This window comes from Delphinus delphis, chromosome 3 (genome assembly GCF_949987515.2).
Source record: "Delphinus delphis chromosome 3, mDelDel1.2, whole genome shotgun sequence".
NCBI classification, from domain to species: Eukaryota; Metazoa; Chordata; class Mammalia; order Artiodactyla; family Delphinidae; genus Delphinus; species Delphinus delphis.
This window is the reverse complement of record NC_082685.1, coordinates 109,522,889-109,594,977: the sequence shown is the minus strand read 5'-3', so window position 1 is coordinate 109,594,977 and position 72,089 is coordinate 109,522,889. Positions and strand designations below refer to the sequence as shown.

The 72,089-nt window shown below is 36.1% G+C and overlaps 1 protein-coding gene across 6 annotated transcripts; it reads left to right on the top strand.

Annotated features, from left to right (window-relative positions):
* Positions 1–15,371: 15,371 nt before the first annotated feature.
* Positions 15,372–70,044, top strand: ZFYVE16 (zinc finger FYVE-type containing 16). 6 transcript variants are annotated; one of them, XM_060009227.1, is made up of 19 exons: positions 15,372–15,750; positions 31,081–31,189; positions 31,877–34,149; positions 35,501–35,597; positions 38,334–38,495; positions 40,625–40,767; positions 42,311–42,686; positions 43,907–44,029; positions 45,117–45,272; positions 46,299–46,523; positions 48,027–48,050; positions 48,751–48,833; positions 49,958–50,062; positions 50,648–50,795; positions 52,444–52,524; positions 63,400–63,562; positions 64,492–64,597; positions 65,612–65,779; positions 68,964–70,044. In XM_060009227.1, the coding sequence occupies exons 2-19, from the start codon at positions 31,120–31,122 to the stop codon at positions 69,123–69,125; spliced, it is 4,665 nt and encodes a 1,554-aa protein (XP_059865210.1). In that variant the 5' UTR covers positions 15,372–15,750; positions 31,081–31,119; the 3' UTR covers positions 69,126–70,044. The 6 variants fall into 6 exon arrangements, 5 of the variants coding, with proteins under 5 accessions (XP_059865210.1, XP_059865211.1, XP_069396709.1 ...); XM_060009228.1 differs by having other exon boundaries at positions 15,381–15,476; XM_069540608.1 differs by lacking the exon at positions 38,334–38,495 and having other exon boundaries at positions 15,381–15,476.
* Positions 70,045–72,089: the final 2,045 nt, after the last annotated feature.

Genomic DNA, 72,089 nt, shown 5'->3' with positions numbered 1-72,089 from the left:
GTCATGTACCACAATGTTCATTGCAGCTCTATTTACAATAGCCAGGACATGGAAGCAACCTAAGCATCCATCAACAGATGAATGGATAAAGATGATGTGGCACATATATACAGTGGAATATTACTCAGCCATAAAAAGAAACAAAATTGAGTTATTTGTAATGAGGTGGATGGACCTAGAGTCTGTCATACAGAGTGAAGTAAGTCAAAAAGAGAGAAACAAATACTGTATGCTAACACATATATATGGAATCTTAAAAAAAAAAAAAGGTCATGAAGAACCTAGGGGCAAGATGGGAATAAAGACACAGACCTACTAGAGAATGGACTTGAGGATACGGGGAGGGGGAAGGGTAAGCTGGGACAAAGTGAGAGAGTGGCATGGACATATACACACTATCAAACGTAAAATAGATAGCTAGTGGGAAGCAGCCGCATAACACAGGGAGATCAGCTCGGTGCTTTGTGACCACCTAGAGGGGTGGGATAGGGAGGGTGGGAGGGAGGGAGACGCAAGAGGGAAGAGATATGGGGATATATGTATATGTATAACTGATTCACTTTGTTATAAAGCAGAAACTAACACACCATTGTAAAGTAATTATACTCCAATAAAGATGTTTAAAATATATATATATGTACTTGATTGCATGTACTCCCCCTTCACCAAAATTACACATATACTGACCTTCCCCCCTACCTCTTTGAAGCAGTTTCTCAAAGCTATCTGAAATGCTGTCTCCCAGGCTATAGTCCTTATTTTGCCCCAAATAAAACTTAACTCACAGCTCTCACATTGTGCAGTTTTTTTAAGTCGGCAGTAATGAACATAGTTTATAGTCAGTGGACATCTAGAAAATAATTTTATAATAAGTTCCATATGAAAGCATTTGAAAGGCCTGGCCTAAAACAGTAAACAGAATGCCCCCATTAAATGGTAGAAATCAGATTATTTTGAAAAATAAAAATTTATTTTTTGTTTTCAAAATCAGTATCAAATGTAGAATTTTTTATTTTTATCGCTCTTTGGTGAGTTAATCAGAACTAAACTCTATGTACCTTTACCTTGCATTGGGATAAAGAATGATATAGAATTAACTTCTGATCATCTGTGCTAATATAAGGGATCAGGGGCACAGGCATTCCATTTGTCTTAAAAATGTATAATGAGATTGTGCATTGTGAGGTGGTTTTGTTTGTTTGTTTGTTTTTCAGGTGAATGGGATCACAGGACGCTTGTGTTTTACTCAGCTATATAGTATAAGCCATTTGTCTTTTTTTTTTTAAATATCTTTATTGGAGTATAATTGCTTTACAATGGTGTGTTAGTTTCTGCTTTATAACAAAGTGAATCAGTTATACATATACATATGTTCCCATATCTCTTCCGTCTTGCATCTCCCTCCCTCCCACCCTCCCTATCCCACCCCTCTAGGTGGTCCCAAAGCACCGAGCTGATCTCCCTGTGTTATGCGGCTGCTTCCCACTAGCTATCGATTTTACATTTGGTAATGTATATATGTCCATACCACTCTCACTTCGTCCCAGCTTACCCTTCCCCCTCCCCATATCCTCAAGTCCATTCTATTTGTCATTTTTTAACATATAGCAGCCAATATTGGAAGGAATTGGCAACAGTGAATGCCAGGCATCAGTGAGAAACCAATATGGAATGCCAATTTGTCACAGGAAAATCCACAAATCTACTTGTGGATATACCCGAGTGTCATCTGTGAAATTAGACCATATTCCGTCTGAGGATTTGTAACTATTGAAGGCAAATGCTGGGGTTCAGGGATTTGACAGCCAAAAGGGGAAAGTTAGGATCATGTTTCACTTTCTATTTCGAGTGAAATCTGTTCTTTCCTCATTTTTTGTTAATTCCCACTTGAGATCCTGGCCTCAACACTTCTTTCGTTCATACTTTCCTTTCTAGTTTCTGTGGACACGGTGCTTGATAAATAACATACAAACTTGTGTGTGCACACTCTCATCTTTGTGAGAAAATAAGGTACTTTTTGGATTGAAATCTTGCAGTGCTTGAGAACTGCTTCTATTATAGGCCCTGTTTCTTTGCTCAAAATGGCAGCTTCTCTTAGGAAGTAGCTTCCTGCATTCAGAACAGAGGTTCAGTAATTAGGTAAAACAGCTACTTTTGTTTTGCTTCTCCAGTTTTTGTAGAATGAAGGGAAGTATCTGTTTTGGGTTAACTTCATTGTGGAGCTCAACGGATATTGAAACGTATGACTGGTTTTACATGATAGGATCAACTCATTAATTAGATTTTGTTTCCATAGCTCAAGTGTACAAATAGTAGTTGGAATGACAGTTGAAGCCATGTACAAATGTTGATCTAATCAAGACACAATTGGTTCCCTATGTTGGTACTTCATATTTCCTAAATTCATGTATCTTTCATGTGGCCCTAAAATTACTATGAAAGTATATAATAAAACCTATTAGTGCTTATTTAAATCACAAGGATGAGCAAACAATGATTAACGTGAAGGTAGGCATGTTAGAAAGGTGGAGTGGGGCAGTGGAAAATGGTCATATCAGACAGATACGTGTGAAGCTGAACCTCACCACCTATGAGCTATGTAATCTTGGTCAAGTTACTTCATTTCTCTGTTCCTCAGTTCTCTCCTCTGATAAGTAGGGAGTAGTAACTACCTTGCACATTACTGTAAGGATTCGAGAAAATATTTTCAAAGTGTCTGGCTAGCTCAGTATCCAACACTTGATAGGAATTCACTAAACTGGAAGCTGCTATCTCTGGTCTTGAGAAATAAATCATTTAGACTACGATTCTAAAAACGTTTCACTTTTATAGAAGGTGGACAATTTTCCTTTAAACTTTCAGAGTAGATATGAAAGCAAACAAATATTAGCAATGCAGGGGAAAGTCTGGTTATGAGCATAAAACTAGAGCAGGTATTAGAAGCATCTGGCAGGACTTTGAAAGGTGGCAGCATCAGTCAGGTTCTAGGCAGAAAAACAGAACTGAGATACTTTAATAGAGAAAATTTAATGTGGAAAACTAGTCACAAAAGTGATGGGAGAGCTGAGAAGGCCATCAGAGTTCAGTGAGGTAACACAAAGTTACCAATGGCAGGAAACCGCTATTGCTCCCACAGCCAGAGGGACAAAGGGAGGAGGTGGTGGAACCAGAGCTGAGGAAGCCTGGAGAGAGATGGAACCTGCCTGACGTGTTACACAAAGCAGAGAGAGAAAAGAGAAGTACCTTGGTTTTCCTACTTCTCACCTTTCAACCTCCAGTCATTGTCTCCTCAGTGGTCCATCCTAATAGAAATCAGTTGTCAAAGAGCTTGCAAAATGCAGTTTGCAGCGGTGAGGGTCCTGCAATACAGAGCAAAACAAGGGAAGGGCAGGGAATAGATCTGAGGACAAATAAACAGATAGCCAGCACAGGGACATTCACAGTTATTTTCTGAAGAATTGTTTGCATGGCCTGGGACAGAATTGCAAGGCAGATAGTCTACTGCTTTTGCATTTTTCCTTTCCTTGCCATCAGTATACCCTCCCTGCCTGGATTTGGTGTAGGGAAGGTCTAAGGTAGTGAAATCAAAAACTGTGATTAGACCAGAAGGAGGCTCACAGGTACCACAAGTCAGAGTAGCTGGGGTCATACCCAGAGCAGAAGGCTATGGCAAGAAGAAACAAAGGCAAGTAGGGTTTATTAGTCCAAGCAGATAAACTAGATTCAAAAGTCAATGTTAGTAGAACAATCTGCAATAGACTAAAGATCACGGTAGCTCACCCCAGATGGTGAGAAATGGATATATTTTGGGGGCGGAGCCAAGAGGATTATTGATTGATAAGTATAAGTGTGAAGGGAGGAAAAAAAAAAGAGTGAAGAACGATGGCCAAGTTTATTCTGAGCCAGGAGGATAAAACTGCCGTTTATCAAGGTGAGTAAACTGTGAGAAGAGAAGGTTTGGGGAGGATAGCAAGAGTTTGACTTTTGATATGCTGAATTTTAGAACCTTTTGTTTTCAAAAGTTTCTTTTAAAAACTGCCCTTTTTGTGATTTTTTTTTTAAACATAATGCAGGAGGCTCAGTCCTGAAACCAGGGAAATTATTAAGTGGAAGTCTATACATCTAATGGTGAAACCTCATCTTTCTATCTTCTTTGATTCTGAGAAAGCTGGCAGACAAGGTTTACCCACACTCTGTCCCCCAACTCTTCCCCCAACCCCATGAGATTGGTATATTAGTCTTCGGGGTAATTGGCTCGCTCAAGAAAAAATCCCTGTAGATACCAGTAATCAAGGATTTCCCATAGGAATATCTGAATCCACAGTGACTCCAAAGTAATTCCTTATAAATCCCCAGGCTCTGACCATGCACACTTCCATCATGTTGTTAATTCAACACATACACCAATGGACAGTCAAAGGTCAGCAGACTTACCCTAGGCACAATGTTAGGCCCTGTGAGAGACTCAAGGCCAGGAGACCACACCTGCTCATCAGTCTCAGAATTCAGGCAAGAATTTATCTGGGTTTGCCTATGACATCTGGTAAACATTCTTTCAAAAACATTGAATACATGCATGTTCATAGCAGTGTTATTCACGATAGCTAAAACATGGAAGCAACCCAGCGTCCATCAGTGGGTGAATGGATAAGCAAAATGTGGTACATACATGCAACGGAATGTTATTCAGGCTTAAAAAGGAAGGAAATGTTGACATATGCTACAATATGGATGAACCTTGAGGACATTATGTTAAGTGAAATAAACCAGTAACAAAAGACAAATATTGTATAATTCCATTTAAACAAGGTACTTAGACTAGTCAGAATCATAAAGACAGAAAGTATAATGGTGGTTGCCAGGGGTTGGGGGAAAGGGAGAATGGGAATTAGAATTTAGTGGGTATAGAGTTTCAGTTTCACAAGATGAAAAGTGTTATGGGGATGGGTGGTAGTGATGGTTGCACAACAATGTGAATGTATTTAATACCACTGAACAGTTCACTTTAAAATGGCTAAGATGTTTAAAAAAAAAGGTTGGGAAAAAGAAAGTACTTGGAACTTCTGAGGAAAAGAGGAGTTACTATTGTATAATGGCAGATGTTCTCCAAATTGCCTTTGACCAACAATTGATCAAGAAAAAGAACCAGGCACTAAAATTGGCACAAATGGATGAAAGGTACTGAAAGAAAATCAGAAAAGATAAATTAGAGGCACCTTAAAAGGAATGTTAAAATATTATTCTAATAACAATGACCAAGTATAATTTTTATATTTTTATTGTTAAACATAAATACATTTATTTCAGTCATGCTCAGTGTAAGCAATGCTATAATTATGTTTCACTTACACTTGTGATCCCATTTAACCATGCAGTATCTATGAACAGAATAACAAAGGAGGTCATTGGAGGTTAGAGCTGCCAATGACCCATTGTAATAATGAAATCATCTTTTCAAATTAACAGAAGAATTACTACTTTATACTCTATTGTCTCATGTAAACAATACCAGATTTAGTGGAAAAAAATTAACGAAAGATGTAGATGATTTAAAGAGAATCCCCAGAAAGAAATAATTTTGATAATATTGATAAAACCCGCAATTGAATCTATCTATCTATTTAGCCAATACTGAATGTGTATCAGTATACATACAATGCATATATTTGTTCTCAACTATATTTAAAAATTCTCTATAAAAGAGACATTGTCTTTAGTTTCTATTCTTAAATCCTCAATAATATGTAGGGAATGTGTCTGAGAGCAGATATGTAATTATTTATATTGGTTGACAGTTTAAGGAATGAAAGACTAAATACTATGATGATAAGCTATAATAATTTTTTCTCTTAATATGGCATACAGTCTATGGTTTGCTGACAAGCTCACATGTTTTTTAAAATTTATGTGCATTCAGATGGATAATAAAGAACCAGCTTTGGCTAATCAAAGACAAGTTAGTTGTTTGCTCAGACACTGAAAGAAAAGGAAGATACTGCAAAGCAGAATAAAGATCAAATTACAGATGTAGTTTCGGGGATTCTCAGCACATGTGATAATTGAAGCCTGCAGTAGATGAGTTCAACTATGTGTAGTGGTGGAAAGAAGGACTTAGAACTGAGCTCTTAGGAGATCCACAATTTTGTGTTCTGATAGAGGAGAAGCTCACAAAGGGAATTTACACGGAGCTTCTGGAACAGTGTTGTGTCATAGAATCCAACAGAAGAGAGGGTTTCAAGAAAGAGGAAGTGTCAGCTTTGCCAGATGCTGAGAAGCCAAGGAAGACAACAGAAAAACACCCAATTAATTTAGTTTCATGGGGTCACTGTTAGTATTTGCAAGAACAGTGGAGTATTCAGGGACAGTCCATTCTAGAGAAGGTTGAAGATAAATAAAGGAGGTGGGGAAGTGAGTCAGTGAGAGCAAACACTCCTTCTAAAAATGTGACGAGGGGAAGAAAGACAGTGAGGGGTGGAGGGACAGTTTTGTTTTTGATTGCATTGACAACGCGATCATTAATAGTGTGTCCCAGTGTGATTGAGAGGTCAGCCTTTATTCTGGAGTTGCAAGTATCATGCAGAGCCCGTTCAGATCCATGCTATTTGATGAATCTGTGTTCTTGCAACAAGGGAGCTCCCAATGGTACCATGGTTCAGTTAGAGTATGGCAGAAATTGCTATTTCTTCCCAATATCCATTCTCCCATTAGAATTTTCAGCGAGGCACAGGGCCCTCCAAAATAAAGACATACAGGGCCTCCCAAAATAAAATAATTCCCCAGTCTTCCTTGTAATTATATATGGCCAGGGGAATAAGTCCTAAACAATGCAGATATGCAAGAGTATCCTGCAGCAGCTTCAGAGAACCCTCCTTAAGGAACAGCTTACATGAACCCTTTGACCCATTATGTCACTTTCCTCTTCCTAGCTAGTTGAAATATGGACATGATAGATGGAGCTGAAGAGCCATCTTGGACCATGAGGTGAGAATAGAGGCCACAGTTGATAGAGTAAAAACCTAGAAGAATCCTAAGTATGTGTTGACTTCATAGAACAGAGTTCTATGGAAGCCCTAGACCATCTGTATCTGAATGTTAAGGCAAATAAGCATCTAGTTTAAGCCTCAGATATTTTGGAGGCTACTAATACCCTTAGTCAAATCTAAATCTAACTAATATATAGAAGAACAGCAAGAAAAGTGCAGACTGTAATAAAATTGACAAGTCATCATTGAAATGAAAACAGATTAAAAGTCATTGAAGAGGGACTTCCTTGGTGGTACAGTGGTTAAGAATCTGCCTGCCAGTGCAGGGGACACAGGTTTGAGCCCTGGTCCGGGAAGATCCCACATGCCGCAGAGCAACTAAGCCCGCGTGCCACAACTAGTGAAGCCCGCGTACCAAAACTACTGAAGCCCATGCACCTAGAGCCCATGCTCCACAACAAAAGAAGCCACCGCAATGAGAAGCCGGTGCACCACAATGAGGAGTAGCCCCACTTGCCACAACTAAAGAAAGATTGCGAACAGCACAAAGACCCAACATAGCCAAAAATAAATAAGTAAATAAATAAATTTATTTTAAAAAAAAGTCATTGGGGCTTCCCTGGTGGCGCAGTGGCTGAGAGTCCGCCTGCCGATGCAGGGGACACGGGCTCCTGCCCCGGTCCGGGAGGATCCCACATGCCGCGGAGCGGCTGGGCCCGTGAGCCGTGGCTGCTGAGCCTGCGCGTCCGGAGCCTGTGCTCCACAACGGGAGAGGCCACAACATGAGGGGCCTGCGTACTGCAAAAAAAAAAAAAAAAAAAGAAATGATAGATTAGAATGTCACCATTTTGCAAACTCCAAATCAAAGGATAAATCCAAGTAGTGATTATCAATGGTTGCTAACATTACTGAAAGAGAGTCAACAAGGTGTTATGTGTCTCCTGATGGAAGTACACACCATCTATGAAGTAGCCTTGCCAAAGAAACTGAACTGTATCAAACAAAGCCTCTAGATCTAGCTACAAGTTTACAGGAAACACAGAGGCAAGAGACACGTGTTAAAAGATACTATGCAGAGGGAGGTGCAGAAAAGTCCAGATACTGAAAATTTTATAGGATAAAAGACATGGCTTTTTAAAAAAACAAATTGCCAGGAACAAAAAAGAAAGAGGGAACTTTATTAGACATCAACCAATCTCAATTTGTTGACCTTATTTGGATTTTGATTCACACAAGCTATTTAAAAATGATGACATTTATGAAACAACTGGAAATATAGACAGCAATGCTTAAATATTTGACATTATTGAAGAATTACTGTTAAATTTTTCAGGTGTAATAATGGTATTATTAATATATTTTTGTGAAGAGCTATTTTATTTTAGAAATACATACTGAAATATTTATGAACAAAATTATATGATGTGAGGTTTTCTTCAAATAAAGGTTGGGTAAGGCTATAGATAAAACAAAGTTAGTCATATTGAAATAAGATACTAATATTGGATAGAAAAGGATTTCATTGCATTATTATTTCTACTTTGTAAAGTGCTTATCTTTTAAATATACGTGTTGAAAAAATTTAGAGATGTAAAGATATGATAAATATAGCAGACGGAGGAACACTCCCAAACACATTCTATGAGGCCACCATCACCCTGAAACCAAAACCAGACAAAGATGTCACAAAAAAAGAAAACTACAGGCCAATATAACTGATGAACATAAATGCAAAAATCCTCAACAAAATACTAGCAAACAGAGTCCAACAGCACATTAAAAGGATCATACACCATGATCAAGTGGGGTTTATCCCAGGAATGCAAAGATGCTTCAGTATACACAAATCAATCGATGTGATAAACCTGATTAACAAATTGAAGGAGAAAAACCATATGATCATCTGAGAGATGCAGAAAAAGCTTTCAACAAAGTTCAACACCCATTTATGATAAAAACTCTCCAGAAAGTCAGCATGGAGGCAAGCTACCTCAACCTACCTCATAATAAAGGCCATACATGACAAACCCACAGCCAACATCGTTATCAATGGTGAAAAACTGAAACCATTTCCTCTAAGCTCAGGAACAAGGCAAGGCTGCCCACTCTCACCGCTATTATTCAATATAGTTTTGGAATTTTTAGCCATGGCAATCACAGAAGAAAAAGAAATAAAAGGAATCCAAATCAGAAAAGAAGAAGTAAAACTGTCACTTCAGTTTTACTTTATTTGCAGATGACATGATACTATATGTGGAGAATCCTAAAGATGCTACCAGAAAACTATTAGAGCTAATCAATGAATTTGGTAAAGTAGCAGGATACAAAATTAATGCACAGCAATCTCTGGCATTCCTATACACTAATGATGAAAAATCTGAAAGAAATTAAGGAAGCACTCGCATTTACCATTGCAACAAAAAGAATAAAACACCTAAGAATAAACCCACCTAAGGAGACAAAAGACTTGTATTCAGAAAACTATAAGACACTGATGAAAGAAATTAAAGACAATACAAACAGATGGAGAGATATACCATGTTCTTGCATTGGAAGAATCAACATTGTGAAAATGACTCTACTACGCAAAGCAATCTACAGATTCAGTGCAATCCCTGTCAAATTACCCATGGCATTTTTCACAGAACTAGAACAAAAAATTTCACAATTTGTATGGCAACACAAAAGACCCCCAATAGCCAAAGCAATCTTGAGAAAGAAAAACGGAGCTGGAGGAATCAGGCTCTGGGACTTCAGACTATACTACAAAGCTACAGTAATCAAGACAGTATGGTACTGGCACAAAGACAGAAATATAGATCAATGGAACAGGATAAAAAGCCCAGAGATAAACCCACGCACATATGGTCACCTTATTTTTGATAAAGGAGGCAAGAACATACAATGGAGAAAAGACAGCCTCTTCAATAAGTGGTGCTGGGAAAGCTGGATAGCCACATGTAAAAGAATGAAATTAGAGCACTTCCTAAATGGATTAAAGACCTAAATGTAAGGCCAGACACTATAAAACTCTTAGAGGAAAACACAGGCAGAACACTCTATGACATAAATCACAGCAAGATCCTTTTTGACCCACCTCCTAGAAAAGGGAAATAAAACCAAAAATAAACAAATGGGATCTAATGAAACTTAAAATATTTTACACAGCAAAGGAAACCTAAACAAGACGAAAAGACAACCCTCAGAATGGGAGAAAATATTTGCAATTGAAGCAACTGACAAAGGATTAATCTCCAAAATTTACAAGCAGCTCATGCAGCTCAATATCAAAAAAACAAATGACCCAATCCAAAAATGGGCAGAAGACCTAAATAGACATTTCTCCAAAGAAGATATACAGATTGTCAACAAACACATGAAAGAATGCTCAACATCACGAATCATTAGAGATATGCAAATCAAAACTACAATGAGATATCATATCACACTGGTCAGAATGGCCATCATCAAAAAATCTAGAAACAATAAATGCTGGAGAGGGTGTGGAAAAAAGGCAACCCGCTTGCACTGTTGGTGGGAATATAAATTGATACAGCCACTATGGAGAACAGTATGGAGGTTCCTTAAAAAACTAAAAATAGAACTACCATACGACCTAGCAATCTCACTACTGGGCATATACCCTGAGAAAACCATAATTGAAAAGGAGTCATGTACCACAATGTTCATTGCAGCTCTATTTACAATAGCCAGGACATGGAAGCAACCTAAGTGTCCATCAACAGATGAATGGATAAAGAAGATGTGGCACATATATACAATGGAATATTACTCAGCCATAAAAAGAAAGGAAATTGAGTTATTTGTAGTGAGGTGGATGGAACTAGAGACTGTCATACAGAGTGAAGTAAGTCAGAAAGAGAAAAACAAATACCGTATGCTAACACATATATATGGAATCTAAAAAAAAAAAAAAAAAAAGGTGCTGAAGAACCTACGGGCAGGACAGGAATAAAGACACAGACGTAGAGAATGGACTTGAGGACACAGGGAGGGGGAAGTGTAAGCTGGGACGAAGTGAGAGAGTGGCCTGGACTTATATACACTACCAAATGTAAAATAGATAGCTAGTGGGAAGCAGACGCATAGCACGTGAGATCAGCTCGGTGCTTTGTGACCACCTAGAAGGGTGGGATAGGGAAGATGGGAGGGAGACACAAGAGGGAGGAGGTATGGGGATATATGTATATGTATAGCTGATTCACTTTGTTATACAGCAGAAACTAACACACCATTGTAAAGCAATTATACTCCAATAAAGATGTTAAAAAAAAAAAGAGGGCTTCCCTGGTGGCACAGTGGTTGAGAGTCCGCCTGCCGATGCAGGGGACACGGGTTCGTGCCCCAGTCTGGGAGGATCCCACATGCCGCGGAGCGGCTGGGCCCGTGAGCCATGGCCGCTGAGCCTGCGCGTCCAGAGCCTGTGCTCCGCAACAGGAGAGGCCACAACAGTGAGAGGTCCACGTACCACAAAAAGAAAAGATAAATGAGATTCTCCTCAAAATAATTCAGTTGTGAGGTGAGGGATAGAGTGGGTGAGTTTATAGGTAAAATAAGATCTGTGACCATGAGTTGATTTTGAATCTGAGAGTTCTATTGCACTAGTCTCTGTACTTTTATGTGATTGATGTTTTTCATTTTAAAAAAAGTAAAAAATATTCACTATCATTCTTAGTAGTAGTAGAGGTTAAGCATGTGTTTACAACAAAATGTATTTACCTGGTAAATCATAATAATTGTAAGTATAGAATAATTTATTTGTGAAGGCAAAACACATTGGGAAACGATGCTGCCGTAAATAGCGTCATTGAGACACCACCCTGGTATATGGTTCAGAATAGCCACGCCCAAATCTCAGAGACATAAAACAAAGTTTATCTGCCGTGACAGGCTAAGTAAGCTATGTTGCAGTAACAAATTACCCCAAATCTCAACAAGGTTTATTTCTTGTTCTAGAAGTGCTCTGGAATCCCTCAAGTACTCACACTAATGGAGTGGCCACAGTATCAAGTCTGGTCTATTGCTGTCCCAGAGGGAAAGGAGGCTCTGGAGAGCCTCACATTGGTAAGTAAAATATCCAGTCTAGAAAGACACATGTCACTTCTCACAGTTCATTTGCCTCAATCAGTCACTTGACCCTATTCAACCACAAGGGGGCCAGAAGATACCCCGCCATCACGTGTCCAGAAGAGAGAACTAGAAATATTTGGCAAAGAAATCTGACCCCCCTCAACAAGAGAACCCATGTCATGATGTTGAACCTGTATCAAACCTGAGCCCCGGGGACTTCCCTGGTGGCGTAGTGGTTAAGAATCCACCTGCCAATGCAGGGGACAAGGGTTCGAGCCCTGGTCCGGGAAGATCCCACATGCTGCGGAGCAACTAAGCCCGTGCGCTACAACTACTGAGCCAGTGCACCACAACTACTGAAGCCCGTGCACCTAGAGCCCGTGTTCCGCTGCAAGAGAAGCCACCGCAATGAGAAGCCCGCACACCGCAACGAAGAGTAGCCCCCGTTCGCCACAACTAGAGAAAGCCCGAGCAGCAATGAAGATCCAACGCAGCCAAAAATACATAAATAAATGTGTTAAAAACAAAACAAAACAAAACATCTGTCCTGGGAATCACTGTACCTTGCACCACCTCTAAGACAGTATCCAGACACAAGTGCTCATCAATCCTTTCGGGTATATTTCCCTCTGATGACTCACAGTCATGCAATATATTGTATGCAGAGATTGCATAATGAATATAAGGTAATTGGTTGGCTCAATTATGAATTCAGCAATACTTTTAAAAAGGAATCATTCCAGTTTTCCTCTTGGATTATTAAAGTAATATGTTCTCATTACAAAAAAACCTGGAAAATATGGAACACTCGAAAGAAGAGGGAGAAATCACTCATAATTTCACCTTCCAAAAATAGAGTTAATATTTTAGTGGAATTCCTTCCAAACTTTTTCTATGCATTTTTAAACACTAGTTCGCACGGTCACCAAAACTATAACCATTTCTTCATTGGTGACTTTGTTCCAAATAGCTGATCCTATTGGCCCTAGACCAGCAGACAATTTTTAAAAAAGCTGTTTCAGCTCTTTTCCTTGTAACATGGGTGTTTTAGTGTGGTTATATATCACTTAAATGCAGATGGGTAACTAACAGTTGCATGTCACATTCTGTATTTTGGAGCAATGAATCCTTTGTTCTAAAACTGCTTGTTAGTCTCAGACCAGCCATGAAACAAATGAATAATTGTAATAGTTATTTTCATTTGCTTCTGGTATTTTCTCCACCCAGTTTACTTATGAAAAGGGAACAGCTTTGGAAGTTCATATTACAATGGAATTTAAGCCTCTTAAAATCATCAGGATCCTGGTAACCTTTCAAAATAATAAAAACTGCTGATGATCCAAGTGATGACTAGTTAGTCTAAGGAATAAATTGACCAAGTATGTTATAACTAGGATGATGACTTTCCCCAAGTCCAGAAAACATTTAGTTATAAATAGAATCTTTAGGTAGAAGATGATACATTGAATATGTCAGTAATATTACTCAACTTTTGCCAAGGACTCTTTTTCCTTAATATTTTATCTGACATTGCATTTGATGTGTAGCTTTCTTCTTTATTTCAACCAACAAGGGAAATCACAGAAAATTTGACCAAGAATCTATACAAAGCTCTTGTAATTTTACTATACTGCAGCAATCTCTCAGCTATTTACGTTAATAAATAAATGACACAGTGGATTGTGAACTTCCTCAGGGCAAAAATCATAAATTATCCATCGTTACAGTCCTTACAACTCCTAGCATAATGCACTGTATAGAGGAAACACCCATAAAAAATAAATGTGATACAAAGTACAATTTATATGTGAAAGGTAATTGGGTTTTGGTACCTTGTTTACTTTCCTTACTGTTACTCATCTAAATCTTTGTATTCTGAAATATCTCCTTATAATTTCCAAAACAGAAGGTACTGAATTAGGTCATGTGAACATTTCTTGATATGATTTGACAAGTAACTTTCCAAAATCTTTGTCTTAATTTATATCCCCAACTTAATTCATACCCAACAGGGTATGAGTGCTCATTTCATTCTACCCTCACCAATGGAGTCTATTCACAATGTAAACAAACTAATTAGACCCATGGGAAATAATACCTCTTTTGTCTTCTTTTCATTATTAATGAGTTTGAACATTAGTAAAATATGCAGTAGGCATTTAAATTCCTTATTTTGTGAATTGACTGTTCATGTATATATTTTTCCCATTTACCTGTTTAAGGTCTTAGTGTTTCCTATTTCTAGTCTTTGTCCTCACACTGTGCAATATAAATACTTCTATCTCAAATATGTACTTGTATACATGCATCTTTGCTGTAAGACTGTGTTTCTATAAGGGTAGTGACCCCATTTTATTTATCTGTGAGCAACACCGGACACATAGTAGAGAAAATGCATGCTGTTCTTCGCAGGATTATTCTTAGGATTAAATGAGATGACCTAAGCAAAGCATTTAACACAGTGTCTGTCACATAGCAGATGCTCAATAAATTATTTTAAGCAATCAATACAAGTTTCATCATTGAACTAAAGCCACACCATTTCATTTCAGAATTTGGGAAAATCAAGACGAAGTATGTTTGAAAGATCAGTAACCATGCTTGTCCAATTTGCATATTTGGGATTTGAACGCTGATTCTCAAATCTTTCACCGCAAATTACATCAGACTTACATATTCCTGAGATACTAAAACTCTTGAAATTTTTGAAAGAGCAGTATGAATTCTGAACCGGTAAAACCTTTTGGCAACCGACGGATTCTTTTCCCCAGTCTGTAATACCCTGACCTCACACAGATGTCTTTTCTTCCCTTATTTAAGTTTATAGGAAACTTGTGGTGAACACAGTAAAGCTCAAACAAGCACAAATATACATCACATGATTGCCATTTACTTTCCGGATGAGTTAGCTTTTGTTTTCAGACCGGGGAGGCAGCTGTTCTCGCGGCCACTGTCAGAAAAGCAGAACTAAAGCAAGGAGAGGCAAAGGCAGAGCCCTTGGGAATGGCCAGTCGTCTGGAGGGCTTAAGGCTTGGCAGCGGGGTAGGAGCATTTTGGTTGCTGCCAGGGTGTGAGGGGGAAGGGGGCTGCGCGTGGTTGCAAAACCAGCCCGAAGCAAAAAAAGTGAGGTTTTTTTCCAGGAAGACAGCAGCGCTGGGGGGAGCAGGCCGCGTTGGCTGCCCAGCAGGCGGGTGTGTCCAGTACAGGCCGCAGGACGCAGGAGGCTGGGGGCGGGGGAAGCTGCGTCTAGGTCAGCGAAGGGCAGAGGAAGCCGGACACGGACGCAGTCGTCTCCCGATCCCGGCTCCAAGGCTTCTAGTGGGAAACCGAGTCCCGACCTACGGCCGATCTTCAGGAGCCCCAGTCACCCCAGTCACCCCATAACCTCCTCAGGCCTTTCCGGTAAGAAGCGCGGCGCCCTGGGCTTAGAACCGGCATGGCAGCGCGCAGGCGCCTCGTGAGCAGGGAGGCCGCGGACGCAGAAGGAGGGGGCGTGTGAGGCACAGAAAGCCTTCTCTGCGCCTGCGCTGTCTGCTCTCCCTAGGTCGGGGGGGTAGGGGGGCAACAAACCTGGAGCCGACATCGCGCACACCCTGGATTCCCGGCCGGGGTCGCTCTTCACTCCTTAACGCGGCGTCTCGTCAAGCCTCACAGAGCTCCGCAGGGGTGTGGGGAGGTAAGAGCCCCCTGGAACAGGCGTCTTGGCCTCTCCTCACCCCTGCTGCCCTCGGGGAGGGGGCGGGGTGACCGCTGGTCGCGCTGCCCTAGGCGCTGGGTCTGGCCCTCCTGTTCTACCAGGGGCCGAGCCTTGAGCCCCCGACCCATTCCTTTTCCGAGCCCCCCTGAGCTGGCTGGGAAATAAGGACTCTCAAACCTCGCGGCTCCTCGGTAAAGCCTGTTGGGCCGGACCAGGCCAGGATGGCAATCACGGCCGCTGTTTGCCGGGTCCCACCCACCCGGGCCTCCAGGAGTGCTGGGCGCTGCCGGGGGAACAACCCCCAGGCTGCAGCGGATGAAGGGAGAAGAGCCCCCAGGGCCGCCTGTCCCTCCAGGGAAGGGGCTGAGCCTGCAGGAGGGGCTGTCGCTCCCGAGGAGTGAGTGGTAGCCTCTGCGCTGAAATGACTCTGCCCCCGCAGAGGAATCTGTCACCGCCGCCCGTGCTCTAGCAAAGCCCATTCTCGCACCGACGCATTTTCTCATCGTTTTAGACCAGAAGGACGCGCTAGTGTCCCTTCGTCTACCTTTTCTTTAGTACCTTTGAAAAATGATAAAAGATGATCTAACTTTTAAACTATAAACTTATTTGTACTACCGTGACTGCATGATACTATATTCCAGACTAAGGGAGTTCTTGTTAGTTTGACTCGTGTGGAAACCAGCCCATACATTTGATAACTTAATATTTTTCCTTTAATAAAATAGGCAGTTTGTTGATCGAATTAGGTTCCTTAATTTATTATTTTGAGCTTGTCTTTTGAATTGGCACAAGTTCAGTGGTTTGATCTAGTAGAACTATATATAATTTTTCACCTAATTTCTTCCCTTTTTTCTCCTCTGGATATTAAACCGCATGTTTAGTGTAAAAAAATTAAATATAATAAAGAATAAGGAAAAATAATCAACTTTAATTCCACATTTGAAGGTAATCAACAATAGTTAATTTTGAGTTTTCACCTGAGTCTTTTTTTCCTGTGGCATTTTCTTAATTGAAATAATGAGATTTTATATACAGTTGGATTGCCTGCTTTTCTTGCTTAAAATTATATTTTAAGCATTTCCCCATGTTTTTAAAAAGCTTCACAGACATGACTTTATGATTTTTGATTACACAACTGATACATGAGCAAAGTGTCTTTTAAACAGTTACATTACAGATAAATATAAATTCCCTTTTAATTATCATCCCCAGTTATAATATTACATAATATGATGGTATCACAGTTTATTTAATCCAGTGGGTTTCAGGAGCCCTTTATACACTTAAAAATTATCGAGGACTAGAAGAGTTTTTGTTTTCTAATGCAGTATATATATACCATTTTAGAAATTAAAACTCAGAAAATTTAAAAATTTTTACTTATTCATTTAAAAATAACAGTAACCCATTATATATTGAATTAAATTATATTGTTTAAAGTAACTATATTTTTTAAAAAAATTTAGTGAGAAAGATAACATTGTTTTACATTTTTAGTAGGTCACTTTAATGTCTGGCTTTATAGGAGATGGCTAGATTCTCATATTTGCTTTGCCCTTCAGTCTGGTGCGCTACCTTGTTTAAACTGAAGCATACTAAGAAAATCCATCCTTGCACAGATCGGTATTTGGAACAGAAAGGGCCTCACCCGCCGAAAGCTCTTGGGGTCTTTAGGGTTCCTCAGACCACAGTTTTAAAAAGCTGATTTAATCATTCTTGTATTGATGAGCTGTTAGGTTCTTTGCAATTTTCACTATTACAAACATTGCAACATTGAAAGTTCTTTATAATGTGTTCTTGAGCCTAAGTACTAGTGTTTCTCTAGAAGTGGAATTGCTAGGCCATAGAGTATATACTTAAAAAAAAAAGTTTTGATAGACATAAACATCACTTATGATGCCTACATAATTTTCTGTGTCCTAATATCGGTGTTTAGATTGTTTCAATTAATGATTTTGCAAAATATCTTTGCATATTTTCAGTTGTTTTGGATTATTTTCTTGAATTTATAAAATAAGAATCGTTAGATCAAATGTTAAGAATCTTTTTGAATCGATTGATGCATATTATGACATTGTTCCTCTGAGTGAGTATACCAGTTTATTTCCTATCAGCCGTGTCTGAGATGCTCTTTTTATCAAACACTTACCAACATTGAGTACTTTTATTATTAAAAAGATCATATTCTGATCTAGTAGGCAGTGAATGGTATGTATTCTGATTTGTGTTACTTTGGTAATGCAGGTTGTACATTGAATGTTTTTTCATAATCTTACTAGTTATCTGTTCATATTGTTTGCCCATCTATGGTCCAGTGTCCAAGTGTTTTTCTAACAGATTTGTATTATCTTTTTACATTATAAGGATACATGCTATCATTTTTTTTTGAAGGAAAGGAACAAAATTATCTTTTTTCCTGTTTATAGAAGTAGTATATTTTTGTTAAAAAAATGCTATAAGAACATGTAATATAGATGTTATGCTTACATAATCTCAGACACCATTGTGAAAAGTTTGATGTTTTCTCCTCTGTATTTTTTTTTCTTGTGACTTTGCTAATACTATAATTTTTTTACAACTTATTTGTAAAAATGGATTTGTACTATGCATGAAGTTTTACAATTTGATTTTTTTGTCTTTTAGCATTATATATTGGATATTTTTTCATGGAAGTACATAGAACTATGGGCAAAGTTTTTTCAGAGTGGCTTTAAGAACACCAATTGTGACCTTTAGTTATCTGATGTCAGGCTCCTATCCTCTTCTATATTCTCTTCCTAGGTGATTTCATCTATTAACAGCTATGTGCTGCCAATTCCCAAATCTTTATCTATCTCAGACTTCTCTCCTGCATTCCAGATCCTTATATTCAACAGCCTATCGGACATCTCCCCCAGAATGTTCTCAAGGTACTTCAAACACCAGTCCAAACGTGAACTCGTGTTTTCCCTCAGTCCTGCTCCTCTTTGTATTGCCTGTTATGGTCAGTGCTACCTCTGTCTACCCAGTCACTAGCGATGGCAACCTGTCAGTAATCCTAGCTTTCTCCCTTGCTTTCACTCCCCAAAAGTTCCCATTCTTTAGCCGCTTTTTTTTTTTTTTTTTTTTTTTTTTGCGGTACGCGGGCCTCTCACTGCTGTGGCCCCTCCCGTTGCGGAGCACAGGCTCCGGACGCGCAGGCTCAGCGGCCATGGCTCACGGGCCCAGCCGCTCCCCAGCATGTGGGATCTTCCCGGGACCAGGGCACGAACCCTTGTCCCCTGCATCGGCAGGCGGACCCTCAACCACTGCGCCACCAGAGAAGCCCAGCCATTACTTTTTAGTGCTGAATAATAGTCGATTGTATGGATGTACCACAGTTTATTTATTCATTTACCTACTGAAGGACATGTCAGTTGCTTCCAATGATTTTTTTTAAGCACCCAATTCACTGCATTAAACACCTTCTTGTTGAAAATACCTAGAGTAGTTTTTATTTCCTGCACTTTACCCTGATATACAAGAGAAGGTGTCTACTAAGATAGAAAGTGTTCGTGTGGAGTAGAAGTCACAACAGAATGGGCCCCAGCTCAGAAATAGGTTTACCTGACCATTGATTTTCTAATTTATATCTTCATCATGTTAGTTAAACTCCTCAGACACCTCCACCTTGTTCTGTTCCCTATGGGAACAGCCGCTTTTATATCTGTTTCCTTTCCATCTGCCCTGTCTCAGTTCAGGCCCTCATCATCTCTCACCTTAACCATTTTAGGAGTCTCCTTACTATTGGTTTTGTTGTTTTCTGACAAATCTTCCATGTTGGTGCCAATTCGGTTTTACTCATGAAGAGATTTTTAAAAATCATTTTTGCAGAGTAAGTATTGTAAATATTTGTTTATAAAATTATGAATACATAAATGGCCAAGTGAGTAAAGATACTACCTAAAACAAGTTATCATATGCACACATAAATAAACTTCCTTAGAATAGGGAATATATCTTATATTTCTTTTGTGTCTTCTGTACAAAGGTAGATTACTGGCACAATAAGTAAATCTTGATTGAAATGGGAAGTATGTGCAGTTTAATAAGATTTCATGTCAAAAGATTTCAATGTCATACCTTTTACAAATTGTTAGATTATATTATTATTTAATTATCCTACCTTGTTTTGTATCTTTTAGGTGACTCAAAGAACATAATAATTAGTAGTACATTGCCATTTACATAGAAATACTTTTTAAGTAGATATTATGTAATAAATTCTATAATTTTTAAGAAAAATTATTGGGCTTTTTCTAATGAGAACTGTTTCTACACCTTTGAGTTCTGTGCTTTATTTTTTTAAAAATACATTTTGTATTCACAGTTCCTTTATTGCTTTTTGCTATTATATTTATTTTAAGGTAATATTTATGTTTATCAAAGGGATACCTGTACATAATTTAAAGAGTCAAATAATCCTACAAGACTTACAGTGAAAAACAATAGCCCTCTGCCCTCATCCTTCTCTCCCTGAATCCCACTCTACAGAAGCAGCTTTTCTAATTGTTCCTCTTTGGAATCACAAACACAGAAAATAACATGAGTAACTATTTTCTCAGTTCTCCCAAGGGTGATTTATAACTACAGTAGACCCTTGTACAACACGAGTTTGAAGTGCAGGCCCACTTATACGCGGATTTTTTCCAGTAGTAAATAAATACTACAGTACTACACCATCCTGCTTGGTTGAATCCATGGATACAGACAGGAATCTCACTTACTGAGGAACTGTGGATACAGAGGGCTGACTGTAAGTTATATAGGACTTCGAGAAGTGTCAGCACCCAAACCCCATTGTTCAAGGGTCAGCTGCAGTAACACTTCAGATGCACAGGAGAGATGTTAATTCATTACGTAAAGTGGATGCCTTAGGGGCATCAAGGCTTAATTCTCTCACAGAACCCTTACTGAGAAAGGCTGCCCCACAGTCAGCGACTATTTAACTCTTTCACCTCTAGGTTTTTAAATAACCTGCTCTCATATACAACTATTTCTCCTCCCTACCCCCATCCTACCATAGTTTTAGACGTGATTTACCAACTTCCTATTATAGAAGATGGAAATTTATGTTTTTGTTTTTGTTTTTGTTTTGCGGTACGCGGGCCTCTCACCGTTGCGGCCTCTCCCGTTCCGGAGTACAGGCTCCGGACGCGCAGGCTTAGCGGCCGTGGCTCACGGGCCCAGCCGCTCCGCGGCATGTAGGATCTTCCCGGAACAGGGCACGAACCCGTGTCCCCTGCATCGGCAGGCGGACTCTCAACCACTGCAGCACCAGGGAAGCCCGGGAATTTATGTTCGTTACACCAGCCTCCACGTTTAAATACTGCACTTCTCCCCTCCTTTATATTTGCAAATTAGTTATATGTTAATTTTTAGTTAAATTATTATTTAGTGTTTGCATCATTTATGTAAATATTGTGTACAGCTGAGCCAGGTAGTATATTGTGATGATACTTCCTTTCTTATATAATTCTGTGTTTTTCCTAGAGTTAATAATCATCTTGGTTTTTTAATATATCTTTTCGTATCTTTTATTTAATGTATTAACAACCTTTCAGGCAAGATGTGTAAATCTCCTGTTGGTAGATTCACACACATCAGATAATCTGTTCGTTTATTTTGCAATATCTTTCCTGTAATTGTCTGTCACCCTGCCTCCATCTTGATGGGTTGCTCTCTAGGCCTGTTGTACAGCTATCTTCCTGAAGTGTCCTTTTATGCTCATCTGTGAATTTCATTTTTCTCTGCCCTCTGTGGGATAACCTGTTTCCACGATGTCAGGTCTTTTTTCTTTCTTGGTGTCGCCTTCATGTTGGCAAAGTACATCTTCTAGTAGTTTCCTGAGAAAGACTGAATGGGAGGCAAATTCTGACATACCTCCTTCATTATGTGTGTGCATGTATGTGCACATGCATTTCCTTACTTTCCAGCATTATAAGATACTCCATGCTCATCTTGTATATTTCCTGTCCCAGTCTTAACAATCAGCGATTTCTCCAAGGAGCCTTGGTTCCTTTTGTTGGAGAAACCAAGATCTGGGTACTAGTGTGCTTATTGCCACTAAGACGTCTTGCTTTTAGGCCCTTTCAGCTGATGGAGCAAGAGATATGGTTTATGCTAATATCTATAAATATTTCAAACAAAAAATTATTACAAATGTGTAACCATCTGTGTCCATATTAAGCTAAACATGAATTTATACTGATGTCTCCAACTCAAATTCATTACCACATGGATCATTCTAGCTTCCTCCCCTTGCTTATATGTAACCTTCCCCTCCAAAAGTGGAAACCTCACTCCCACCATCAGCCATCCATTTATTTAATTTCATTTCCAGCATATGTGTATGATGGTTTCAGAATTAACCCATACCCCCAGGAGAAACAACTTTATCAACTAGAGTACAATGCTTGTGTTGCCTTTAGACTCCACTTATTTCCAAAGGTAGAACTTTATTTCTCTACCTCCTTCAGCATGGTTGTTTTATACATTTGTAATGCATTTAGACTTTTTTTTCACATTCTGCATTCCATCTGAGTCCCCCAACCTTCTAAACATTTTTTAAAATTTGCATACATTGAGGTTATTCTTTGTGTTATGAAGTTGTATGGGTACTGACAAATGCTTAATGTCTTGTATTCACCATTATAGTATTATACAGAATAGTTTCACCACCCTAAAAGATCCACTTTGCTTTAGCTGTTCAGTCCTCCCCTACTCCAGAGCACTGGCAATCACTGATGTGTGTACTGTCACTCTAGTTTTACCCATTCCAGAATGTCATAAAATTAGAATTGTATAGTATAGAGATTTTTTAGACTGCTTTCTTTCACTTAGCAATACCCATTTAAGATTCATCCATCTTTTTGTGGCTTGATGGTACATTTCTTTATATCACTGAATAATGTTCCATTGCATGGATGTACCAGAGTTTATTTAGCCGTTCACTTACTGAAGGACATCTTGGATGCTTCCACATTTTGGCAGTTATGAATAAAGCTGCTATAAACATTCACATCTCAGTTCTTATGTGGACATAAATCTTTAAATCAGTTGGGTAAATACCCAGTATTATGATTGCTGGTTCATATGGTAAGACTATGTTTAGTTTTGTGAGAGACTGCCAAGGTGTTTTCCAAAGTGGCTGTACCATGTTGCATTCCTATCAGCAATAAATGAGAGTTCCTGCTGTTTGGCATCCTTGGGGCATTTGGTATTGTCAGTTTTTTGGATTTCAACCATTGTAATAGATATGAAGTGGTATCTCATTATTTAAATCTGTAGTTCTCTAAAGATAAATGATATTGAGCATTTTATCATATGCTTATTTGCAAATTTTATATCTTTTAAAATTTTTATTTTAGAGTATAGTTGATTACCAATCTTGTGTTAGTTTCAGGTGTACAGCAGAGTGATTCAGTTATACATATACATGTATCCATTCTTTTTAAAATTCTTTTCCCATTTAGGTTATTATAGAGTATTGAGCAGAGTTCCCTATGCTATATAGTAGGTCCTTGTTGGGCAAACTTTATATCTTCTTTGGAGAGGTATCTGTTCAGAACTTTTGCCCATTGTTTAATTGGATTGTTTGTTATCTAATTATTGAATTTTAAGAGTTTTTTGAGGACTTCGGACACGAGTCCTTTATCAGTTATGTGTTTTGCAAATATTATCTCCCACTCTGTGGCTTGTCTTCTCATTTTCTTAACAGTGTCTTTTTCAGAGCAGATTTTTTTTTAACTTCAATAATGTCCAACTTATCAATTTTTTTCTTTCATGTCTCATGCCATTGGTGTTATATTTAAAAATTCATCACCGGGGCTTCCCTGGTGGCGCAGTGGTTGAGAGTCCGCCTGCCGGTGCAGGGGACACGGGTTCGTGCCCCGGTCCGGGAGGATCCCACATGCCGCAGAGCAGCTGGACCCGTGAGCCATGGCCGCTGAGCCTGTGTGTCCGAAGCCTGTGCTCCACAACGGGAGAGGCCACAGCAGTGAGAGGCCTGTGTACCGTAAAAAAAAAAAAAAAAAAAAAAAAATCATCACCAACCCAAGGTTATATAGATTTCCTCTTATGCTTTTTCAAGAAGTTTTTAGAATATTGCATTTTACATTTAGTCTCATCCATTTTATTTTTAATTTATTTCTTCTTCCTGTTTCATTGAGATAAAACTGACATACCGCACTATATAAGTTTAAGATGTACAGCATAATGATTTGACTTACATACATCATGAAATGATTACCAGAGTAAGTTTCGTGAACATCCTTTATCTCATATAGATACAAAATTAAAGAAATAGAAAAAAATTTTTTTCCTTGTTATGAGAACTCTTAGGGTTTACTGTCAACAACTTTCATATATAACATACAGCAATGTTAATTATATTTATCATGCTGTACATTACATCCCTAGTACTTATTTATCCTATAACTGATGTTTGTACCTTTTTGCTACCTTCATCCAGTTCCCCCTACCTCCACCCCCTGCCTCTGGTAACCACAAATCTGATCTTTTTTTCTGAGTTTGTTTGTTTGCTTTTGAAGTATAAATGACCTACAATACTATGTTAGTTCCTGGTACATAACATAGTGATTTGATATTTCTATACATTTCAAAATGATCACCACAATAACTCTAGTTACCATCTTTCACCATACAAAGATATTAAATAATTATTGACTGTATTCCCCACCCTGTACATTTCATACCCATGACTTATTTATTTTGTAACTGGAAGTTTGTACCTCTTAGTCTCCCTCATCTAGTTCTCTCCTCCCCCCATCACCCTTCCCTCTGGCAAGGGGGATTTGTTCTTTATATATATGACTCTTTCTCTTTTGTTGTGTTTGTTCACTTGTTTTTTAGATTGTACATATAAGTGAAATCATATAGTAATTGTCTTTCTCTGTTTGACTTATTTCACTTAGCATAGTACCCTCTAGTTCCATCCATGTTGTTACAGATGGCAGTTTTGCCATTTTATTTCCATATGTCTTTGTTCTCTTTGGGTTGATCTTGTTTGGGACTCTCTGTGATTCCTTGATTCTGTGGGTTCTGAATGTCTGTTTCCTTTCCCAGGTTAAGGAAGTTTTTAGCTATTATGTCTTCAAATATGTTCTCTGCCCCTTTCTCTCTCTCTTCTCCTTCTGGAACTCCTATAATGCAAAGTTAGTACACTTGATGTTGTCTTAGAGGTCTCTTAAGCTGTCCTCTTTTTTTTTTTTAATTCGTTTTTTCTTCTCCTGTTCAGCTTGAATGATTTCTACTACTCTGTCTTCTAGTTCGCTGATCTGTTCCTCTGTATCATCTAGTCTACTGCTGATTCCTTCTGGAGTATATTTTTTCTTTCAGTTATTGTATTCTTCAACTCCGTTTGGTTCTTTATATTTTCTAATTCTTTGTTGGAAACTTCCAACTTCTCACTGTGCTCATCCGTTCTTTTCCTGAGTTCTTTGAGCATTTTTATTATCGTTACTTTGAACTCTTTATCAAGTGGATTACTTATCGCCACTTAGTTCTTCTTCTGGGGTTTTATCTCGTTCCTTCATTTGGAACATATTCCACTGTTGCCTCATTTGCCTAATTCTCTGTCTTTATTTCTGTGTATTTGGTAGGTTGGGTATGCTTCCTGATCTTGGAGAAATGACCTTATGTAGAAGACGTCCTATGATGCCCAGCAGCATACTCCCCTCTCATCCCCAGGCCTATGCCCTCTAGGTGGACTGCATGGGCCCTTCTGTTTTGTTGGGGTGACTGCTGTGGGCGTCCTGGTGGGTGTGGCTGACCCCTTGTCTGGTTTGGTTGCCATCCTGAGCAGGGCCAGGTCCTGACGTGACTGGCTGCATGGCCTGTGGTGTCCCAGTCCTGATGCTAGACTGCTGGTGGGCAGGGCTGGCTCATGAGGTGCTTGGGCCAGGACTAGTGCTGGCCATTAGTGGGCGGAGCCCGGTCCTGAGGCTGGTGTTGGCCTGTTGGCGGGCAGGGCTGGTTCCTGACATGGTTGGCTGTGAGGTCTGGGATGTCCTGGAGCTGATGCTGGCCTGCTGTTGGTTAGGTCCAGATCCCATGGCTGATAAGCCAGAGGGAGGATTCCAAAATGGCGCTTCTCATCACCAGTGTCCTTATGGTAGAATGAGCTCCCCAAAATGACTGCTGCCAGCATCTGTGTCCCCAGGGTAAGTTCCAGTTGCCTCCTGCCTCCAGGAGTCTCTCTAAGATCAGCAAGTGGGTCTGACCAAATCTCCTTTCAAATTACTGCTTCTGCCCTGGATCTCAGAGCATGTGTGATTTGGTGTGCACACTTTTAAGAGTGAAGGCTCTATTTCCCCCAGCCCTCTGGCTATCCTGAATGTAAGCCCAAAGCCTAATGTTTTAGGAGGCTCATTCTCCTGGTGTAGGACCCCCAGGCTGCGGAACCTGTTACGGAGCTCAGGCCCCTTGTTCCTTGGGGAGAACCTCTGCAGTTGTAATTATCCTGCTGCTTATGGATCACCCACCCAAGGGTATGTGTCTTGACTGTACCATGTTTCCACCTCTCCTACCCATCTTGTTGGGGTTCCTTCTTTATATTAAGTTGTAGAAGATCATTTCTGCTAGTTCTCCTCAATAGTTGCTCTTTAAGTAGTAATTTTGGTGTGCCCATGGGAGGAGGTGAGCTCAAGGTCTTCCTATTCCTCTGTCTTAGCCACTCCCCCTCTATTATCCATTTAAAATACATTCTTATGTAAGGTGTAATTCTTGCAGTATTTCATACTTTTCATTATTATTATATTTGTTATGGTGATCTGGGATCAGTGATCTTTGATGTTACTACTATAACTTGCTGAGGGCCTAGATGACGATTAGCATTTTTAGCATAAAGAATTTTTTAATTGAGGTGTGTACATTGGTTTTCTTATACATAATAGTATTGCACACAATAAACTACAGTATAGTGTAAATCTTTAAATCATTTGGACAAATGCCATATAACTTTTATGTGCACTGGGAAACCAAGAAATTTGTGCAACTCACTTTATTATGATATTCACTGGTCTGGAACCAAACCTACAATATCTTCAAGGTATCCTGTATTGTGTTGACTGTTATAGGTCCTTTGCCTTTCCATATACACTTTAGAATCAGTTTCCTGAGTTCTACAAAATAGTTTTCTGGGATTTTGATTGGGATTGCACTGAAGCTACAGATCAGGTTGGAAGAACTAACATCTTAACAGTATTGTCTCCTTGTCCATGAACATGGACTATATCTCCATTTATTTAGATCTTCTTTGATTTTTTGTCAGCATTTTGTAGTTTTCCACATATAGGTCCTGTATATATTTTATACTTATATCTAGGCATTTAATTTTTGAGGTATATTGTAAAAGCTGTTTTTTAAAATTTCAAATTCCAACTGTTCCTTGCTCATATAGGAAGCATTTGACTTTTGTATATTAACCTTGTATCCTGCATCCTTGCTATTACACTCACTTTTCCATATTGGGGGGTCAGTTTGGGGAGATTTTCTACATTGAAAATCATGTCATCACAAATAAAGACATTTTTATTTCTTCCTTTCCAAACAGTGTACCTTTTATTTCCTTTTCTTATTACACTAGTGAGGGTTTCCGTACTATGTGCAATAGGAGTGGTGAGAGAAGACATCCTTTCCTTGATCTGTCTTTGGGGGTAGGGCATCTAGTTTCTCATCACTAAATATATTGTGTAATGGTAGCTGTAGGTATTTTGTGGATATTCTTCATCAAACTGAAGAAGTTCTCCTCTACTCATAATTTGCTGAGAGCTTTTATCATGAGTAAGTATTGGGTCTTGTCAAATGCTTTTTCTTTTGCATCAGTTCATATGATTATATGATAATTTTTCTTTAGTCTGTTGATGTGGTATATTACATTGATTAATCTTCAAATGTTGAACCCACCTTGCATACCTGAATAAATCCCACTTGGTTGTTGTGTATAATTTTGTTTATACATCACTGGATTTGATTTGCTAATATTTTGTTGTGGGTTTTTACTTCTGTGTTCATAAGTTACATTGTCTGTAGTTTTTCTTTCTTGTAATGTGTTTATCTGATTTTGGTATTAGAGTAATGCTGGTCTTATAGAATGAGTTAGGAAGTGTTCCCTGTGCTTCTTTTTTTCTGGGGGAGACTGTGGAAGATTTGGATCATTTCTTCATTAAATATTTGGTAAAATTCACCAGTGAAGCTATCTAGACCTGATGACTTTTTTTGTGGAGGGTTATTAATTATTGATTCATTTTGTTAATATATATAGGACTGTTCAGGTTGTCTGTTTTTCCTTGTGTGGATTTTGGTAGTTTGTGTTTTTCAAGGAATTAGTCCATTTCATCAAAATGATCGAGTTTGGGGGCATAGAATTGTTCATAATATTGCTTTATTTTCCTTTAAGTGTCCATGGTATCAATAGTTATGACCCCTCTTTCACTTCTGATATTGGTTATTTGTATCTCTCTTTTTTTTTAATTAGCCTAGTTTATCAATTTTACTTTTTTCAGAGAAAGAGTTTTTGGTTTCAGTGGTTTTTCTCCATTTCTCTATTTCCCTGTTTTTAATTTCATTGATTTCTGCTCTGATCTTTGTTACCTTTCCTTCTACCTACTTTGGGCTTAAGTTGTTCTTTTTCTAATTTCCCAAGGTGGAAGCTTAGATTATGGATTCTTAGATCTTTCTTTTTTAATATATGCACTTAATGCTGTAAGTGCCCCTTTAAGCACTGCTTTTCCTACATTCTGTAAGCCTCACTTGAATTTTAAGATTTGTGTTGTCAATTTTCATGATCTTTTTTCTTCACATATTCTTTACGTATGGCTTTCTGTTGCTGTTTCATAGTCGCATTGGTTTTTTTTTCTGAGAATATTAGTTTCTTTGAAGTTTTCTTCTTCCTATATTGTCTCTTCCTCCAAGTTCCTTTTATTTGTTTTGGTGCCTGTGTGTTTTCATGTACTTTTGTATATGTATGGTATAAATAAAATTTAAAAATGGAAATAAAAGAATAATATGCTTTAATGAATAGGATGGCATACCATTGTTAATGAGAATTGTTCTGAAGTTTACCTTGTGCTAGCGTAATTATTGTTTCTTTGAAGATGACATTTTCTCTCTGGCTATTCTATCTTGGAGTTCAAAAGTTTCACTGTAGAGTATCTAACTGTGGACTTCTCTTTACAGTCGACCATTGAACCATGTGAGGGTTGGGGTGCCGATTCTCTGCAAGTCAAAAATTCCCATATAACCTATAGTCAGCCCTCCGTATCCATGGTTCCTCCATATCCATGATTCAACCAACTCTGTGGAGTATTGCAGTATTTACTATTGAAAAAAATCTGCAGATAAGTGAGCTGTGCAGTTCAAAGCCATGTAGTTCAAGGGTCAACTGTATTTATATTGCTTGGTAATGGGTTACCTATATCTGTTGTGTTTTTCATCAGTTCTGGAATTCCTGGCATTATCTTTTCAAGCATACTTGTTCCATGCTCTGTTCTCCTTACGGGGCTCCATTCTCATTCTGTCATCCATGTTTTTTAACTTCTTTTTTCATATTTTCTTCTTCCTCATCTCTCTGGGCTACATTTTAGGTTATTTCTTCAGATAGGTCTTCCTGTTTGTTCAATTCTCTTAAGCTCTATATAATCTTTTTTAACCCATCTTTAAAGTATCTCTCATTTTTTCTGAGCCTCATGTGTCCTCAGTTCATGGTGACCATCATAAGTGGCTCTAGTAAAGCCCTTTCAGTAGTTTATTGTCTTTTATCCTTCATTTCCCACTCCTATTCCTTACTCAGGGCACCATTCAAATGTGTTTAATAATCTATATCTTTTTGTTTGTATATTATTGCAAAATTTGTATTGTTTTATTGTGTTTTACAAAAGTAACAGTTTGTAACAGACTGGAAGTTTAAAAAAAAAAGTCATTCACTATCAACTGTTTGAGGAACATTGCTGAAAAGTGTTCCCCCTTCTGGATTAAGCCAATTGCTTTCTTTTGATATCATTTAACTTGTCCCTCTATCCATGAATTTCCTGTAAATACGCAGTTAGTGCTAAAAACTTGATTAGATTTGGATTCAGGTTTTTTTTTGTTTTTTTGTGGGTTTTTTTGTTTGTTTTTTTGGGCAGGAATATTTTGTATATGATTCTATGTCTTCCACATTAATTGATGGTGAAATTGGTCACTGGATTTAGATGTGTTGGCCTGATCCCACCATTATAAAGTTCCCCTCAACCTTTCATCTAACAGTTTTAACATCCATTGATAGCCATTGCGTAGTCCATTTATTGTTTTAGGGACTATGAAGAAATGATTTAAAAAATTTTAATATCTTTCTGCATTTATCAACTGGAATTCTTATCTAAAGAATTCTTCCTCAGCAACTGTTTTCTTATCCTAAAGTACATTTTGTAAATAAAGGGCAGGATAAATTCTTAGTTCTTTTCTCTTAGTATATCAATTTTCAGAGTAAAGGGTTACTGCCCTAGCAACTCTCTAATGAGTGGTGGTTTTTGGTTTTGTTTTTAGTATCATTATGATCTCTTGGTTTGTTTGTCTTTTTTAATCCATTTGATTTGTGGTCAGTCCTTTGTAGTCTTCATTTATTTGAGGTTCATTTGTCCCATTTAAGCCAGTGATACTTAGCTCCTGTGTCCTTTTTATATTGTCCCATTAGTCATTGATAGATTCCTTCAAGGTGTCTCAGGCTTATTTGATGGAGCTCCTGCCACAGATCAGAGGTTCTTCTACTTTATTCATAAAACTAACTTTTAGTTTTCTTGTACCTCTCTCATATGCTTGTTTTCTATTTCTTTAATTTCTGCTGTTAGCTTATTTGTTTTCATTCTTTTTTTTCTAGTATAAGCATCTAAGTCTCTAGGTATCTGTCTTTAAGTATTCACTTTTGCTGAATCTCGCAAGTTTTTACATGCAGTATTTTTATTTGTGTGTAGTATATTTTATATTATTTGATACGTGGTACTTACAACTATTTATAGCTTTCAACTATGCATTCTTTGACCCATGAGTTATTTAGATAAGTGTTTTAAATTTTAAATAGTTTATGTATGCATGTTATGTTGTTAGAGTTTGTTTTCATGTCATTTTTGTATATATAGAGGAATTTCCCCAACTAAATTACAGATTCTTCAAAGCAATACTCTTAAATTTTATTTGTGTCTATTCCCTGGCTCTGTTTCTTGGCATGCAGTACATGGTATAATATTTATATGTCAGAGAATTAAATGAAATATCATACTTCGTATTTTCTAGGCACACAAGAATTAAATTCTGAGTAAGTCTACAAGTAGGATGGACAGTTATTTTAAAGCAGCAGTCAGTGACTTGGATAAACTCCTCGATGATTTTGAACAGAATCCAGGTTTGTCAGTTTTTCATTTTTACCATTAATGTAATTTTAAAATATCCGTAATTAGTACTCTTAGCAAAACTTGGTTTCAATTTTGGTCACATGGTTATCTTCTGTAAAACATTCACTTATTATAATGAATTAGTGTATTCTTATACTGAATAGAACCAATAGCCAGAAATAGAAGTAAGAAAGGTAGAAGTTTCTCTCCAGATACACGTTTAGGTAAAAGAAAGACCTTTAAAAACAACATACGAAAGCATGTTGAACAGTATCTTCAGCCTAGTAACATAAAACCATTTCAGCTTTCAGCTGAAAGCAACCTGAAAGTTCTATATTAATTGGTATTTCATTACTATGAAAGATAGTATTTTCCTCATCTTAGGATGAAGACTAGGAAACTGGAGGGCAGAACAAAAAAGTTAGATTGTTTTTCAGCTCTTCCTTCGTCTGGTTTTTATAGTGCAACTGAGTTATTTTGAGTAGAATTTCTATCATATTATGACATCTACATTAAAAAGTAAAAACCCCAAGTAGTTTAAATCCAAGTGAAAATAATTTTGGAGGTTATTACTATTTTGCAGGAGAGTAATATATTTCTGGTCTAAAAAAAAGTTTAGAAGTCGTAGAAACCATAATGTCTTTGTAATAATTTTGATTTGGGTCTCCTGACTAACATTATATTTCTATTTTAATTAGATGAACAAGATTATCTCCAAGATGCACAAAATTCATATGATTCTAACCACTATTCAGTCTCTTCAGAGTTGGCTTCCTCACAGCTAACTTCACTGCTACCAAAGGATCAACAATGCATTAATTGTTGTGCCTCATCAGAAACAGGCTATGAAACAAATCAAATTGCCCTGAATGAAAAAACACTTGAGGGACAAACTTCTATACAAAATGAAAAAAATGTAACAGGACTTGATCTCCTTTCTTCTGTGGATGGTGGCACTTCAGATGAAATCCAGCCTCTATATATGGGACGATGTAGTAAACCTGTCTGTGATCTGATAAGTGACATGGGTAACTTAGTTCATGTAACTAATAGTGAAGAAGATATTAAAAAATTATTGCCAGATGATTTTAAGTCTAGTGCAGATTCCTTGATTGGATTGGATTTATCTTCAGTGTCAGAAACTTTCTGTATTTCTTCAACAGACCATGGTAATAATACAGTCAGAGAGGAACAGAATGATGTCAGTTCTGAATTACAAAACAGAGAAATCAGTGGAACTAAAGAATTTGGTATAAAAGTAGATACGACACTTTCAGATTCGTGTAATTACAGCGGAAAAGAAAATTTAGAGGATAAAAAGATCTCTAATCAGTTAGAACCAGTTGTTGATTTCAACATGCCATCTGCTTTGACTCAACAAAGTTCCAAAATGTTTGATGCCAAAGACCACCTACAGGACAAGAACCAGCCATGTGAATTAGTAAAAGCTGATGGCTGTTTGGTAAAAGAGGAGGTAGATGTGCCAGTCATAGCTGCCCCAGAATGTTTAAAAGAAGGAGGCAGCACAAGTGCTTTGTCTTGCAGTCTTCCAAAAAATGGAGGTTTATGCTTAAATGATTCAAATTTAAGAGATGAAAATTTCAAGTTACCTGACTTTTCCTTTCAGGAAGATAGGACTGCTATATTTATAAAACAATCTGCAAAAGAAGACTCAAGAAATTTAGATCTTAAAGATAATAAGGATGAAATCCAAGATTCTGCTTCAACTTTACATGTTTCAAGTGAAAATACATATTCCTCATTGTCCTGTCTTCCAGTACCTGGGGCTTTGTGTGGATCATTAATTGAAAATAAAGCTCATGGTGATTGTTTACCCCAGAATGAATATAAAGATAATATAAAAGATGCAGTGACTGTGCATGAAGAAATACAGAAGAATATGACTTCAGGTGGGGAACCTTTGAAGGAGAATGATCTTTTGAAACGGGAAAAATGTAAAAACATACCTCATCAGCCATTAATTGAAAAGATGGGCGATGGAGAGGCAGATTCTAACCAGATGGTAGTTAGAGTTGAGTCTTTGGATTACCCTGATAACACCAGTTCTTCTACAGCTGCAGAATCTCAAATAGAGCTTTCTGGTGCTAATGCCCCAGAATCTCCTGATTGTTGTGAAGGTTTCACTTTTTCAAGCAATGATATCAGTGGACAAGATTTGGATTACTTTAATATTGATGAAGGCATGAAAAGTGGTGCACCAGTTAGTGATGCTGAACTTGATGCCTTTCTGACTGAACAGTATCTTCAGCCTAGTAACATAAAACCATTTGAAGAAAATGTAAATGACTCAAAATCTCAGATGAATCAGATAGATAGGAAAGGCCCAGATGATGGAAATGTCGACAATATATATTTCAATGCTGAAGCAGGAGCTACTGGGGAAAGTCCTGGTATTAATATGATTTGCGAAACGGTTGATAAACAGAATACAACAGAAAATGGTAGCCTTTCTTTAGGGGAAAAAAGTGCAATTCCAGTTGAACAAGTGTTATCTAGCAGTAAGTCTGAGATTACAAATGAATTATCAGTCTCTGATAGTAACAGTCAATCTGTTCATGTCGGAGGCGCCAGACCTAAGCAACTGTTTAGTGTTCCATCAAGAACAAGGAGTTCAAAGGAACCAAATAAGCTGGATGTTCCAAATATGCCTGAAAGTGAACCCAGAATAGCAAATACCATTGTTCCAACCACCTGTGCTACAGATTCTGTGACTGATCCTCAGGTTAGCTTCAATTCTAATTACATTGATATAGAAAGTAATTTTGAAGGTGGATCCAGTTTTGTAACTGCAAATGAAGAATCTCTGCCTGCAAACACTTGCAAAGAAGGCCTTGTTTTGGGCCAGAAACAACCCACTTGGGTTCCTGATTCAGAAGCTCCAAATTGTATGAACTGCCAAGTCAAATTTACTTTTACGAAACGGCGACATCACTGCAGAGCATGTGGAAAAGTAAGCTATAAAAATCTTTGTCTTTTATTCTTTTGGGACATTTTAAATGAAATTTAATGTGACAAAAAAGCTGATAAAGAGATGATTACAAGATTCAGTTAGTTTAAAATCATCGTTTTTCACCTACGTGGAAGTGTATAAAGCACTGTCATTTTACAGATTGCTTGAGGTTTGAATAAATGTCACATTGTCATGGGTATTACATACTGGGAAATGAGGAACACTAATTTTTGTGAAATCTAAGAATACGTTTCATTCTCTCTCTAACATGAACGCGTCAGATGCACGGAATTCAGTCAGCTTCCAGTTTATCCTTGAATACTTAATTTCAAGACTACTCTGCAGCTAGTGTTATGCTCGATACTTGAGATAAACACTGAGAAAAAAAGCAGATTGGCTTGCACAAGGTTCAGAACGCTGAAGCTGTGACCTCATTTGTGTTCTGACTATCTTAATAGTCTACGGACTCAAGAGTTGCCTCTAGAAATAACATTGCATTTTTTTCAGCATTTTCCAGTAATATGTTAGTCTCAGATCAACCCTACTCTCTTTTAGAAAAATAACATTCTACTTGTTTTTCTTTTTTTTTAATTGAGTATAGTTGATTTACAATATTATGAAAGTTTCAGGTATCGAACATAGTGGTTCACACTTTTTAAAGATTATACTCCATTTGTAGTTCTTATAAAATACTGGCTATATTCCCTGTGCTGTAGAATGTATCCTTGTAGCTTATTTATTTTATATTTAGTAGTTTGTACCTTTTAATCCTCTACCCCTATCTTGCCCTTCCCCACTTTCCTCCTCCCGATGGTAACCACTAGTTTGTTCTCTATATCTGTGAGTCTGTTTCCCCTTTGAATAACATTCTCCTTTTAAAAGTTGTAAAGGAGGGGGACTTCCCTGGTGGTCCAGTGGTTAAGACTTTGTGCTTCCACTGCAGGGGGCACAGGTTCGATCCCTGGTCGGGGAACTAATAAGATCCCGCATGCAGCGTAGCGCGGCCAAAAAGTTAAAAAAAAAAAAAAAGAAGTTGTAAAGGACCACAGAAAGCTTTTTAAGTTATGAACTTATTCATTAAGAAAGTTTTTATTCCCTTCCAATTAACATAATTGATTTAAAGGAATTCTCATCAGAGATACAATTTTAAATTACAGAAACCTCATTTAAGTAAAATAATAAAAATAAAAAGAATCATTTAATAATTACCTATGATTATGGTGATTAGAAAACTTGTTTATGTAATCAGAAAAATGGTTTTTGGTTAGAGTTCGGGTCTCTCCTCCCCCTGCCTCCAGTTGGTATAAACATGCTTGAAACAAAATCAAATTTGATATTTTGTCCTTTGTAGGTATTTTGCGGTGTCTGTTGTAATAGGAAGTGTAAATTGCAGTATCTAGAAAAGGAAGCAAGAGTATGTGTAGTCTGCTATGAGACTATTAGTAAAGGTGAGTATTACCCTGACATATCTTCTTCCAGTAATTGAATATATCTTAAAAACAACTGGATTGTGACAAAGATAAACTTCTTTATTTTCTTAAGGCAGGGACCTAGTGTTGACTTATCTGGCTTAGGTGGGACATCCCAAGGCTTGGTTTCTCTTCTTTTTGTTCTACTCTCACAATTATTACTACCAGTGTGGAAAGGAAGCGTTCAGTTTCTGGAGTGGCAGTTCATTAACTTTTAACAGGTACCAAGTCCCTAAATGCTGCATTTCATCTGCCTATTTGTTTTTGTCACCATCATTGTCATCCTCATCATCTTAATCTAAACATTTATAGAATATCTACCAATAAATAGTATACAGTCTTACATATTAATAGCATAAGGCAAGATAATAGTTCCCACCTTATAGAAAATTACAACCTAAAGTGGGAATAAAAGATAAAGTATAATATTTATAATTTTTATATAAATTCATAGGACTGTCACACTATTTGCACATTTTTGTCTTTTATATATTTTTTTCCCTTCTCAGTTTTAGAATTTTGTTTGTGTTTCCCATTGTTTCTCTGGCTCCCTAGCTAGCTTACTGTTATCAGCAATAATCTTACTTGACTTCTCACAGTTTTGTGTGTGTGTGTGTGTTTTTCTTCAAATACACGTTTGTTCTTTTGAGTACTTCTTGGCATTTTCAAAGATTTGTTGACAGTTTAATTCCCAGCAAATATTACTTGGGACTTTTAAGACCAGGCCTGTGCGCTAGCCCAGGTGCTGCTTCCTGTTAGCCAGGAGAATAAATACCTGATAATAATTTGTTTTTCTCTTTTGAATGAAGATAAATTTTTTCAGCAATTCTTCAAAAAGCTCTGATGTGAGTCTGTTAGCCTGAGGTAAGCTGCTTTACTCCCTGCTGTTGACCTCTGCTCTGGAAGATAATAGAGTGTAAATCTTCTTGTATTTCCATATTGCCACCAGTGTTTATGAAGAATTTAAGTGCTTGTAGTTGTTTTGTTTTTTGCTTGTGCTGTTTCAGTAGCCTTTAAGACTACTGCTGGTGCCGTTAGCCAAGCAACCTGCTAGAGTTAAGAAATCTTAGAGCAAGCTCCCACATAATTATCTCTCCCCATTTAAAAAATAAAACAGCCATGAAGATTTGAAACATTATTTGAGTTGACAGGTCAGATTTTTAGGTGAACATTAAAACATATTGACCATTAGGATCCAGGAGAGGAGAAGATTTAGTCACTGAAGAGACTTAGTAGGATAGTGAGATCAAGCATTGGTTTATCAAAGAAAATATTTGGAATGGATTTATTTAGTTATCTGTTTTATTTATTCTGTTTTGATATCTTATAGCATGTAATTTCATTTATGGCTCTGTTTATCATTAATTTATACACCACAGGAAAACGTAAATAAAAGTTATTTTAACTCCAACTTTAGGGTTGAAAACAGTAGACATGATCATTTAAAATAATGTTACTAATAAGAGGAGAAAGATGGCTCAAGGGTTATAAGACAAATTCCACAAAGAAGAAAAGATAGTTTCATCAGAGATTGTGGATAATGAGGAAGTTGTGCTGAGACTGTATAAGTTTTAAAGAAGCATGCATGTGAGTGCCATTACATAAACTTAGAGGAAGTTGGAAATTACTTTGAAACTCAAAGTACTGTGTTTGGATTTTACTTCGTTAGCGGAAGCCATTGCATGAGGGTGCTAATTCATTGGCACTTGAGGAAAGTTATTGTAATAGTGGCAGCATTTATAGCAGATCAGTTTGGAGAAGTGCTGAAGGGAGAGGTACCAGTGCTGTTCTGTGTTATTTGGATGAAAAAATCATTCAGCAGTATTCAGGCAGCGTTCTGTGCTTTGCAGCTCCAGCTGAGAACAAAATATATTCCCTGTTCTTATGGAGCTTTTGATCTCATGGACCTTATGAATGTCAGGAGATGTGGACAGAAAGCAAAGAGAATATCAGATGGTGATAATATTCTAAATGAAAATGAAAGAGTATAAGAGGGACAGATAGTAACAGACTGGTGGCAAGAGGTAGAAATTTTAAATGGTGGTCAGAATAAGGGTTTATGATAGTATGATGTGTAAGCAGAGACCTGAAGGCAGTGAGAGAATAAAGCCACGTGGAAGAACTTTCCAGGCAGAAAGAATAGTAAGAGCAAAGACCTGAAGCTAGAACAGTGCTTGCTTCCCTTGTTGAAGAACAAGGAGGCCTCAATGGCTGGATTCTAATGAGCAAGTAGGATTTTAGTGAGAAATGATGTCAGACAGCTAACTGGGAAAGCAGAGGAGGTAGAAATGCAGACTATATAGGGTCTTGTGGGCCATTGTAACTACTTAAATTTTCATTCTACTTCGGAAGCCATTAAAAGATTTTAAACAGAAGAATGATGTGATATGATTTATGTCTTAGAAGAATCACTAGGAACTATATTGGAAATAGACTATAGGAGTACAAGGGCAAAATCAGATGGTCATATTAAATAACAATGATTTTCTTTAGTAGATATCAAATATATGCCAAAATTATATTGAAATAACTAATTGGTAGCTTATACTGAAGTGGAGTGCTGCCAACTAAAAGTAAGGATATTATCTTTGCCAAGTGCCACTTCTTAGTTAGCCATTAATTTCTTTCTCCTTACAATTTGAAAAATAGAATATTTATCATGATTTACTTTGAAGGTCAAAAACACCTGAGATCAAGTTTTTTTCCCCTTTATAGCTCAGGCATTTGAAAGGATGATGAGTCCAACTGGTTCTAATCTTAAATCTAATCATTCTGATGACTGTGCCACCATCCAGCCTCTTCAGGAGACTCAAACATCCAGTATATCTTCACCTACAACTTTACCAATCTCAGCACTTAAACAGCCAAGTGTTGAAGGTAACTTGAAGAAAATGTTGTGTCTAATATTAAAGATAAATGATCAAAGTAGAAGTTTTCTAGTATTGACAGGATCTAGTGAGAAAAGAGAAACCAGACTAGCTACCAGAAGGAATTTAATACAGGGAACTGGTTATACATGTACGTTAGAAGGGTAGAAGAACAAAAAGGGCATGCTCAAGTGACTCAGAGATTAGTAAGTACAGGAAGCAACCACCATCCCTAGGGTTGGGAGAATGCAAAGGGAGAGGCAGTATTACTAGAACACCGTGCAGGAACACCAAGAGATGCTTGGTTCTCAGACCTTGTATTCAGGGATTAGGGTACCATGTCACATGACTGGTACTGTGACTTCTAGAGGAACACCAAGTGGCAAATGCGGGGACCATCAAGGAGCCTGACAGGGTTGGTGTTCAGATAACAGAAGGAGTGTCCCAGGCTTGATGTAAGGAGTACTGAAGATCACAGGACATGTGGGTATATCTGGTGGTGCCGCTGCTGCGTAAGTCCTGGCAGGAACTAGAAACAGAAAGATTTCCTTCTGTTCCCACCTTCCAGTCTCCAACCAGAGCCTGTCATTGCTGGAACATGACCAGAACCAACTAGCAAGGGGGTCTGGGAGTTGCACTTTCCAGACTTCCAGCCTGGCATCAAAGAGCACCATGTGGAAGGGTGGGCTTGGGTTTGAGAGACAATAGGTAAATAACTGGCATGTCTCCCTTTCCTTAAAAATCTATTCTTAAATGTATATTTTACCACAATAAAAAATGTTTCTTAAATCTTTTAACAAACTTCTAAACATTTAAAAAATCTTTGGGCTCTCTGTTTTTTTTTTTACAGCCTATTGTAGTTTAGGATCTTGAGTAAAGCCTGTGTAGACTTTTTATTTATTTTTTTAATGTTTAAAATTGACGTATAGTTGATTTACAATGTTGTGTTAGTTTCAGGTGTACAGCTCAGTGATTCAGTTATACATATACATATATATATATATTCTTTTTCAGATTCTTTTCCCATATAGGTTATTACAAGATACTGAGGATAGTTCCCTGTGCTATTCAGTAAGCCTGTGTACACTCTTAAAAATAAACTATTAGTCTGTAACATGCTAGAAAATAACTGTAATTGTCAGTTAGAGACAAATTCAAGTATTTCTGTCAACTATTTTTGATCTCAATTATTTCTCACTTAATAGCTATTTTGTTTCTCATTATGACTTAAATAATGAGTTTCAGCATATATGGTTATATACCTCTAAAGATGAATGAATCTGCTTTTAAAAATATTTATTCTCTTATATTGACTTTTTAAGTCATTAAATTATAAAGTATTGCAAATACAAGAAAGATAACCTTATTTAATATGTCCACCCATGTTGCAAAAATTATACATATATGATTCCAATTTTTTCAGTGTTATCTGTATTATGATATGGAAGGTAGATGTTGGTCCTTTTGATGTTTATATGTTCTAAAATCATCTGGCAGGAATTTTCATAACCTTCCTCCGTGGATGCTTTTTAATAAAGGAGAACAAATATTTATGCTGACATCTAGTTATTTCCTCCAAATTTGAAAGGAAAATATTAATAAATTTCAATATCAACATTATAAGAACAAAGCATGTTATGCTTCTCTTGTTAAGTAAGTTAAAAGTAGGAAACGACCTCTGATGCACAAGTGATTCTGTTTCTTTCTTTAGACTTTTTATGCTTCTTTCTCTTGTTCTTCATACTTTTTTCCCTTTGCTTGTCTACCATGCTCTGTTCTGTTCCATTTTCCCTCCCTGTGCCTTAGTCCCTAAATTTTATTCCACACTCACAAAGTTAGCCTTAATAATATAGGCTTTAAATCTGCCTTCAATGTCTTTAAGGTATAACCTCTCCTGTCCACTCTTTTTCTGAGTACGGGATTCCTAGGGCCAGCCCTGCCTTTGTATGAATTAGAAAAAAACTTCTACTCTGGGTAGATGAATCGCAAAAGGCCATTTCTCTAGGCCTTGAAACCCTGAGAATGCAGGGCTTGCCAATGGTTAGCAAAAAGCTTTTGAAAATGTTTCCTGACCCATTTAGTATTAAATCATTGCAATATTATCAAATTAAAATGCTTTACTTTTTAAACTGATTCTAGGATTATGCTCCAAAGAACAGAAGAGAGTATGGTTTGCAGATGGTATATTGCCCAATGGCGAAGTTGCAGATACAACAAAATTATCATCTGGAAGTAAAAGATGTTCTGAAGACTTTAGTCCTCTCTTACCTGATGTGCCACTGGTAAGGAATCTAAAGAATGACTTGTTAATTTAATAAAATTTTATTTTGTAAGTAATTCCTTGTGTGATTTTTTAGAGTACTTTTTTTTTAAAATGCTTTGAGCTTCATAAAATGAGAAACATATGATGTGTGAACGTCATGATGTTATGAATGTCATAACGTCATGACGTTAATGATGTATTAACGTCAGTTTAAGGCACTGATTCTTAAACTTTTTGATCTAAGGACCCTTTATGCTCTTAAAAGTTATTGAGAACCCCAAAGAATTATAGGTTATGTGGGTTATGTTTATTGATAATTACTGATATAAAATTGACAAACATTTAAAAAAATAAACTCATTAAATTAACAGAAATAATATTTTTAATGAAAAGTTTTTGAAACAAAAGTTTAGTGAGAGGAATAACATTGTTTTACATTTTTGTGAATTTCTTTAACGTCTGGCTTAATAGAAGATAGATTCTCACATCTACTTCTAAAGTCAGTCTGTTGTGATATGTTTTAGTTAAATTATATGAAGAAAATCCTAGGACCTCACTGACTTCCTGAAAGGGTCTTGGGGACCCCAGAGATCCCTGGACCACATTTTGAGAACCACTGGTATGGGGAAATAGAACTGAGATTTAGTAAGTTAATTTAGACTAATTTGTTTAATGATTTTCAGATATTCAGTAAAGTACCTGATGGTAGTATTTATGCTTATACAAATGTGCTAGGTGTTAAATAGAAGATACATAATATAGAATCCCAGCCCACTAATAAGTCTCATTGTAAAGTAGCAAAATACTCATAAAAGCAAGTATTAACACATGAAGTAGGAATGCTTTTTTATTCATTAAACAAATATATATTGAGCATCTCCTCTGAGCCAGTTACCTGGTTTATCTTGGGTAAAGATACATCAGACAAGATGAATATGTATCCTGCTCTCTTCAAGTTCACGTATCATATAAACTTACGTTGTTTGTCAGTAAGAGTTCATGAGCTAGGTTTTACAAGTAGCTCTAATTACCAGAAGTATGTTTCTTAGCTAGCACCTACCCTCAATCAATATTTTAACAAAATGGAATTTCTATAGAGGCTAGTATTACTTGAGTTCATAAACAATTCTCTATTGACTTAGGTTTGGCCTGTCCAAAAAGAAAGGGGCTTACTTGAAGCAGACTTGAGGTGTAGTTTATTCTAGGTGGTTACTGTTGTGGAGTATGTCTATCATTTTGCTTCCTAACCACTCCCCTCCCTGCCTTCTCCCTTTTTCCTCTCCCTTGCCACCCCCCAGCCAGGCTTTTTTGTCTATTAGGAGGAGTGCCTTGAGTTGAACTAAGTGTGCTCACTTTGTGGTATGGTATAGGATCCTGAAGTTCTCCTTGCCTCCTTTTTCCAGTCTATAAAATTAGTCAAAAATACCTACCTGAGCATAGAGTAAAGCTAAACCTGTGCTCTTGAATTTAAAGAACCAAAATGGTACTATTTCTTGGGAAATTTGGCTTCTGAAGAAACAAACTATGAACTGATTTGGGTTTTTGTTTTCCATATTTTACAGATGATAAACACAGTGGATCATGCCCATTCTACTACTGTGGAAAAACCAAACAGTGAGGCAGGCGATATAAGAAATGAGATAATTCGAAGTCCTATTTCTCAGGTTCCATCTGTGGAAAAACTGCCTACAAACACAGGGACTGAGGGGTTGCCTACTTCTGGCTCTTTTACACTAGATGATGATGTTTTTGCAGAAATTGAGGACCTATCAAGTCCTACTGGTGTCTTGGTTAACAGTAATTTACCTGTTGCTAGTATTTCAGATTATAGGTTATTGTGTGGTATTGACAAGAATGTTTGCAATAAGATTAGTCTTCTACCTGATGATGAGGACAGCTTGCCTCCTCTTCTGGTTGCATCTGGAGAAAAGGGATCAGGTAGGATAGCAGTTATTTAAATTTAAAAAGGAGGTTTTTTTTTTTAAAGAAGAATATATTGATGAATTTTGTCTGTGATATATAAAATGTATTTTTTTTAATTTAGACAGTGTGGTTGAAATATGTACGATGGCATGGAACTCTAGTTTACAAAAACTCTTACTGTATAAAAACAAATTCTAAAAAGATCTGACCTTTTGAGTTGATTTGAATGTGATTCACTTATCTCATCTGGGTCCCTAATTTAAAATAAGGCAGAAGTCCAATACAACAGGGAAATTCATAGACTTTTAGTCCTGTATTAGTTTTGACTCCATATCATTTTTTTTTTTTTAAGGAACATAGTGTCTAAAGAAAAGAATATTGGATTGGATGACAAAGCTAGGAATTTTAGTTCCTCATCTGCTACTTAATACACGTGTGACTTGAAGCATGCAATTTAATCTCTTGGGCCTCAGTTTCCTTTGTAAAAGAAGAGAACTTAGGTGGTCTTTAAGGTCCTTTCTAATCTGGAGATTCTGTGGCTATCTCCCACCTTGGAGTAGTTCCCTAGGGATATATCCTTGTTACCCCAGGCATTATGCTGAATCTTACATGAAATGATTATGTTCTGTGCATGATAATGTAGGGGAATGAAGCCTAGGATCTCCGTTCTGAAAGTTGGAGCCATTTCATGATCCTATTGATAGTGGCAAAAATATCTTAAGCCCTGTTCTTTGCATGCCATGTATATTTTCCTGTTGGTTGTCAAGTTCTTTTTTCACCACTTGTCACTGACATAAGGCATATGGCAGCAAGCCATATGTACAAGCATGTATAACTTGGGTCTAGACTACTTTCACAGCTGTAAATTTCAGAATTTATAATTGGAGTGGCTGGCAGATAGGAGTCCACTTTACAAAAACATTTGTTTTAAAACTTTAAAGGTACTAAAATTGTATCAATATGCTGTTTAATCAACATATTTGTGCATAGACTATATATAATATAATTGATCAGGATTTATATGTATTATAATATTAATATCTTTACATAAATTGAAAAGTAAAAATTAGAATATAACAGTTGTCCAGGTGTTGATTGATTTTATAAACGTGTTTGCTTTTGCTTTTAAATGTGATTAAGCCATTGGTGGATCTATAAATCTGTTTTTTTCATTATAGGCATATTTAACAGGAAGACATGTTTATTCTAATTAATATATTATTTTCATGTTTTAGTGCCTGTAATAGAAGAACACCCATCTCACGAGCAGATCATTTTGCTTCTTGAAGGCGAAGGTTTTTGTCCTGTTACGTTTGTCCTAAATGCTAATCTACTTGTGAATGTCAAGTTAGCATTTTGTAAGTAATGATTCATCTTTCTTTGCCTAATTAGTAAGCAGGATTTCTGAATAATTAATCCCATTGTCTGCTTAAATTTAGACTGGCAATGGTGAAAAATAAGCAGTATTGGATATGGGTTTTTGTAGCCAAATATTAATATAAATAAATTTTGCAGTTTTATATGCAGTGGGACTTGAAGTAATAGCTTAAAGATTTTTACTAGTGTCCTTCATTCAGTCCTAGGTTAAGACCATGGGCTTATAACAAGCTGTATTTTGATGCTCATGATACAGCTGACCATATATATATATTTTTTGAAGTTTGGAATTTTATTTAATTTATTTTTTTATACAGAGGTTCTTATTAGTTATCCATTTTATACATCTTAGTATATATATGTCAATCCCAATCTCTCCAGCTGACCATGTTTCATATAGCTTTTAGGTAAACTGAAATTTGCTAATTGAGATAAGCAAGAATCCTGATTTAGTAACAATAAAGACAGTTCTAAAGTAAATGACACTAGACTTAATTAAAAGTAAGGAAGTAAATATTTCTCAGTAATAGTCCTCAATACTCAATAATGCATCTCTTAGCTTTTCATTCTCTTTGAAACTAACCTGATACTTACCCACTACATTTCAGCTTGTTAGTGCATGTTTTATTTTATTGTTGTTTATTTATTTTTTATTTTATTTTTTGCGGTATGCGGGCCTCTCACTGTTGTGGCCTCTCCCGTTGCGGAGCACAGGCTCCGGATGCGCAGGCTCAGCGGCCATGGCTCACGGGCCCAGCCGCTCCGCGGCATGTGGGATCTTCCCGGACCGGGGCATGAACCCGTGTCCCCTGCATCGGCAGGCGGACTCTCAACCACTGTGCCACCAGGGAAGCCCTATTGTTGTTTATTAATTGACTCCATCAGATAATTTTTCATCCTTTCTCTTTTTTATATTAATCTCATACAATTCAATTTAAAGTTTTTGTGAGGGGAATGTTGGAAAACTAAGGAGTTTAAAAAGTTGTGCTTCATGCAAAGGACAATTATATTTAATTTTTTTGTTTAATAGAAGTTGACATTTATAGTTGTACACTTTTGTCACTTAAGATTCCTCAGACAAATATTGGTACTTCTCAACCAATGGATTGCACGGCTTGGGACAGGCAGAAATTATTATTCTATTGTTATGTTTGCCAAGTGAAGATACTATTCCTAAGGACATCTTCAGACTCTTTATCACCATTTATAAGGATGCTCTGAAAGGTATACCATTTTATTTTGAACTGTTCAGACCAGGGGATGGATAAATTAAGGGCATTTTTGCTTTTGGCTATGCTAACTGTACTAAAGAAATATTTTGTGAAGAGATTGCTGATTACTTAAAAGAGCTCTGTCATCATTTTCAGTCTCCTTAAATTTAGCATTTTATGTAATTAGTGTCTTTATAGTTTTTTAATTTTAAAAGTGAAAATATATTTACCTTCTTGGTCTGTTTACGTGTCTACACAATAATCCCCCCTTATCTGCGGAGGATAAGTTCGAAGACCCCACTAGCTGCCTGAAACCACGAATGGTACTGAACCCTATGTACACTGTTTTTTCTATACATACATACCCGTGATAAAGCTTAATTTATAAATTAGGCACAGTACGAGAACATCCGAATTGCCAACAACACTTCTCTTGCACCTTGGGGCCATTATTAAGAAAAATAAGGGTTACATGAACACAAGCACAGTGATAACTGCAACAGTCGATCATAACTGAGACAGCTACTGAGTGACTAATGGATGGTAGCATATACAGCGTGGATGTGCTGGACAAGTGATTCACGGTGTGGCTCACATCCCAATGGGGCAGAGCAGGATAGCGAGAGATTTAAAATTTGCTGTTTATTGAATTTTCCATTTAATATTTTTGAACTACAGTTGACCAGGGGTAACTAAAACCATGGAAAGCAAAACTGTGGATAAGGGGGGACCACCGTATACTTTTCTGTCTGTATAAGATTTGGGGGACATGATGATGACTTTTCACTTGACCATGAAGTAAGGAGAAAAATTTTAAAACACTTAACGGTTAGAAACATTCTCAAATTTTTGTTCACAATTCCCAATCTTCAGGAATAACTGAACTTTGTGCACACAAGGTATTCAGTGCTTCTTCAAGAGTGGAAATAAATAAAAAATATTTTACATTGCTTTTATTTAAGTTTATACTGGGACATTCAAACTCATAATGCTGCTTCAAAACAACTTAAAATCTTTTTATAAATGATTTTATTTCTAGGAAAATACATAGAAAACTTGGACAGTATTACCTTTACTGAGAGTTTTCTCAGCAGCAAGGATCATGGAGGATTTCTATTTATTACACCTACTTTTCAGAAACTTGATGATCTCCTGTTACCAAGCAATCCTTTTCTTTGTGGAATTCTTATCCAGAAGCTAGAGATTCCCTGGGCAAAGGTTTTTCCTATGCGTTTAATGTTGAGATTGGGTGCAGAATATAAAGGTAAGTTTTAGAATAATAAGCTAAATTACATAGGTTCAAATATACTGAATGTAAATAAGAACTTCAGATATCATTAAAATAAATTTTTAATGGATTAATGGGACTACTTTTGTTTTGATGTACTTTTAAAATTCTAAAACAGCCCTCCTCTACTACCAAATTAGTCTAGACAAACTTGCTATGTCCTGAGTTTCTAGATATTCATAATTATTATAATTAACTTACCTTAAAATTTTTTTTGAATTTCAGAAAAAAACATAGAAAACCTTTAAAAGTTTTCTTAAAAGTATTTGCTATAGGGAGTTCATTTTGTTATGTTGCCTACATATTAAGAAGGTAAATGCCCCCCACCCCATTTGTGTACACCATAAAGCCAAACATAAATGGTTGTGAAATAGTGGTCCAGTCTTATGTGTATGGTTATTTCTGAGTTGAAATCATTTCTGTGTTCAACTGTCTTTGAATTCGTACCCTTTCTTTATCCCTCACTTTTTTAAAGAATAATTTATTTGTTACATGTGAAGTACATCACATCTAAGGAAAATTTAGGCATTTGATTCTTGTATAATTTAATAGTTATTTTCTTGGAGGAAAATTAAATGTAGAGAAGTTATAAAAGTTACCATTACTATTTCAAAATGGACAAATTCAGTGAAAGAGATACTCATTTAAATCTATTTGGCAAATTTATTAAACTCTGTGTTCTGAGGGGTTGGTCCTTACCATTTAAGATTTAAATATGGGATACTATTAAATTGTGGTGTAAGAAGTAAAAATTAACTTTCATCTCAGGTTTTGTACTGTGTGAACCAAAGAGCTTAAGAGACTTCATTCTGAGCCAAGTGTTTCATCCATTCAGCCTAACGTTTTGTCTCTGATACTAATATTTGAATGCTATTTTTATGGAAGGTTAGATCAAAATACTTAGCTAATCTTAATCAAATGAGGATTACCTACGCTTCTATGTTGAGACTATTTGCAACACCATTACATGTTGGATTAGATGATTTATGAGGTCCGTTTGTAACTCTGACAGAATGTCATTCTAAGCCATAACCTCTTGAAAATTACTGTTTTAGATAAAATTACCTCTATCAAGTTGCAAAGAATGCTCTCTTATTCATAAAAGATGAAGTAAAAAGTCAGCATTTACCTTAATCATATTGTTTATCATTTTAATATGTTTTACCACTAATTTATGTTTCTTTCTGTACTCTCTGTCATCCAAATAACTTAGTTGTCCTTTTTAAAACTAAAATATATGCTTGTAATAGCAAAGATGTGAGTTGTCCTGACTTATTTTTTTTAAATAGATAATGTCATGTGTGTTTTCTTAGACTTTTAAGGAGGTATGTTTGTATAATATGTATTAGAGAGGTTTCTTTGCTTAACCTAAGCTGAGAACTGAAATTCTCAGGTTAATTCTTGGGTTAAAAATGTGTCTGATTTTTATTATCATAGAAATAGTCTTACCTTCCTTTTTTCACTTTCCTTTTCTTCCAGAATTCCTGCTGCATTGCCACCAAGGTACTTTTCCTTTTTGGTGCGCAATATTTATAGTGTCCTAAAGAAACAGAAAAGTAGTTAGGTGACAGAGTCCATATCACTTCTTCTCTGCATTGACTTCTCTGATTCTATGTGTTCCTTTTATCATGCTGACCCAAGAACTATAAAAGTTTACTATCACCCATAAATTCACACAATTGAACATTAATTACAAATGCCTTAAAAATCTTGAATTCTTCGTATTTTGCTTTAAATTATCAGAATATTTCTTTTTAAATTATGAGAACTTTACGTAGGTCTAGCCAGTTATGGTAATTTTCTAGCCATCATAATGTTTGGAAACAACATGTATGATGAAAGATTAAATGCTTTGGAATCAGGCCAAGCCTAGTTTCATATCTGTTTCACCAGTTATTAACTTAGAAACCATAGGCAGGGTTATTAATCTGTGTCTCTACTTCCCCATTTGTAAAGTAGGGATAGACATACTTGCCTCGTTGTGTTGTTATAGGGTTTAATTAGGATAATGTATGTAAAGGTCCCAGTTCAATGTAGCATCTGGTAGATACATGGTATGGGTTAACGTCATTTCTTACTTTCTCCAGAGAACTGATTGAGTGGTATTTATCCGTAATGTTTGACAAATGAAAATTAAAGGTAATAAATTTAAGATTTTTTTGTTTTTTGTTGATGGTAACCAGTTTTCTATTCTTGTGTATAGCATATCCTGCTCCTTTAACAAGTATCAGAGGCCGAAAACCTCTTTTTGGAGAAATAGGACACACTATTATGAACTTACTTGTTGTGAGTAATTGAACTGTTTTATTAAGTGTTCTTATATTGTTACTTTAACAATTCATTAAGCAAATTTTACATACTTATATTTTTCTATTTTAATTTGACATATTTGGTATAATGAAAGTTCATTTATAATAAATCCTAATTCATTTAACATAAATGGCCTCTGTTTTTGATGAAGTGCTTTTTAGAACACGTCCTAATTTATGTATACCTGATTCAAATTGCCTTTTGATTCATTCTGCTGCAGTGCTTACACATTTAGGTAATGTGAGATCCACACAGTTGTTGAAGCCTTAGTAAAAGAGTTAGTAAAGTCAATCGATTTGATGATTTTGAGCAAACTGTGGCCCAAGTCACCTCATTTTTAATAGGAAGTATTGGATTATATGATCTCAGGTTCCCTTCCACCTCTAATTTCTGTAATTTTGTGTTTACCTCTTATTATAGAAGTGTATTTCAGTGGACTTGCTTTTTTTTCTTTTAATTAATTAATTTTATTTTTGGCTGCATTGAGTCTTCGTTGCTGCACGTGGGCTTTCTCTAGTTGCGGCGAGCGGGGGCTCCTCTTCGTTGCGGTGCGCGGGCTTCTCATTGCGGGGGCTTCTCCTGTTGCGGAGCACGGGCTCTAGGCATGCAGGCTTCAGTAGTTGCAGCACGTGGGCTCAGTAGTTGTGGCTCGCAGGCTCTAGAGAGCAGTCTCAGTAGTTGTGGCGCATGGGCTTAGTTGCTCCGCGGCATGTGGGATCTTCCCAGACCAGGGCTCGAATCTGTGTCCCCTCTATTGGTAGGCAGATTCTCAACCACTGCGCCACCAGGGAAGCCCAACTTGCTTTTATTTATCCATGTTCGGTTTGAAAATCTATTGTTTTGGAAGATCTGTAACTAGAAAGAGATCACCCTCAAATACTATAGAATTCTTCCTGAGAGTGATAATCTTTATTATTATTGTGGAGTAGCTGGAAGAATTAGCTGGTTTTTGAAGTTGCTATTGCTTTCTGGATGGTGTTTTGATAGTTATGTATCACAAGTTTTAAAATGATGGATACTCTTAAAAAAGGATTGAATGAATGGGTAAATGTTCATGGATAGTAGTTTAAGGTTTATGGAACTATCGTTATTTTATGTAGGACCTTCGAAATTACCAGTATACCTTGCATAATATAGATCAGCTACTGATTCATATGGAAATGGGGAAAAGCTGCATAAAAATACCTCGGAAAAAATACAATGATGTAAGTATAATTGCTTTATTCAAGTCTTGAGATAATTATTGAACATTAGATTTCTTTAGAAGTGTGTTAAATTTGTTTTGAATTGGACTAATACATAATGACAAAAAAACTTATTTTGGGGCTTCCCTGGTGGCGCAGTGGTTGAGAGTCCACCTGCCGATGCAGGGGACACGGGTTCATGCCCCGGTCCGGGAGGATCCCACATGCCGCGGAGCGGCTAGGCCCGTGAGCCATAGCCACTGAGCCTGCACGTCTGGAGCCTGTGCTCCGCAACCCGAGAGGCCACAACAGTGAGAGGCCCGCGTACCGCAAAAAAACCCAAAAAAACACTTATTTTTGAAATTTTAGATTTGTTTCCTAACAGAGGATTTGTTTAATCCTATTTTTTCATTTTTTTCTTACTCTTTTATCTGTCTTTTAATTGAGGTGATTTTATTTTAAATCATTTGTTTCTATCACATTCTCAGGGAGTTGTTCAGATTAAAGCTTGATAAAGGTGGTCAGAAATGTGACTCTTGAATTATTATAACTAATAAAGGCACAAAATGTTAAAAATGTTTCTAAATGCGTATTGTTTTTTCCCAGGTAATGAAAGTAATAAATTCTTCTAATGAGCATGTCATTAGCATTGGAGCTAGTTTTAGTACAGAAGCAGATTCTCATCTAGTCTGTATACAGAATGATGGAGTTTATCAAACACAGGCCAACAGTGCTACTGGCCATCCTAGAAAAGGTGAGTATTGGTTCCTAGTGTCAATCCATAAAACCATCTCAAAAAGTAGAATTCCTTTCAAAGAGGAATATACCTATATGTAGATATCTTACTTATTTGCTGAATTGATGGTGATGAAACAGTATGCTTTAAATTTTTAGCTATACAAACAAAAAAACTGCTTCTAATATTTGTGTTTATCTTGGGCAACATTAGGTTTAAAAACTTGGAATACAGTATTTATTTTGATGTCTTCAGGCTTAGTGTGTCCCATATGGTGGGTGTCTCTGGAGTGAGGTATTTTTTGCCTTTGTTTGCTTTCTGCTCCAACTCCTCTTAGCGGGGAGCACAGGGTAGATAAGGATGAAGAATGATTTATAAAACTGTTAAGTGGCTGGGAATATAAAAATGATAAAGATGGTGATGTGAATGACATCACTCGGCTGAATGGCCTCAGTGACTGCTGTGATTACCAAATCCTTGCATTAGAGAGCCTAACAAATTGAAAGTTAAGTAAGTATTCCAAAAACTTAATACATTATTGTAAAATAACACATTTAAAATAGTCAGACATTCTGGCTGCTAATAAAAATTTTTCCTCTGATTATAAAAGTATGTATACTCATTTGTAATAAGCTTGGAAAATATGTTTGAAGAAGTAGTAAAAGGAAAAAAGTGCCAAAATATGGCCTTTGTTGACATTTTAATATATTTCCTTCTTATATAGATATATATGTTAAATAGATGATTTTATACTGGATATTTACTTTTATATTGTGCTTTTTTAACTTAACATGCTATTGACATTTTTGTCATTAAAATTTTACAGCTATTTAATATTTATTTGATGAATATTTACATAGTATAAAATTCAAAAGGTATAAATATTCACACTGTAAAATCTCCTTTCCTCCCTAGACCCTCAAACTACCCTCTTCCCCTCCCCACAGGCAACCAAACCAGTGATATCAGTTTCTGGTATATCCTTTCAGGGATTTCTTGCTTGTATGTATATGTAAGCAAACACCACCCCACCATACACATACACACACATACACCTTTCTTCCACTTTTTTAAACAAGTCATAACATTTGTTCCATTCTGCACCTTGTTTTTTCTTTTGGAGATTATTCTTTGTTAGTATATAAAGAACTTTCACATTGCACATAACTTTCCACTTTATATGTGAACATCATTTAATTGTCCCTTATTAATGGACTGTTGCTACCAATCCTTGGCTGTTTATAAAAATGCACTATGAATAACCTTGTATATGTGCCAACATTAATTCCTAGAAATGGAATTTGTATGTCAAAGTATAAATGTGTTTGTAATTTTAATAGCAATTTATCAAGTTGTCCTCCATAGAGATTGTTCTGATTTATGCTCTCAACAGTAGTGGATGTTTGATTTTCCACACCCTCACTTGATAAAAACACTGTAAATAGTACAACAGCCATCAATTATTAGATACAAACATTAAATAACCTTTATGAAGTATTTTATCGTAACTTTATTTTGTTTGGTATTTTTTGTTCTAATATAAGTGGTATGGGCATGGCGTTTATCAGGTACTTAAAATATGCTATGCTCCACATTATGCATTTAACAAATATCATATAGCATAAAAAGAGCAGTTTAAAACATAATTATTGTATTTTTTAATTAGTGACAGGTGCAAGTTTTGTGGTATTCAATGGAGCTCTAAAAGCATCTTCAGGATTTCTTGCTAAGTCCAGCATAGTTGAAGGTATGAGTTTCATCTTTAAGATTTGTTTAATGTAAAGATGTTTTTCATCTCTTTTTAAAAATGTATTTGATACTTAACAAAAGAATATATGTAAGTTACAAAGCATAGTACAACAAACATGTGAAATCATCACTCAGCCAAGAACTAGAACATGACTAACATTTGAGCCCACCTCAAGCTTGACAACTCTGCCTTAGCCTGCATTTCCTGCTTGTGCATAGCCTAAAGGTTAGTCTGAGGTGAGAGCTTAGGGTCTTCTCAGGTCTTTCCTTAGCATGCACACATCCCAAGCATGCACACATTATTGCACATGCATGGGGCCTTCTAAATTCCCAGATATATGTTAGTGCCTTTCAAAGCCCTTATGGACATCTTATTCCCCAGATTTTCCTTTAAGTGTTTGGTTGGCCTATCCTTTGTGTCTACTAGTATCTGCTGCCACAGGCAGCTATGATGTTGATCACTGGCCTCTAATTGTTTTTCACAAATGCTCCCTGAGAAAAGACTTTTTTCACTGGGTAAGCTTAGAGTCTGGTCAAATAAAGACATTGTACGTGGAGTCTTCCCAGGAACCACCTGACAAGTCAAAAAATGACAGTTCTCCAGTAATGAGGTTTTGAAGGAGTTCCAGCCCCATTTGCCTTCTCCAGTGGATACCAAGCTGATGGTTTTTACTATGATTGCAGGCTGTTGGTTTTTAGGCTTCTGCTATGCTGGAGAGGAGGGGATGGGAATAGGAAAGTTAAAATGACACAAAACTTGCTGTTTTTAATCAAGTTCCTGCCATTTCTTTTTGTTTTTTTTAAAAGAACCAGCTTTTAGTTTTATTGAACTTTGCTGTGGTTTTCTTTGTTTCTATTTCATTTACTTCTGCTCTGGTCTTTATGATTTCTTTCCTTCTGCTAACTTTGGGTTTTGTTTGTTCTTCTTTCTCTAGTTCCTATAAGTGTAAGGTTAGATTGTTTATTTGAGATTTTTCTTGTTTCTTGAGGTAGGCTTGTATTGCTATAAACTTCCCTCTTAGAACTGCTTTTGCTGCATCCCATAGGTTTTGGATCATCATGTTTTCGTTGTTATTTGTCTCTAGGTATTTTTTGATTTCCTCTTTGATTTCTTCAGTGATCTCTTGGTTATTTAGTGACGTAGTTTTTAGCCTCCATGTGTTTGTGTTTTCTACCTTTTTTTCCCTGTAATTGATTTCTAATCTCATAGCATTGTGGTCAGAAAAGATGCTTGATAATGATTTCAATTTTCTTAAATTTACTGAGGCTTGATTTGTGACCCAAGATGTGATCTGTCCTGTAGAATGTTCCATGTGCACTTGAGAAGCAAGTGTAATCTGCTGTTTTTGGATGGAATGTCCTATAAATATCAATTAAATCTAGCTGGTCTGTTGTGTCATATAAAGCTTGTGTTTCCTTATTAATCTTCTGTTTGGATGATCTGTCCATTGGTGTAAGTGAGGTGTTAAAGTCCTCCACTATTATTGTGTTACTGTTGATTTCCTCTTTTATAGCTGTTAGCAGTTGCCTTATGTATTGAGGTGCTCCTATGTTGGGTGCATATATATTTATAATTGTTATATCTTCTTTCTGGATTGATCCCCTGATCATTATGTAGTGCCCGCCCTTGTCTCCTGTAACATTCTTTATTTTAAAGTCTATTTTATCTGATATGAGTATTGCTGCTCCAGCTTTCTTTTGATTTCCATTTGCATGGAATATCTTTTTCCATCCCCTCACTTTCAATCTGCATGTGTCCCTAGGTCTGAAGTGGGTCTCTTGTAGACAGCATATATATGGGTCTTGTTTTTGTATCCATTCAGCGAGCCTGTGTCTTTTGGTTGGAGCATTTAATCCGTTTACATTTAAGGTAATTATCGATAATGTATGTTCCTGTGACCATTTTCTTAATTGTTTTGGGTTTGTTTTTGTAGGTCCTTTTCTTCTCTTGTGTTTCCCACTTAGAGAAGTTCCTTGAGCATTTGCTGTAGAGCTGGTTTGGTGGTGCTGAATTCTCTTAGCTTTTGCTTGTCTGTAGAGGTTTTAATTTCTCCATCGAATCTGAATGAGATCCATCGAATCTGAATGAGATCCTCTTTGAATGAGACTCTGGCTAGAGTACTCTCGGTTGTAGGTTCTTCCCTTTCATCACTTTAAATATATCATGCCACTCCCTTCTGGCTTGTAGAGTTTCTGCTGAGAAATCAGCTGTTAACCTTATGGGAGTTCCCTTGTATGTTGTCATTTTTCCCTTGTTGCTTTCAATAATTTTTCTTTGTCTTTAATTTTTGTCAGTTTGATTACTATGTGTCTCGGCATGTTTCTCCTTGGGTTTATCCTGCCTGGGACTCTCTGCACTTCCTGGACTTGGGTGGCTATTTCCTTTCCCATGTTAGGGAAGTTTTTGACTATAATCTCTTCAAATATTTTCTTGAGTCCTTTCTCTCTCTCTCTTCCTTCTGGGACCCCTATAATGCTAATGTTGTTGCGTTTAATGTTGTCCCAGAGGTCTCTTAGGCTGTCTTCATTTCTTTTCATTCCTTTTTTCTTTATTCTGTTCCGTGGTAGTGAATTCCACTATTCTGTCTTCAGGTCACTTATCCATTCTTCTGCCTCAGTTATTCTGCTATTGATTCCTTCTAGTGTATTATTCATTTCAGTTATTGTATTGTTCATCTCTGTTTATTTGTTCTTTAATTCCTCTAGGTGTTTGTTATTTAATTCTTCTAGGTCTTTGTTAAACATTTCTTGCATCTTTTCGATCTTTGCCTCCATTCTTTTTCCGAGGTCCTGGATCATCTTCATTATTCTGAATTCTTTTTCTGCAAGGTTTCCTATCTCCACTTCATTTAGTTGTTTTTCTGGGGTTTTATCTTGTTCCTTAATCTGGTACATAGCCCTCTCCCTTTTCATCTTGTCTGTGTTTCTGTGAATGTGGTTTTTGTTCCACAGACTGCAGTATTGTAATTCTCCTTGCTTCTCTCCTGCTGTTTTTTTCTTTTTAAATACTCCTCAGATTGCTGCAGGTCTTTGGTTAATTTCCAGAGTTTCGAAAAAGTTTCTTCTGACGTTTTATCGGTTTCCTTGTTGTTTTTATGGAGTAGAGTATTTTCGGAAGTTCTTAGTCTGCATTTTCACTAATATCATCCTCCATACTATCTCAGTTACATAGCTTTATAGGAAGTCCTCCCATCTCTGATGCCACACACATGCCTTATTCCTCATTTTAGTAGTGCTCTGGCCAGTCTAAGCCCTTTGTTTTATCATGTTAATTTTAGGATCAACTTGTCAGATTCTAAAAGGTCCATTGGACTTTTTATTGGAATTGCATTATATTGCTAGTTTAATTTTGAGAAAATTGGCATATTTTCTATTTTCATTGTTTCTATCCATGTACATTGGCTACCTTCAATTTATTTACATAATATTTTATATTCATTTCCAATAAAATTTTATAGTTTTTGTATAGGTTTTGAATATCATTTCTTATTTATTCCTGTACCTCATAGATTTTATTGCTGGTGTAAATGGTATCTATTTATTTACTTATTACAATTTTAGTGTAATGTAAATGCCATTATAATTTTTTAAATTTATATTTTATTGAGGTATAGTTGATATAAAATATTATGTAAACTTCAGGTGTACAACAAAGTGATTCACAAGTTTTAAAGGTTGTATTCATTTATAGTTATTATAAAATATTGGCTATATTCCCTGTGCTGTACACTATATCCTTGTATCTTATTCACATTTTACATACTAGGTTGTACTTTTTAATCCCCTACCCCTATATCGCCCCTCCCTGCTTACCTCTCCCCACTGGTAACCCCTAGTTTGTTCTCTATATCTGTGAGTCAGTTTAGTTTTTGTTATATTCACTAGTTTTATTTCTTAGATTCCACATATAAGTGATATGATACAGTATTTGTCTTTCTGTCTGACTTATTTCACTTGGCATGATACCCTCCAAGTCCATTCATGTTGTTGTAAATCGCAAAATCATTCTTTTTTATGGCTAAGTAGTATTCCATTGTGTATATATATATATATATAGATATAGATATAGATATACCACATTTTCTTTATCCATTCATCTGTTGTTGGATACTTAGGTTGCTTGGCAACTGTAAATAATGCTGCTATGAACATTGGGGTGCATGTATCTTTTTGAATTAGTGGTTTTGGTTTTTTTTGGATAAATACGCAGGAGTGAAATTGCTACGTCATATAGTAGTTCTGTTTTTAGTTTTTTGAGAAATCCCCATTTTGTTTTCCGTAGTGGCTGCACCTATTTACATTCCCACCAACATTGTAGGATGGTTCCCTTTTCTCCACATCCTTTCCAGCATTTGTTATTTCTGTTCTTTTCAATGATAGCCATTCTGACAGGTGTGAGGTGATATCTCAATGTGGATTTAATTTCCATTTCTCTGATTAACAGTGTTGAGCATCTTTTCACATGCCTATTGGCCATCCTGTGTCTTCTTTGGAAAAACATCTATTCAGGTCTTCTGCCTTTTTTTTTTTTTTAAAGAAGATGTTGTGGGTAGGAGTTTATTAAGTAATTAATTTATTTTTGCTGTGTTGGGTCTTCGTTTCTGTGCGAGGGCTTTCTCTAGTTGTGGCAAGTGGGGGCCACTCTTCATTGTGGTGCGTGGGCCTCTCACTATCACGGCCTCTCTTGTTGGGGAGCACAGGCTCCAGACGCGCAGGCTCAGTAGTTGTAGCTCACGGGCCTAGTTGCTCCGCGGCATGTGGGATCCTCCCAGACCAGGGCTCAAACCTGTGTCCCCTGTATTAGCAGGCAGATTCTCAACCACTGTGCCACCAGGGAAGCCGTTCTCCCTGTTGTTTAATCAGGTTTTTTTTTTTTTTTTTGATGTTGAGTTGTATGAGCTGTTTATATATTTGGATATTACCTCGTTATTGGTCATATCATTTGCAAATGTTTTCTCCCATTTGGTAAGTTGTCTTTTTGTTGTGCTAATGGTTTTCTTTACTATGCAGAGCTTTTAAGTTTAATTAGTTCCCGTTTGTTTATTTTTGCTTGTATTTCCTTTGCTTTAGGAGACAGATCCAAAAAAATATTGCTGCAGTTTATGTCAAAGAGTGTTCAGCCTGTGTTTTCTTCTAGGAGTTTTATGGTTTCTGATCTTACATTTAGGTCATTAATCCATTTCGAGTTTTTTATTTTTTTGTACATGGTGTGAGAGAATGTTCTAATTTCATTCTTTCCTAGCACCACTTATTGAAGAGAGTGTCTTTGCTCCACCAAATATTCTTGCCTCTTTTGTTGTAGATTAATTGATCATAAGTGCATGGGTTTATTTCTGAGCTGTATTCTATTCCATTGATCTATGGTTTTGTTTTTGTGCCAGAACCATACTGTTTTGATTACTGTAGGTTTGTAATATAGTCTGAAGTCAGGGAACATGATTCATCCAGTTCTGTTTTTCTTTCTCAAAATAGTTTTGGCTCTTTGGGGTCTTTTGTGTTTCCATACAAATTAAAAAAATATTTGTTCTAGTTCTGTGAAAAATGCCCTTGGTATTTTGATAGGGATTACATTGAATCTGTAGATTGCTTTGGGTTGTATGTTCATTTTAACAATATTAATTCTTCCAGTCCATGAACACAGTATATCTGTGTTCCATCTGTTTGTGTTATCTTCAATTTCTTTTATCAGTGTCTTACAGTTTTCCAAGTACAGGTCTTTTACTTTCTTAGGTAGGTTTATTCCTAGGTATTTTATTCTTTCTGATGCAGTTGTAAATGGGATTATTTCCTTAATTTCTCTTTCTGATAGTTTGTTGTTAGTGCCTAGAAATGCAAGAGATTTTTGTACATTAATTTTGTATCCTGCAACTTTATCAGATTCATTCATGAGCTCTAGTAGTTTTCTGGTGGCATCTTTATTATGTTGAGGTATGTTTTCTCTATGCCCACATTCTGAAGAGTTTTTATCATAGATGGATCTTGAATTTTGTGAAAAGCTTTCTGTGCCTCTATTGAGATGATCATATGGTTTTTATTCTTCAGTTTGTTAATGTTGTGTGTTTCATTGATTGATTTGCAGATACCAAAAACTCCTTGCATCCCTGGGACAAATCCCCCTTAGTCATGGTACCTGATCCTTTTAATGTATTCTTGGATATCTTTTTAAATTAAAAATTTTATCTTTTGTTGCTGGAAAATAGAAATTAATTGATTTCTCTGTTTTTATCTTATAACCAGCTATATTGCTAAGCTTACATTATTTAAAATAATTTATCTATAGACTCTTTTAGAGTTTTTTTATAACTATAAATAATGATAGTTTATTAATAATGATAGTTTTGCTTCTTTCTTTACAGCCATTATGGCTTTTTAATTTATTTTTCTTGTTTATTGGCTAGTACTTTCAGTGGAAGCAGTGATTGTAAATGTTCTTGTCTAGATCCATGTTTTTCAGTAATAACTTTTAAAAGTAAGTGAGGTTTATGATTCCATTTTGTGTGCCATATGTCTTCTGATGATGGAATGTGATATATTCAATTATATTTCTTATATCACATTATATGTGATAAGAAGTAAGGAGAAATATGTTTTATTTTTGTTGGGTTGTTGTGGTAGGTTTTGATTTTGCTCCTTTTTTCAGGGCAGCAGTTTGCCCTGGAACATCAATTCTTTGATAGATCTAAGAGTTGTTCATTTTATGTTTGTTCAGCTTTTTATTTTTTTAAATTTATTTTTAAAAATTTTACTGAATTATAGTTGATTTACAATAATGTATTAGTTTCAGGTGTACAGCAAAGTGATTCAGTTTTTCATATGTATATATATATTTTTTTACAGATTCTTTTCATTATAGGTTATTAAATGATATTGAATATATTTCCCTGTGTTATATAGTAAATCCATGTTATTTTATCTATTTTATTTATATTAGTGTGTATCTGTTAATCCCATACTCCTAATTTATCCCTCTCCTCCCTTTCCCTTTCGGTAACCATAAGTTTATTTTCTATGTCTGTGAGTCTGTTTCTGTTTTGTAAATAAATTCATTTGTATTATTTTTTAGATTCTACATATAAGTGATATCACATATTTGTCTCTGTCTGACTTCACTTAGTATGATAATCTCTAGGTCCATCCATGTTGCTGCAAATGGCAATATTGCATTCTTTTTATGGCTGAGTAATATTCCATTGTGTGTGTATACACACACACACACACACACACACCCCACATCTTCTTTACCCATTCATCTGATGGATACTTGGATTGCTTCCATGTCTTGGCTATTATAAACTGCTGCTATGGACATTGGGGTACATATATCTTTTTGAATTAGAGTTTTCATCTTTTCTGATATGCCTAGGAGTGGGATTGCTGGATCATATGGTAGCTCTACTTTTAGTTTTTTAAGGAACCTCCAGACTGTTTTCCATAGCGGCTGTACCAATTTACATGCCTACCAACAGTTTAGGAGGGTTCCCTTTTCTTCATACCCTCTCCAGCATTTATTATTTGTAAACTTTTTGATGATAACCATTCTGACTTGTGTGAGGTGATCTCATTGTAGTTTTGATTTGCATTTCTCTAATAATTAGTGATACTGAGCATCTTTTCATGTGACTGTTGGCCATCTGTATGTCTTCTTTGGAAAAATGTCTATTTAGGTCTTCTGCCCATTTTTTGATTGGGTTGTTTGTTTGAAAGTGAGGTATATGAACTGTTTGGGTATTTCTGAAATTAACCCTTCATTGCATCATTTGCAAATATTTTCACCCATTCTGTAGGTTGTCTTTTCATTTTGTTTATGGCTTCCCTGCTGTGCAAAAGCTTTTGAGTTTGATTAGGTCCCATTTGTTAATTTTTGCTTTTGTTTCTTTTGCCTTGGCAGACTGACCTAAGAAAATATTGCTATGATTTACATCCAAGAATGTTTTGCCTATGTTCTCTCCTAGGAGTTTTATGGTGTCATGTCTTATATTTAGATCTTCAAACCACTTTGAGCTTATCTTTTTATATGGTGTGAGGAAGTGTTCTAATTTCATTGATTTACATGAGATTGTCCAGCTTTCCCAACACCACTTGTTGAAGAGACTGTCTTTTCTCCATTGTACGTTCTTGCCTCTTTGGCAAAGATTAATTGACTGTTGGTTTGTGGGTTTATTTCTGTGTTCTGTCTTTTGTTCCATTGATCCATATGTCTGTTTCTGTGCCAATACCACGCTGTTTTGATTATTGTAGCTTTGTAGTATTATCTTAAGTCTGGGAGGCTTATGTCTCCAGCTTTGTTCTTTTGTGAGGATTGCTTTGGCAATTCTGGGTCTTTTGTGGTTCTATATAAATTTTAGGATTATTTGTTCTAGTTCTGTGAAAAATGTGATGGGTAATTTGATAGGGATCACATTAAATCTGTAGATTGCCTTGGATACTATGACCATTTTAACAATATTAATTCTTCCAATCCAAGAGCATGGGATATCTTTCCATTTCTTTGAATCATCTTCAGTTTCCTTTATCAATGTTTTATGGTTCTCAGCGTGTAAGTCTTTCACCTCCTTGGTCAGGTTTATTCCTAGGTATTTTCCTTATACAATTTTTAAAGGTTTTTTTTTTTTTTTTTTTTTTTTTACTTTCTGATATTTGTTTGTTTAAAGTAATGCAAAATATTTCTGTAAATATTGTAGCCTGCTACCTTGCTGAATTCGTTTATCAGTTCTCATAGTTTTTGTGTGTAGTCGTTAGAGTTTTCTATATAGAGTATCATGTCATCTGCATATAATGACAATTTTACCTCTTTCCTTCCAATTTCAATACTTTTTCTTATTTTCCTTGTACGATTGCTGTGGCTAGGACTTCCAGTACTATGTTGAATAGAAGTTAGGTTTATTCCTAGGTATTTTATTGTTCAGCTTTTTTCTTGTTGTGAGGATGGAAGTGACAAGTTCCAAGCTCTTTACATGGAGCAGACACCAAGAAGTCATTAGTATTTTTTGTAATACAAGTTGGCTGGCTTTCATTTATCTAATGTTGTCTTGCTTTTCATTTTTCTGAAGCTGTCTTTATTTCATTCTCATTTTTTATGGGTATTTTTGCTAGATATAAAATTCTGCTTTGAAAGTCTATTTTCTTTAAAGATGTCATTTCATTGTCTTTTGGCCCTCATTATTTCTAGTGAAGAGTCAGTAATAGTTTTTATATTTGTTTCCTTGTATTTAATGTGCCCTTTTCCTCAGTCTGTTTTCAAGAGAGCCTCTTTATCTTTGGTTTTCACCAGTTTTACAGTGGTGTGCCTCAATGTGGTTTTCTTTGTATTTATCCTATTTGGCATTTATTGAACTCCTTGGATGTGTGTGTCAATATTTTTCATCAAATTTGGGGAACTTCTTACCATTTTTTTAAATGTCCTGATCTTTCTTCTCCTTCTGGGAGATAGTCTATCTATGTATATGTAATCCATATCTGTATTAGACTGTTTTATACCATCCCAAGGGTCTTTGATGCTCTTTTTATATTTCTTCATTTTTCTCTGGGTTCTTCAGATTTGATCACTTTTGTTGACCTTTCTTTATGTTCTCTGATTCTTCTGCCATCTTCAATCTACTATTAAGCCTATCCATTAAGGTTTCTATTTTAGTTGGATTATACTTTTCAGTTATAGAATTTGGGGGGGGGCATTTCCAGTTTTATTTCTCTGTTCAGATTTTTAAAAATCTGTTTATACATTTAGCCAGTATTTGCTTTTCATTCTTTAAATGTGTTTTCCTTTAGGTCCTTGAGTATATTTTAGAATAGATATTTTAAAGTATTTTTGTGTTTATTCCAGTGTCTTGGCCATCTCATGGTTAGTTTCAGTTTTATAGGGGCTCACATTTTCCTGTCTTTGGTAATTTTTTATTTTGTACTGTCATTATTGATATGCTTTAGAGACTTTAGATTCTTTTAGCTTTTTTTAAAGGGATTTTTTTGCTGAAGAAGGCTTATTTATGTTTAAGCAGGCATTTTATGTCTGCTTACCCTGAGCTTGTGTAGTCTTTATTTTTTATTTTTTTTAACAGATGGATCTATGGATATCCTAAGGTGTTTACAGTCTGGCAGGACTCATTTTCCAAATCTGTTTTGCCTGTAGATTTTGTAAGAGCTTTGATTTGGCATTGCACAGTTCAGGTTAATGAGGTGCTAATGTGTATTTTGGTTGGTCTAGACTACCAATATCCCCCAACATTGCTTGACTTCTATTATCTCTGTTCTGTTCCCAACCATATAATAGCCATTTTCTGTTATGCCTCATCTAGGGTCACTCTATTAATGTGTTCTCAGTTCTGGTCCAAGGACTCAAAAAGTCCTTGAACACAGTCTCCTGATGCTCCCCTTTTTAGTGTCTTGACCACAGATTTCAGGTTTCCCTAAAGTCTTATCTCTGACTTCTCAGCCCAGTAGAGCAATTGTAGGCTTACTGGTCACCATGCAGAAATTGTCCCCAAGCAGAGAGCCTGTGCAGTTATGGGCTCACCTATTGAGTTTTCCTGTAGGGACCATGGTATTGTACTTCCTGTTGTCCAGAACCTGAAAACAATTGCCTCATACATTTTGTCTAGTTTTATGGTTGGTTACCATAATGAAAGGGCAGTTTGGCATCATTATTTCATCATAGCCAGAAGTGGAAGTTCTCACCTTTATTTGTTTAACCATTAAAAAAAAAAAGAATCCTTAACATAGTGAAATATTTTTCATATTCCCTAACAGAAAACAACCATCAAGATGATTTAATAGATGGTCTAAAACTTGCATGGAACATATTTTGATAGCAAAATTTATGGCTTAGACATATAAATTTATATTCAGTAAAAGAAATGTGAAACATAACTCTCATTTTTAGATGGCTTAATGGTACAAATAACTCCAGAGACCATGGATGGCTTACGGCTAGCTCTACGAGAACAAAAAGACTTTAAAATTACATGTGGGAAAGTTGATGCTGTAGACATGAGAGAATATGTGGACATCTGCTGGGTAGATTCTGAAGAAAAAGGAAACAAAGGGTAGGAATTTTTTGTTACCAAAATGTAATTGATTTGATGGAGGAGAAAGGATAAAAACATCATGTTAACAAAATTAAATATTTTATAAATAAATATAGAATTATACCATTAATTTCAATGCATATACTCTAATTAATAAATGCAGTCTGGGTTTTTCAAAAATGTACCTAACCAGCATCATGTGTGTTTTCTTAGCCAGGATGCTGTAAACTATTAAAGGGTGGACAGTTTGGGAGGGGGCAAATGATACACATTGTGTAGCAGTGTAGGCTTGATGCCAGGTCTGAGAAAGACAAGATACTTTGTCTGTTATATGGTACATTGAGGCACACACATATTTCCCCCCCCAGACTGCCTTTTATATACCAGATATGTATTTTCATGGAATTATCTTAGGATTATTTTTATCAAATAAGTAATGGATTCCCTTTGGGTGTTTATTCTGTATTATATTGATCCACTGTAAATGCAAACAACTGAATTCAATAATATGTACATTAGAGGCCTTACAGAATATTACTGCTATTCCCTCCTCTCTTTAGTTACCCATTTTCTTTCTTTTTTGGAGACTGGCTAAGAGATCTGGAGCAAAAAAGGAAGAGAAGGGCTAATGCTGAAGGATTCCAAAATAGAGTTTTGCAATTCATGAGACAGCTTTTCTGTTAGGAGACTAAGGTATTTTAAACCTCAGGTCTGAATTGGGCATATGAAAAAGTAGATATAATTTGCTACACAATCAAGAAATCTTGGTAAACGAATATGAGCTAAGTTTTAATTATTTTTTGTATAATTGAGATGTCTTACTGCTGCTTTAAATTTATAGCTTTCATAATTTTTATCCTCATTCCATTTGTTCAAGTCTAATAATTTACTTCATAGAAAGTACTTTGGTATTAAATAAATCTGTTCTATTATATTTTATTCTGCAGTGTTATTAGTTCAGTGGATGGAATATCATTACAAGGATTTCCAAGTGAAAAAATAAAACTGGAAGCAGATTTTGAAACTGATGAGAAGATTGTAAAGTGTACTGAGGTAACTTAGAAAGACGTTTCCTTCCATTTACATGCTGTGTTTGGATATGTTTTTGTTAATTTGGAGATTTCGCAGTACTTAACCTCTGAATGTTTAAGTGCAGCGTATTACACTTTCATTACACCTTGAGACACACATATCTCCACCCCAGACTGCCTTATATACACCAGATTTGCATTTCCATAGGATCATTTCAGGTTATTGTATGGTGGTACTGCCTGTCAGCTCACAGTTAAGTTTTCACGGCATTGCCATCTTTGTTTGTACAATAACATGTTATTTGACCATGGTGTTTTCATTTTTCTCTTATTTTACAAAAAATAAAATATTTTATAGATATCAGTTTATAATCAGCACTCACATATGAAAGTTAGTTTTGCATGTTCCAGTTTTTTAAAAATAAGAGAATATGAAACTGTAGCCTCACAGCCCCTTAGTCTACCTCCATTCTCCCCCTCACTCTACCTCCTGGGTCAGACAATCAATGTTACTGATTTCTTAGGCATTCTTTGTGATTTTACACATGTAGAAGATAGAAACTATAGAGGGTATAGAAATTATAGAACATTATTTCTTTGTTTGATCTTAACTTCATTAAGATGTCCTTATGGGATGGTGATCTTATAGGGTGGGCTCATTAGTACCCTTCTTTAAACCGAGTTAACAAAGCTTTTGTTGCTACAAGTTAACTTTAGGCAAAAATAGCTAAGTCATTCCCATATTCCCTAATCTTTGGTTTTAAGTTTTTACTTATACTATAGATCAGGCTATATAGTGTGTATATATATATATATGTATGTGTGTGTGTGTCTATATATATATATATATATATATATATATATATATATATATATATATATAGACACACACTATATAATATTCCTAACTAGTGAATTTCATGGCACTAACATTGGAATTTTATTCATAAAGTTGAATTGAAGGTAGCAATTTTTGCATTTTTAAAGCTACTTCTAATCTTAATCATGACTTGTTTCCTAATTAAATACATTTCAGGTGTTCTACTTTCTAAAGGACCAGGATTTATCTATTTCAGCAACTCGTTATCAGTTTGCAAAAGAAATAGCCATGGCTTGTAGTGCTGCACTGTGCCCTCACCTGAAAACTCTAAAGAGTAATGGGATAAATAAAATTGGCCTCAGAGTTTCCATTGACACTGATATGGTGAGGCATGTTTTTGTGATCTTTTTGAAATGAATATATCTTATATTAAAATAATCCAAAGTTTTTCTTTAACCTTTTACTTTGAGATCACTGAAGAGAACTAAAGTTTGTTGAACGTTAATGTTCGGTACACACTTCCTGTACATTATCTCCTTTACTGTCCACAGCAGGGGCCAGCAAACTCTTTTTGGTCAGACAGTAAATAATTTAGGCATTGCGGTCTGTCAGATTTCTTTCACAACTACTTAACTGTGCCATTATAGTGTGAAAGCAGCTGTAGACAGTATGTAAACTAAACAGCTTAGCTGTGTTCCAGTGAAACTTTGTTTACAAAAACAGTTGGTGGGCCACATTGGCCCACAGGCCATAGTTTGCTGACCCCTGCTCCACAACATTCCTGCTTGATAAGTAGGGTTTTTAATTATGCTGACTAAATTCTATATTCATGTGACGTAAAATTACAAAAGTCTAAAAATGTTAAAAAAGGGAAATTTTCAGTTTTTTCCTCCCATGTAGGGAAAAACCTATTTCTTCCCTTCTATGTCTTTCCTGTGTGTCTCTTTCACTACTCACTGAAAACACTTCTGCTCACCAGATGTGTGGAGGCTTTCCCCCACCCCAGCAAGCAATTCTCAGACACAAGCAGGGTGTCTAAGAATTCAACTTAATTCTGACTTGATCTACCTGGAGATAGCATCAGATCCTACAGCTCTTACAAGACTGCCTCCTCCCCCACTTCATATATCAGTCAGTTATCACCTGTGCTTCTGACCAACCAGTTATGGATCAGAGCTTCCAATGACCCCCTCCTCCTTGGGTTCAATTAACTTGCTTGAGCGGCTCACAGAACTCAGGGGAACATTTGCGTATGTCTGTCAGTTCATTAAAGGCTATACAGATGAACAGCCAGATGAAGAGATACATGGGGCAAGGTCTGGTAGAGTCCTGAGCAGGAGTTTCTGTCTCCACGGAGTTGGGTGCATCACCCTCCCAGCGTGGATGTATTCACCAGCCTGAAAGCTCTCTCAACCCACTTCTACTGAGATTTTATGGAGGTTTCCTCATGTAGGCATGATCAATTATTAACTGAGTTTTTAGCCCCGCTCCCCTCTCTGGAGAATGAGGGGTAGGGCTGGAAATTTAAAACTTCTAATCATGGGCTTGGTCTTTCTGGTGACCAGCCCCTATCTAGGAGCCCATCCAGAGTTGACTCAAAAGAACAAAAGATGCTCCTTCCTCTCTTATCACTCAGGAATTCACAACTTTTTTAGGAGCCCTGTGTCAGGGATGGGATCAAAGATAAATATTAGAATAAGAGATGTTACTGGTATTCTTATCACTTAGGAAATGACAAGGGTTTTAGGAGCTTTATGCCAGGAACTGGGGTCAGAGACCAATATATATTTTCTATTATCTCACAAATATATATATACCGGGACCACCTCATTAAACATGCTAGAGAGCAACATTCACACAGTACTCTATTTAATTGGTGACCTCTGGAGATATTAACTCCAGGCTACAATGTAAATGGTTCCCAGTAGAGTTGCATCAGGTAATAGCCCTGGAAAGATCGCCTTCCTACCCTTGACTCCTAACCCTTCAGTCCACTTCCATACTCCCCCTCATCCTCCCTTCTTGGTCAGGCAGTCAAATGTTATCCATTTCTATGTATTCTTTGTAATTTTTTGCATGTATGAGCAATTAAGTTTGTATGTTCTTTTTGTTCTCTTCTCACTTTTTTTTAAACAGTGCTTCTTTAACAATATATCTTAGAGATATTTCATTTAACTACGTATTCTTTTTAAAGTTGCACAGTAGTAGTTGATTATATAAATGTACCATAATTTATTTAGTGCTTATGCATGTTTGGTATGTCCTGGTTGATATTTAAGGTATCCACAATATTTTGCTTTTGCATAAGTGTGAGTATATAAGAAATATTCCTAGAAGTAGAATTGCCGGGTCCAAGTATGTACTCAATAGATATTACCATATTGTCTCAAATAGAGGTTATGACAATTTATATTTCTACCACAATTTATGAGAGTGTTCTTTCTCTCACATCCTTATCAAAGCAGTATATAATCAAACTTTTGAACTTTGCCAATTTGATAGGTGAAAAGTGGTACTCCACTAGTATTTTTTTTTAAATATTTATTTATTTGGTTGTGCCAGGTCTTAGTTGCAGCCCATGAGCTCCTTAATTGCGGCAGGCACGCTCCTTAGTTGTGGCACGTGGGCGCCTTAGTTGTGGCATGTGAACTCAGTTGCGGCATGTGGGATCTAGTTCCCTGACCAGGGATCAAACCTGGGCCCCCTGCCTTGGGAGCATGGAGTGTTAACCACTGCACCACCAGGGAAGTTCCAATCCAGTAGTATTTTAATGTGCCTTTTTAACTGTTTCTCACATCCAATATAATAGATTTCAGTCCAGGTTGTTCATTAGAATGGTCAATCTTTATTTTTTTTTTTTTTGGCGGCGCCACGCTGCATGTGGGATCTTAGTTCCCCGACCAGGGATCGAACTCACGCCCCCTGCAATGGAAGCGCGGAGTCTTAACCTCTGGACCACCGGGGAAGTCCCAGAATGGTTAATCTTAACATGAACAATTTCATATGTTGAAGGTTTGCTCTTCTTCAGGCAGGATGTGTTACAGTTCTTATTGGAAAAAAGAACTTACATTTTTATCTCACTATTAAAATTTCCTTTTTCAAGGAAGCACCTGATAATTACTTGAGTAAGCATTGTTAATTATTTTAGTCATATGTATTAAAATGTAATTTTCACCAGCAAAATTAAATTCAAATATTATTTTATGATAAATTCAAAATATTTTTAAGTAGATCTTTTTTTAAATACCATGGGGTCTTTATTTAAATCATGTTGACAATTATTCAAACCCTTGGTCTGCCAATGTGTTTACATGTTCATTGAGAAGAAACCTGAAGTATGAAGTAGTGGCAATTTTATTTTCATAGTATCTGTGGAAGGGACAATTATAATTTATGTAGTAGAAGAAATAAAGGAAAATGTAAAACATTATTTTATGAACAAAATATCAAGTATTTTCTTAACATGCTTAAATTGAATGATATTCTTAAATAGTTTTATATTCATCTGCTGAACAAAACAAGATTGCTCACTTTCTAGGGTTGACTCATCAAGATTTTTTTTTTCCAGGTTGAATTTCAGGCAGGATCCGAAGGCCAACTTCTTCCTCAGCATTATCTAAATGATCTTGATAGTGCTCTAATCCCTGTGATCCACGGTGGGACCTCCAACTCTACTAGTTTACCATTAGAAATAGAATTAGTATTTTTTATTATTGAAAATCTTTTTTAGTGAAAGGACGTGAGTTGTATTATATATTGCAAACTGATTTGTTAAAACTAACTCCAGCACTAAAGCTGAAATGCCACAGACACTAAAAGTAAATATGTTTGATGTTTGAAACATGTAAGCTTTGCTTTTTAGGCAGGAATGATCTTTTAAAAATCATTAGCACAATATTTAAATCTCCAAAAATTTAAGAGATCCACAGTTTTTGAAGCTTTACACTTTACAAGTACTGAAAAAGACAAGGATTTCTTCTGTCTTTAAAAAATTTGTAGCATTTAACTGTGTTATTTAAATGCTAAGCCAAAGTACCTGCACTTAGGTATACCTCTTTATGCCAAGAATGATTTTAATGAAGGCTCTTTTCAGATGTAAGCTTGTGAAGGAACTACCTTTTTTGTTTATATGCCAGTTAAATTACTGGTTTCTAAAGTCTGTTAAAAATGTATTTCAATGGCACAGACCAGTTTCCAGATCTTAGACTTAATATGGTAATTCTTTGAATAAGGCAGATAACTTATTTGTATAATTGGAGTGGAGACCTACCTCCATGATTAGATAAACTGATTGTTTGCATTAAAATCAGAATTTTGCCTTCTTTCTTTTCAAATTATTATTTTATATATACATATATGGTTTTCTCTTTATTAAATGGGTATTCTTAAAGTAACTGTGGGTGCTTCAGGATTTTGTGCTTCTATAATTAAGTATATTGTTTTTATAGCAAGAACATGTGATTTGGTATGTGTTTTATAAATCTTTAATAATTTATAAATAGGTAATATTTTTGTATTGCAGTGCATTATTTTTCCTCCTTTCCTTCCAAAGTATACCACTGTATATACCACTTCTAAGAGTGATTGACGACAGGCCAGATGACCCTTGAAGTAGTCATTATGTAGCAATAAATGAAGCCTGAAACAGGTGTTTTTTTAACTTCTCCTTTAAACCTTGAAAGTTTCTTGGCAAGTCTACATATTTTCATTGACACCAATGTATTAAGTATAAATTTTAATGAACTACTTACTTTTGCATATTTTAAATTCTTTATATGGTAGTTATTTTTTATAACAGGATATTAACATAAGTTAAATTCTATGTATTTGAAACTGTTACAGAACTTTCTTCTTTACTTCAAATAGAAAAAAATTTTTAAAGTACGTTGTGTTAAAAAAGTAATGGTCATATTTTAGTTAATCCTGTCATTTAAGTTATTTAAAATAATAATCATTATTTTAATGCTTTTTTTATTCTAATGTGGAATATATATGTTTTTGTATCAAAAACACTCCTGTGTCTCAAGAAAAAGAAACTACATTAAATAGCCCTGTTTTAAGAAAGTATTTATGAAGCATCTCAACCTGAAGATGAAGTCAGGGTTATAACTCAGGTTCTTAGGTCTCAGTCTAGGAAAAAACTGAGAATTTGAATCAGTTTGGTCATATGATTCCTACTGAATCACATCTGTCGTACTAGCCAAAGACACAGCATGGAGGAAAATATCAGTCTTTTGGAAGTAACTACTTCATAAACAATGTAAAATGTTGCAGACATTAAATAAAATTAAGCAACATGATGTAATAACTTGTGAAATTTGTTGACATCATAAGCAATTGCATATCTAACTCAATTTGTTTTCTTTATATTTTTGTTTATTTTGCAGTATAAGTTAAGGGCACAATCTATGAATACTGAAGTTACTTTAAAATAACCAGAAGGTAGAGGACTTTTCCCATGATGGGATAGCTTTGGATTTGTTTCCCTAAAGTCTCTAAATTTAATGAAAATTGGAGTTACTGTGCCTTTGGAGGCACATTCTAAAGTATTCTTTGTAGATGTACAATATGTTTCTGAATGCATTTGGTCATGTTCTTCCCATTGATAATTTAAAATTTTAATTTTTTTAAAGGTGAAGAAATAGAATGGTTCTTTGTACTCAGTCTGCAATGATCTATTTTTGGTCTATGCCTTTTAAGAATACTGTCTTTCCAGAATTTTGAAATATTAAGTAAAATTTAGCCCATTTGCTTTTGCAGCAATCCAGCAGATTAGTATATGCATATATGCTTGCTATATGCAGAGCACTTTAGTAGGCTTCATTGATTGAAAGATGAATAAAATAGTTCTTTCCCTCTTGGAGATGAATGTGTGAAGCAGATAATTAACAAAGTAAAAGTAATTGCTAAAATAGAAATATGACTTCTAAGTAGCTGGTTGGAAAACAATTCAGGAGGATAGCCATACTAATAATGAGAAGGTGTGGGCGTTAAACTTGTCTAGGCAAGAGCTGAAAATCTGAAGAGTCAGTAATATGTCAAAACATTCAACTTTCCCTTTTAAGGCAATTTACTTTAAAGAGTCTTCTGTGTTGTGTGAATATCTTACCTTATTTAATCATAAAAGTCATAATCATAAAAATCATAATTTAATCATAAAAGTAGTAGCCTGACTATGGTGTCTCAATTGCCTAAGTTTATAACAGCCTAGATTTAAATATTGTTTTATAAGTAAAGAATACAACTCTTCTTTTTTTAATAGTAATATAACTTTGATAACTTGACTCAAATTTTAAAGAGAAAATATCTTGAAATAAACCAGAAACCTCTAAACAGTCCTAGGTTTTAATTTTTTTCTTTGTGATTAAAGAAAAATGCTTCATATGTGTAATATATAAACATTCAAAAATCAGAAAGAAATGTTAAAAACTTAATATGTCTTACTGCCCACCTTGTATGCATCTACCTTGTTCTTCTCACTCTCCAATCTCAATAAGAAGTGATTTTTATTATTGTGTATCTTTCCAAGGTTTAGGTGCAGTAGCAGCAAATATATTTTTATTATCTCCCCTCATTTTTTATACAAAATATAGTGTGCTGTTTACACTGAAGAACACAGTGTCATCTCCTCAATTACTTTGATTTATGTGGCTTCTATTTAGAATCTTAAAGTTTTCACTGCTTCTCCAACCAC

Coding starts and splice junctions, on each gene's coding strand:
- ZFYVE16 (XM_060009227.1), top strand. CDS start 31,120: ATGGACAGTTATTTTAAAGCAGCAGTCAGTGACTTGGATAAACTCCTC. Junction 44,030..45,116: donor GAATGTCAAGTTAGCATTTT/GTAAGTAATGAT, acceptor TTGTCACTTAAG/ATTCCTCAGACAAATATTGG. Junction 50,796..52,443: donor TACTGGCCATCCTAGAAAAG/GTGAGTATTGGT, acceptor TTTTTTAATTAG/TGACAGGTGCAAGTTTTGTG.